Source organism: Triticum urartu, chromosome 5, assembly GCF_003073215.2.
Source record: "Triticum urartu cultivar G1812 chromosome 5, Tu2.1, whole genome shotgun sequence".
NCBI lineage: Eukaryota > Viridiplantae > Streptophyta > Magnoliopsida > Poales > Poaceae > Triticum > Triticum urartu.
The window spans coordinates 144597602-144669690 of NC_053026.1; the positions used below are offsets into that span (position 1 = coordinate 144597602).

A 72089-nucleotide genomic window follows, 5' to 3' on the forward strand; every position below is an offset into this window, starting at 1 on the left:
TTTTACGTTTTAATTAGTGTTCATGCCAAGTAAGACCTTTGGGATAGCTTACAGTGATAGTTGATTTGATCCTGCTGAAAAACAGGAATTTTTGCACCCAGGAGATTAGTTTTAGTTTTTAACAGAAATGCGATAAAATATTGATTCTTTTTGAAGAGGACTAATAAAACAAATTCTAGGACTTCCTAATTTTTTAGGATTTTTGGAGTTCATAAGTATTCGAAATATCCAGATTTCTACAGATTTTTCTGTTTTTGAAAGATTCTGTTTTTCGCGCGTTGTTTGCTTATTTTGATGCATCTATGGCTAGTATCAGGGGGTATGAACCATGGAAAAGTTGGAATACAGTATATATTACACTAATATAAATAAAGAATGAGTTCACAATAGTATCAAAAGTGGCAATTTATTTTCTTATACTAACGGAGCTTACGAGATTTTCTGTTGGAGTTTTGTGTTGTGAAGTTTCCAAGTTTTGGATAAGGATTTGATGGACTATGGAATAAGGAGTGGCAAGAGCCTAAGCTTGGGGATGCCCAAGGCACCCCAAGTTAATATTTAAGGATGTCAAAAATCCTAAGCTTGGGGATGCCCCAAGAAGGCATCCCCTCTTTCGTCTTCGTCTATCGGTAACTTTACTTGAGGCTATATTTTTATTCACCACATGATATGTGTTTTGCTTGGAGCATCTTGTATGATTTGAGTCTTTGGTTTTTAGTTTGCCACAATCATCCTTGCTGTACACACCTTTTGGGAGAGACACGCATGAATCGTGATTTATTAGAATACTCTATGTGCTTCACTTATATCTTTTGAGCTAGGCAATTTTGCTCTAGTGCTTCACTTATATCTTTTTAGAGCACGGTGGTGGTTTTATTTTATAGAAATTGATGAACTCTTGTACTTCACTTATATTATTTTGAGAGTCTTTAGAACAACATGGTAATTTGCTTTGGTTATAAAATTAGTCCTAATATGATAGGCATCCAAGAGGGATATAATAAAAACTTTCATATAAAGTGCATTGAATACTATGAGAAGTTTGATTTCTTATGATTGTTTTGAGCTATGAAGATGGTGATATTAGAGTCATGCTAGTAAGTACTCCCTCCGTCCCATAATGTAAGACGTTTTTTTACACTACACTAGTGTCAAAAAACGTCTTACATTATGGGACGGAGGGAGTAGTTGTGAATTTGAGAAATACTTGTGTTAAAGTATGTGAGTCTCGTAGCATGCATGTATGGTGAACCGTTATGTGATGAAGTCAGAGCATGATTTATTTTTTTGATTGTCTTCCTTATGAGTGGCAGTCGGGGACGAGCGATGGTCTTTTCCTACCAATCTATCCCCCTAGGAGCATGCGCGTAGTACTTTGTTTCGATGACTAATAGATTTCTGCAATAAGTATGTGAGTTCTTTATGACTAATGTTGAGTCCATGGATTATACGCACTCTCACCTTTCCGCCATTGCTAGCCTCTCTAGTACGGCACAACTTTCGCCAATACCATAAACCCACCATATACCTTCCTCAAAACAGCCACCTTACCTACCTATTATGGAATTTCCATAGCCATTCCGAGATATATTGCCATGCAACTTTCCACCAATCCACTTATTATGACACGTTCCATCATTGTCATATTGCTTTGCATAATAATGTAGTTGACATCGTATTTGTGGCAAAGCCACCATTCATCATTTTTCATACATGTCACTCTTGATTCATTGCACATCTCGGTACACCGCCAGAGGCATCACATAGAGTCATATTTTGTTCTAAGTATCGAGTTGTAATTTTGAGTTGTAAGTAAATAAAAATGTGATGATCTTCATTATTAGAGCATTGTCCCATGTGAGGAAAGGATGATGGAGACTATGATTCCCCCACAAGTCGGGATGAGGCTCCGGATAAAAAAAAGAGGCAAAAAAATGAGAGAAGGCCCAAATAAAAAAATGAGAGAAAAAGAGAGAAGGGACAATGTTACTATCCTTTTACCATAGTTGTGCTTCAAAGTAACACCATGATCTTCATGATAGAGAGTCTCCCATGATATCACTTTCATATACTAGTGGGAATTTTCATTATAGAACTTGGCTTGTATATTCCAATGATGGGCTTCCTCAAATTGCCCTAGGTCTTACTGAGCAAGCGAGTTGGATGCACACCTACTTAGTTTTCTTTTTGAGCTTTCATAAACTTATAGCTCTAGTGCATCCGTTGCATGGCAATCCCTACTCACTCACATTGATATCTATTCATGGGCATCTTCATAGCCCGTTGATACGCCTAGTTGATGTGAGACTATCTCCTTCTTTTGGTATTCTCCACAACCACCGTCTATTCCACCTATAGTGCTATATCCATGGCTCACGCTCATGTATTGCGTGAAAGTTGAAAAGGTTTGAGAACGGCAAAAGTATAAAACAATTTCTTGGCTTGTCATCGGGGTTGTGCATGATTTAAATATTTTGTGTGATGAAGATGGAGCATAGCCAGACTATATGATTTTGTAGGGATAAGCTTTCTTTGGCCATGTTATTTAGAGAAGACATAATTATTTGTTAGTATGCTTGAAGTATTATTGTTTTTTATGCCAATATTAAAATTTTGTTTTGAATCTTACGGATCTGAACACTCATGCCACAATAAAGAGAATTACATTGATAAATATGTTAGGTACCATTCCACATCAAAAATTCGGTTTTATCATTTACCTACTCGAGGACGAACAGGAATTAAGCTTGGGGATGCTTGATACGTCTCCAACTTATCTATAATTTTTTATTATTCCATGCTATTATATTATCTATTTTGGATGTTTTATATGCATTAATATGCTATTTTATATGATTTTTGGGACTAACCTATTAACCTAGAGCCCAATGCCAGTTTATGTTTTTTCCTTGTTTTAGAGCTTCACAGAAAAGGAATACCAAACAGCGTACAAACGGAATAAAACTTTCGCGATGATCTTTCTTGGACCAGAAGACACCCATGAGACTTGGAGTGCAAGTCGGAAGAGCCATGAAGTAAATATGCCCTAGAGGCAATAATAAAGTTGTTATTTATATTTCCTTATATCATGATAAATGTTTATTATTCATGCTAGAATTGTATTAACCGGAAACTTAGTACATGTGTGAATACATAGACAAACAGAGTGTCCCTAGTATGCCTCTACTTGACTAGCTCGTTAATCAAAGATGGTTAAGTTTCCTAGCCATAGACATGTATTGTCATTTGATGAACGGGGTCACATCATTAGAGAATGATGTGATGGACAAGACCCATTCGTTAGCTTAGCACTATGATCGTTTAGTTTATTGCTATTGCTTTCTTCATGACTTATACATGTACCTATGACTATGAGATTATGCAACTCCCAAATACCAGAGGAACACTTAGTGTGCTATCAAACATCACAATGTAACTAGGTGATTATAAAGATGCTCTACAGGTGTCTCCAATGGTGTTTGTTGAGTTGGCATAGATCGAGATTAGGATTTGTCACTCCGATTGTCGGAGAGGTATCTCTGGGCCCTCTCGGTAATGCACATCACTATAAGCCTTGCAAGTAATGTGACTAATGAGTTAGTTGCGGGATGATGCATTATGGAATGAGTAAAGAGACTTGCCGGTAATGAGATTGAACTAGGTATGGTGATACCGACGATCAAAACTCGGGCAAGTAACATACCAATGACAAAGGGAACAACGTATGTTGTTGTGCGGTTTGACCGATAAAGATCTTCATAGAATATGTAGGAGCAAATATGAGCATCTAGGTTCCGCTATTGGTTATTTACCGGAGATGTGTCTTGGTCATGTCTACATAGTTCTCGAACCCGTAGGGTCCGCACGCTTAACGTTCGGTAACGATCGGTATTATGAGTTTATGTGTTTTGGTGTACCAAAGGTAGTTCGGAGTCCCGGATATGATCACGGACATGACGAGGAGTCTCGAAATGGTTAAGACATAAAGATTGATATATTGGAACCCTATGTTTGGACATCGGAATGGTTCCGGGTGAGTTCGGGCATATACCGGAGTACCGGGAGGTTACCGGAACCCCCCAGGAAGTATATGGGCCTTATAGGGCCATAGTGGGAGAGAGGAGAAGGGATCCTAGGAGGGGGCATGCCCCCCTTTCCTTCCCCCTCTCTCCCCCTTCCTTCCTCTCCTAATCCAACTAGGGAAAGGGGGGAATCCTACTCCCGGTGGGAGTAGGACTCCCCTTGGGCGCGCCATAGAGGGGCCGGTCCTCCCCCTCCTCCACTCCTTTATATACGGGGGAGGGGCACCCCATAGACACACAAGTTGATCTCTTAGCTGTGTGCGGTGCCCCCCCTCCATAGATTTCCACCTCGGTCATATCGTTGTAGTGCTTAGGCGAAGCCCTGTGTCGGTAACTTCATCATCACCGTCATCACGCCATCGTGCTGTCGAAGCTCTCCCCCGGCACTCAGCTGGATCTAGAGTTCGTGGGACATCACTGTGCTGAACGTGTGCAGATCATGGAGGTGACGTACCTTCGGTGCTAGAATCGGTCGGATCATGAAGACGTATAACTACATCAACCACGTTGTCATAACGCTTCCGCTTATGGTCTACGAGGGTACGTGGACAACACTCTTTCCCTCACGGTGCTATGCTTCTCCTAGATAGTCTTGTGTGATCGTAGGAATTTTTTTGAAATTACTGCGTTCCCCAACAGTGGTATCAGAGCCAGGTCTATGTGTAGATGTTATATGCACGAGTAGGACACAAAGGAGTTGTGGGCGTGGGTATATACATATTGCTTGCCGTCACTAGTTGATTGTTGATTCGGTGGTATTGTTGGATGAAGCGGCTCAGACTGACATTACGCGTACACTTACGCGAGACTCGTTCTACCGACATGCTTCGCACACAGGTGGCTAGTGGGTGTCTATTTCTCCAACTTTAGTTGAATCGGTTTCAATAAACATGGTTCTTTCTAAAGATCAAAAAGCAATCACTATACTACATTGTGGTTTTGATGCGTAGGTAAGAACGGTTCTTGCTAGAAGCCCGTAGCAGCCACGTAAAACTTGCGACAACAAAGTAGAGGAGGTATAACTTGTTTTTGCAGGGCATGTTGTGATGTGATATGGTCAAGGCGTGATGAAATATAAATTGTTGTATGAGATGATCATGTTTTGTTAAAGTTATCGGCAACTGGCAGGAGCCTTATGGTTGTCTCTTTATTGCATAAGATGCAAGTGCTATATAATTGCTTTACTTTATCGATATGCGATAGCAATAGTTGCAAAATAAATAGTTGGCGAGACGACCATGTGATGACACGTTGATAGAGATCAAGATGATGGAGATCATGGTGTTATGCCGGTGACGATGGAGATCATGACGGTACTTTGGAGATGGAGATCAAAGGCACAAGATGATGATGGCCATATCATGTCACATATTTTGATTGCATGTGATGTTTATCCTTTTTGCATCTTATTTTTCTTAGTACGACGGTAGCATTATGAGATGATCCCTTACTAAAATTTCAAGGTATAAGTGTTCTCCCTGAGTATGACAATTCTTCGTGCTGAGACACCACGTGATGATCGGGTGTGATAAGCTCTACGTTCACATACAACGGGTGCAAGCCAGTTTTGCACAAGCAGAATACTCAGGTTAAACTTGACGAGCCTAGCATATGCAGATATGGCCTCAGAACACTAAGACCGAAAGGTCGAGCGTGAATCATATAGTAGATATGATCAACATAGTGATGTTCACCATTGAAAACTTCTCCATCTCACGTGATGATCGGACATGATTTAGTTGATATGGATCATGTGATCATTTAAATGACTAGAGGGATGTCTATCTAAGTGGGAGTTCTTAAGTAATGTGATTAATTGAACTTTAATTTATCATGAACTTAGTCCTGGTAGTTTTTGCATATCTATGTTGTAGATCAATAGCTCGCGTATAGCTCCCCTGTTTTATTTTTAATATGTTCCTAGAGAAAAATAAGTTGAAAGATGATAATAGCAATGATGCGGACTGGGTCCATGATCTGAGGATTATCCTCATTGCTGCACAGAAGAATTATGTCCTTGATGCACCGCTAGGTGACAGACCTATTGCAGGAGCAGATGCAGACGTTATGAACGTTTGGCAAGCTAGGTATGATGACTACTTGATAGTTTAGTGCGCCATGCTCTACGGCTTAGAACCGGGACTTCAAAAACCGTTTTGAAAGCCACGGAGCATATAAGATGTTCCAAGATCTGAAATTGGTATTTTAGACTCATGCCCGAGTCAAGAGGTATGAGACCTCTGACAAGTACTTTGCCTACAAGATGGAGGAGAATAGCTCAACCAGTGAGCATGTGCTCAGAATGTCTGAGTACTACAATTGCTTGAATCAAGTGGGAGTTAATCTTCCAGATAAGATAGTGATTGACAGAGTTCTCTAGTCACTATCACCAAGTTACTGGAACTTCGTGATGAACTATAATATGCAAGGGATGAAGAAAACCATTCCCAAGCTCTTCGTGATGCTGAAATCAACGAAGGTAGAATTCAAGAAAGAGCATCAAGTGTTGATGGTTAAAAAGACCACTAGTTTCAAGAAAAAGGGCAAAGGAAAATAAAGGGAACTTCAAAGAATGGCAAGCAAGTTGCCACTCCCGTGAAGAAACCCAAAGCTAGACCTAAGCCTGAAACTGAGTGCTTCTACTGCAAAGGGAATGGTCACTGGAAGCGGAACTACCCCAAATACTTGCGGATAAGAAGGATGGCAAAGTGAACAAAGGTATATTTGATATACAGATTATTGATGTGTACTTTACTAGTGTTCATAATAGCCCCTGGGTATATGATACTGGTTCAGTTGCTATGATTAGTAACTTGAAACAGGAGTTACAAAAAGAACAGAAACTAGTTGAGGGCAAGGTCACGATGTGTGTTGGAAGTGATTCCAAGGTTGATAAGATCACCATCGCACACTCCCTTTACCTTCAGGATTAGTGTTGAACCTAAAATAAATGTTATTTGGTGTTTGCGTTGAGCATAAATATGATTGGATCATGTTTATTGCAATACAGTTATTCATTTAAGTCAAAGAATAATTGTTGCTCTATTTACATGAATAAAACCTTCTATGGTCATACACTCAATATAGATGGTTTATTGAATATTGATCGTAGTGATACACATATTCATAATATTGAAGCCAAAAGATGCAAAGTTAATAATGATAGTGCAACTTATATATGGCATTGCCGTTTAGGTCATATTGGTGTAAAGAGCATGAAGAAACTCCATGTTGATGGGCTTTTGGAATCACTTGATTATGAATCATTTGATGCTTGCGAACCATGCCTCATGGGCAAGATGACTAAGACTCCGTTCTTGTAACATCCCAAAATTCTAAATTTTGGAATGTTATATTAAATAAATAATTATGATTGTTTGTTTGATTTTTGTGTGACTGATTGTGTGAAATTGAGTGGCATTTGGAAATTTCAGAGGTATTTGAATTTCATTTGAATTTTATTTTGGGTTCAACTTGGCATTCGAAATTTATTTCATATACCCCTGACAAAATGCTTGTTTAAAAGTATGAGAGGAGCTAACATGACACTCCAAATAGTCAGGAGAAATTAATGCCAAAAGTTTTTGAATTCAAATTAGAGTTTATTTGGAATTAAAAAAATGTTTTCTTTTAGTTTGGATTTTGCCTCTGGAAAAATGTTCATGTTGTAGGGTTTATTTTTCTGATTTTATTGATATATATATATGCCATATATAAAAATAATATAGTTTTCTCTATATTTAGTTTTCTCTCTGTGTGTTTATTCAAAAAAAAAAGGAAAACAAACCCCCGAGCTGGCAAGGCCAACCGGCCCAGCTAGCCACCCGACGCGGCCTAGCAGCGAGCCGAGCTGCAGCCCAGCTCTGCGCCGCACGTCCGACCCTGTTCCGATCGGCCACTTGATCGCTATCCCTCTCTCTCGATCTCCCTCTCCCTCACTGACCCGCCGGCCCCACCCTATCCCTAACCCCTCGCCCACGTCATGCCGCACCAAAGCGCGACCACCGCCGCCCGTCGCCGCGATCTTCTCGGGATCGCGATCCCGCGTTGCCCCCTCGCCCATGATCATGCCCTATATAAAGCCCTGCCCCTTCTCTCTCGCACCCCTAAAACCCTAACCCCAAAACCCACCACCGCCCGCGCCCTCGCCAAACGCATCTCGCCTCCGCCGCTGCAGTTCATCGCCGCCACCGCCACCGGTGAGCCACCCCTCGACCTCCAAGTTATTCACCCGAACCCTCTCTTTGTTCCGCACCTTTTTGACATCCCCTCGATGCCCAGGAACCCCGAAGCCGTCGCCCCCAAGCTCGACCGCCGCTCGCCGGAGCTGCAGCTCACCAGGGAGCCGTCGTCGTCGCCCCGGCCGTCTCCGTCGTCCCCGACCGCAGCAGCCGCCACCCTCTACCTCGCCTCGTTCTGCCGCATCGCCTGGACGCCTCCATCACCGTCCCCGATGACCGTAGTCGCCGCACCGCCATCGCCAGAGCCGCCGTCGTCGTTCGTCTGTCACCGCCGACCGCTGTAAGCCCGAGCTCCTCTCCGCCGTTCGATCTTCCATCAACGCGTTAGATTAGAACTAGTGAAAGGGTACGGTTTTTCTTTATTAGATCGGTTAGTGTTCGGTTTATTTTCCGGTTTAGTTACCTGGTTTAGTTAGATCGAACCGGTCGGTTTTCTGTTATTAAGCGTGTGTATGCTTTAGTTTATATATCGCCCGAGCGTTGTTTAGTTTCCGATCGCTCACCTTTCGGCCCAGTAGCGCCCGATAGTTTCTTTTAGCATTTTTTCGTTTCTGTTTTTAAAACAGAATAGTTCTGTTCTTGTAAAGTCTATATCTTTTAGGTTATTTATTATTTTTAGTTGATTCTTTTTTGTTAGTTTATAAATTCTTGTAGTTTCTGTAGAAAATAGATTCGGCCATGTTTAAGCTTATAAAAAATTGTTTTATATTAGTTTTAGTCAAATTAGTATTTCTACTATAATTTGAGCTAGAATTAATATTTTTAGGTGATTCTTTTTGCCACTGCTTAGTTTTGACCTAGCCTAGCAGTAGGAACTTGTTGGAGGTATTTGTAGATTGTATTAAAATTAGTTTTAGTTGAAATCAAGCTTTTCTAGTTTTATTTAGCTTGCTGCTGCTTCCTGCTGTTCTAGTTATTATAGAATTTTAATTTACCCCTATTATAATTTATTTTAGATTAGTTTCTGTAGTTACATAGGGTGAACATTTATTTTTAGCAAAATAAAATGTTTTATTTTATTTTCTTATTAGTTTTGTTTTAGGTATAACAGGAGTTCCATAATCGATATTGATGTGATTCTTTTTGCACCTAGTTTATATGTTGTTTTCCTTTATGTTAGTTAGCAAAACCCTTGCTTTGGTTCTGTTAAGAAAAGTGTTAGTAGGATAAAACTATTTCTTTGTTGTTGCTTGAAGTGATGAAAACCTTGATTTTGTTTTCCTCGAGTTTTCTTTGGAATTGGTTTGAGTTTTATTATTGAGTTTCCTTGTTGTTTTGATTGTTATTTTGAGTGGTAGAATGATTGCTTATGTGAATGCCATGTTTATTATTATAGATTTCATCAGAGGGTTGTGTATAGTCTTATCAAGTTTCTGAGAGCGTTATTATTCTTCATCGAGTAATACCAGGCAAGTTCACTTTGACCATGTTCTCCATACCTATGTTTATTTGCATGTAGTAGCACCCTTTCAACAATCTCTCCAGTAGTGTTATTGAATCTTGTAGTTGAGTAGAATGCATGAGGTAGAAACCCATCCCCATGTTACCAAACCCGAGACGTTATATAGTTTTAATGCTACGTTATAGTAGACGGGGTTTGGTATGAGTGCATGAGTACGTCAATGGCGACAACTTCATGATGGCACCGGCAAGGACTGCATCTTCAGGACACCTCAAAATTTTGAGACTCAAGACAAGAATTTAATACACACTACTGGGTGAAGGACGGTTGACGGGCACCCTGGAGAAACAAGTGGTTGGCCGGGATGCATGGAGAAGCGCCATGACATCTTGCGAAAAGCTTCACCCAGACTCAAAGAGACGGAAGGATACTTCATGCCCGGAAGCTTACCTGTGAAACCGCAAGTCACTATGGGCTCTGGCTTGGTTGACCTTAGTGGTGACTCTGGCTGGGACCGTGCTAGCAGATGTAGAACTACGGTAGAATTGGATGAGCACCGGACAATGGTCAGAGGAACTCTTCGGAAGACCATGTTTCGATCATCTTGTTCCCAAACACCCTGAAGTGCGAGAATGTAAAGAGAGGGATCGAATCTTGCGGGAAAAGTGTACAAACCTCTGCAGAGGGTTAAAACCTAATCGATTAGCCGTGTCCCCGATTACGGACAATTTGAGCCTCTGGACTTGGATCTATCTCGGAACTCTCAACACCGGACTGCTAAATTAATTGTGGGCAACTTATGATGATTTGGGCTATGAGACATCGGTTGGCGGAACCATGTCATGATAGAAAACTCCATAGTACATACTCCGGTAAATTCCTTTGATGTAGGGAAAATAAAACCAGCTTTTATGCAAACAAAACTCAGATATAGAGGCACAAAGCCATATTGCATATAGTATAGTTTATCATTTGTTTTCTCTTATTGTGATCTTGCCGGTACATTCTATGTACTGACCTACACGGCTGCAACGTATCATGTTGCAGATAGTTACGATACAGGGTTACGGTCTACACTCAACCTGCCGATGGCGTTGATGGGACTCCACACCCGTTGATTGTTTCCGCTGAGACTTATAAGGTATATATCAGTTTTACGTTATTTACACATGTGATTGCACTTTGATATATACATTGATGTACTGTGTGTGCCAACATACTGATCCAGGGATGGCACAGATACACAGAGGCGTGTCCGTCTGAGGTCGGGTCGCTACAGTTCTCTAGAACAATGGAGCAAGCAACTAACTTATTGGAAATAATACATACTGATGTATGCGATCCGATGAGTGTTGAGGCTCACAGTGGGTATTGTTATTTTCTGACCTTCACAGATGATTTGAGCAGATATGGGTATATCTACTTGATGAAACATAAGTCTGAAACATTTGAAAAGTTCAAAGAAATTCAGAGTGAAGTGGAAAATCATCGTAATAAGAAAATAAAGTTTCTACGATCTGATCGCGAAGACGAATATTTGAGTTACGAGTTTGGTCTTCATTTGAAACGATGTGGAATATTTTCGCAACTCACGCCACCTAGAACACCACAGCGTAATGGTGTGTCCGAACGTCATAACCGTACTTTATTAGATATGGCGCGATCTATGATGTCTCTTACCGATTTATCACTATCGTTTTGGGGTTATGCAGTAGAGACAACTGCATTCACGTTAAATAGGGCACCATCTAAATCCATTGAGATGACACCATATGAGATGTGGTTTAGCAGGAAACCTAAGCCGTCATTTCTTAAAGTTTGGGGCTATGATGCTTATGTGAAAAAGTTTCAACCTGATAAGCTCGAACCCAAATCGGAGAAATGCGTCTTCATAGGATACCCAAAGGAAACTGTTGGGTACACATTCTATCACAGATTCGAAGGCAAGATATTCATTGCTAAGAATGGATCCTTTCTAGAGAAGAAGTTTCTCTTGAAAGAAGTGAGTGGGGGAATGCAGAATTTGATGAGGTAATTGTACCTTCTCCCTAATTGGAAAGTAGTTCATCACAGAAATCAGTTCTAGTGATTCCTACGCCAATTAGTGAAGAAGCTAATGATGATGATCATGAAACTTCAGATCAAGTTACTATCGAACCTCGTAAGTCATCCAGAGTATGGTCTGCACCAGAGTGGTACGGTAATCCTTTCGGGAAGTCATGTTACTAGACCATGACGAACCTACGAACTATGAGGAAGCGATGATGAGCCTAGATTCCGCGAAATGGCTTAAGGCCATGAAATCTGAGATGGGATCCATGTATGAGAACAAAATATGGACTTTGATTGACTTGCTCGATGATCGGTGAGCCATTCAAAATAAATGGACCTTCAAGAGGAAGACGAACGCCGATAGTAGTGTTACTACCTACAAAGCTCGAATTGTCGCAAAAGGTTTTTGACAAGTTCAAGGTGTTGACTACGATGAGATTTTCTCACTCGTATCGATGCTTAAAAGTCTATCTGAATCATGTTAGCAGTTGCCGCATTTTATGAAATCTAGCAAATGGATATCAAAACTAAATTCCTTAATGGATTTATTAAAGAAGAGTTGTATATGATGCAACGAGAAGGTTTTGTCAATCCTAAAGGTGCTAACAAAGTGTGCAAAGATCCAGCGATCCATCTATGGACTGGTGCAAGCATCTCAGAGTTGGAATATATGATGTGATGAGTTGATCAAAGCATATAGTTTTATACAGACTTTTGGAGAAGCCTGTATTTACAAGAAAATTAGTGGGAGCTCTGTAGCATTTCTGATATCATATGTGGATGCCATATTGTTGATCAGAAATGATACTGAATTTCTGGATAGCATAAAAGGATACATGAATAAGAATTTTTCAAAGACCTCGGTGAAACTGCTTACATATTGGACATCAAGATCTATAGAGATAATCAAGACACTTGATAAAGTTTTCAATGAGTACATACCTTGACATGTTTTTGAAGTAGTTCAAAATAGAACAGTCAAAGAAGGAGTTCTTGCCTGTGTTGCAAGGTGTGAAGTTGAGTAAAGACTCAAAACCCGACCACGGCAGAAAATAGAAAGATAATGAAAAGTCATTCCCTATGCCTCAGTCATAGGTTCTATAAAGTAAGCTATGCTATGTAACAGACCTATTGTGTACCTCACCATGAGTTTGGCAAGAGGGTACAATAGTGATCCATGAGTGGATCACTGAACAGCTGTCACAATTATCCTTAGTGGAACATGGAAATGTTTCTCGGTTATGGAGGTGACAGAGAGTTCATCATAAAGAGTTACGTCAATACAAGCTTCGACACCGATCTGGATGACTCTAAGTCTCGATCTAGATGCATATTGAAAGTGGGAGCGATTAGCTAGAGTAGCTCCATGCAGAGCATTGTAGACATAGAAAATTTGCAAAATACATACGACTCTGAATGTGGCAGACCCATTGACTAAACTTCTCTCACGAGCAAAACATGATCACTCTTTGGGTGTTAATGACATAGCGATGTGAACTAGATTATTGACTCTAGTAAACCCTTTTGGGTATTATTCACATGTAGATGTGAACTAATCACATAAAGATGTGAACTATTGGTGTTAAATCACATGGTAATGTGAACTAGATTATTGACTCTAGTGCAAGTGGGAGACTGAAGGAAATATGCCCTAGAGGCAATAATAAAGTTGTTATTTATATTTCCTTATATCATGATAAATGTTTATTATTCATGCTAGAATTGTATTAACCGGAAACTTAGTACATGTGTGAATACATAAACAAACAGAGTGTCCCTAGTATGCCTCTACTTGACTAGCTTGTTAATCAAAGATGGTTAAGTTTCCTAGCCATAGACATGTGTTGTCATTTGATGAACGAGATCACATCATTAGAGAATGATGTGATGGACAAGACCCATTCGTTAACTTAGCACTATGATCGTTTAGTTTATTGCTATTGCTTTCTTCATGACTTATACATGTTCCTATGACTATGAGATTATGCAACTCTCGAATACCAGAGGAACACTTAGTGTGCTATCAAACGTCACAACGTAACTAGGTGATTACAAAGATGCTCTAGAGGTGTCTCTGATGGTGTTTGTTGAGTTGGCATAGATCAAGATTAGGATTTGTCACTCCGATTGTCGGAGAGGTATCTCTGGGCCCTCTCGGTAATGCACATCACTATAAGCCTTGCAAGCAATGTGACTAATGAGTTAGTTGCGGGATGATGCATTACATAACGAGTAAAGGGACTTGCCGGTAACGAGATTGAAGTAGGTATGGTGATACCGATGATCGAATCTCGGGCAAGTAACATATCGATGACAAAGGGAACAACGTATGTTGTTGTGTGGTTTGACCGATAAAGATCTCTGTAGAATATGTAGGAGCCAATATGAGCATCCAGGTTCCGCTATTGGTTATTGATCGGAGATGTGTCTTTGTCATGTCTACATAGTTCTCGAAACCGTAGGGTCCGCACGCTTAACGTTCAGTGACGATCGATATTATGAGTTTATGTGTTTTGATGTACCGAAGGTAGTTCGAAGTCCCGGATATGATCATGGACATGACGAGGAGTCTCGAAATGGCCGAGACATAAAGATCGATATATTGGAAGCCTATGTTTGGACATCGAAATGGTTCCGGGTGAGTTCGGGCATATACCGGAGTACTGGGAGGTTACTGGAACCCCCCGGGAAGTATATGGGCCTTATTGGGCCATAGTGGGAGAGAGAGGAGAAGGGAGCCTAGGAGGGGGCACGGCCCCTTTCCTCCCCCCTCTCTCCCCTTCGTTCCTCTCCTAATCTAACTAGGGAAAGGGGGAATCTTACTCCCGGTGGGAGTAGGACTCCCCTTGAGCGGGCCATAGAGGGGCCGACCCTCCCCCTCCTCCACTCCTTTATATATGGGGGAGGGGGCACCCCATAGACACACAAGTTGATCTCTTAGCCATGTGCGGTGCCCCCTCCATAGATTTCCACCTCAGTCATATCATTGTAGTGCTTAGGCGAAGCCCTGCGTCGGTAACTTCATCATCACCGCCATCACGCCGTCGTGTTGTCGAAGCTCTCCCCTAGCACTCAGCTGGAGCTAGAGTTCGTGGGACATCACCGAGCTGAATGTGTGCAGATCGCGGAGGTGCGGTACCTTCGGTGCTAGGATCGGTCGGATCGTGAAGACATATGACTACATCAACCGCGTTGTCATAACGCTTCCGCTTACGGTCTACGAGGGTACGTGGACAACACTATTTCCCTCTCGGTGCTATGATTCTCCTAGATAGATCTTGCGTGATCGTAGGATTTTTTGAAATTACTGCGTTCCCCAACAAGCCACGAGGCGGCCACAAGGGTGGATGGCGCGCCCCCCGACCTTGTGAGCCCGTCGGTGGCCTCCTGGCCTAGATCTTCCTCCTATATATACTCATATACCCTAAAAACTTCCAGGAGAGCCACGAAACCACTTTTCCACCGCCGCAACCTACCTGTTCCCATGAGATCCCATCTTGGGGCCTTTTACGGCATCCTGCCGGAGGGGGATTCGATCACGGAGGGCTTCTACATCAACACCATTGCCTCTCTGATGAAGCATGAGTAGTTTACCTCAGACCTACGAGTCCATAGCTAGCAGCTAGATGACTTCTTCTCTCTCTTTGATTCTTAATACCATGTTCTCCTCGATGTTCTTGGAGATCTATTCGATGTAATACTCTTTTGCGGCGTGTTTGTCGAGATCCGATGAATTGTGGATTTATGATCAACTTATCTATGAATATTATTTGAATCTCCTTTGAATTCTTATATGCATGATTTGATATTTTTGCAAGTCTCTTCGAACTATCGATTTGGTTTGGCCAACTAGATTGTTTTTTCTTGCAATGAGAGAAGTGCTTAGCTTTGGGTTCAATCTTGCGGTGCTCGATCCTAGTGACAGAAGGGGAACCAAAACATATTGTATTATTGCCATCGAGGATAACAAGATGGGTTTTTCATCATATTGCTTGAGTTAATCCCGCTACATCATGTCATCTTACTTAATGCGTTACTCTGTTCTTATGAACTTAATACTCTAGATGCAGGCAGGAGTCGGTTGATTGTGGAGTAATAGTAGTAGATGCAGAATCGTTTCGGTCTACTTGACACGGACGTGATGCCTATATTCATGATCATTACCTTAGATATCGTCATAACTTTGCGCTTTCTATCAATTGCTCGACAGTAATTTGTTCACCCACCGTAATAATTCCTTTCTTGAGAGAAGCCACTAGTGAAACCTATGGCCCCTGGGTCTATTTTACAACATATTAGTTTCCCATCAACTTGTCTATTTCTGTCGCCGTTTCCTTACTTTGCAATCTTTTACTTTCCGTTCCATAAACCAAAAACACCTAAAATATTACTTTACAATTTATCCATCTATATCAGATCTCACTTTGTGAATAACCATGAAGGGATTGACAACCCCTTTGTCGCGTTGGTTGCAAGTTGGTGTTTGTTTGTGCAAGTATTCGGTGGCTTGTCGCGTTGTCTCCTACTGGATTGATACCTTGGTTCTCAAAACTGAGGGAAATACTTACGCTATTTTGCTGCATCAGCCTTTCCTATTCAAGGGAAAAACCAACGCAAGCTCAAGAGGTAGCAACGTTGGAGACGCATCATAGCCCCCTTCCATTGCACGCGAAGCCGTTTGGCCAGCACCACCGTCATGCCGTGTGCCCCAGGCACACCCCTCCATAGCCTGCAGCGGTAACTAGCGTTGGTCCTTTCACCCTTGTCCTTTCACCCTTGTCCTGCCTAAAAAGCCATCTTGAAGGCGTCCCTGCCTCGCCTCCCTCGTCCCGAGTCATATAAGAGTTCGGAGGGTCTGCGAGCACTCCGCGCAGACGCGCTCAGCCAGACGGTGCCACGCCAGCCGCCGCCCTAACCGCACATGCGCCAGCTGCACCACTAATCTTTCCCCTTTCTGCAATGTAGAGAGATACGGCGCCACGTTTGCCCGGGCACAGGTTCCGAAAGCAGCCGATCCAGCGATCAACTCTGTTACAGGTGAGGCCACTGGCTATAAACAAAGCTCCAATGCACCAGTAGGCTGCATTTCCTGGGATTCCTAACACAACACAAGGAAGAGATAATAAATGTAACAAATAGAAGAAAAATACATTGCCAATGATAATCTAGATACCATCGAGCATGCCTGATTGGTAAAGAAATGTTGTTAATCATCAACAAATAAATAAAGATATATTCTGTACAGTATGGATGGTCTGAACTAATTTGTCACACTGTAAAGAAGTAAAGAGAAATTTCGTAAACCGGCAAGTAAAAGCAAACTGAACTTACAAATAAACTATCTTCATTCCTTTGCACAATATGTTGCACTTATCATCTGCAATATTGTAGCGAAACATACCTGAACATTAATAGCAAGACAATGGAAAATTACATTTACTCTTTATCACTATCAGGAAGATAAATTCGCCATAACAAGACCTCCAGTTAATAGGCAACAAGAGCACTATAAACACCAATCCACCGCGTCGTTTCCAGTCTCATTGTAATATTCTCCTTATAGGTTACTAATAACCTTCCGCAAGTGAGCCCTCTCTTCTAGCCAACTTCACATATAAACTAGCCATAGTAACCCACCAAGGCATTAGGCGGCTGAACCAATTCATAGGCTCAAAATGGATGACTATTTGGAATAATGGTAATTGTGGATTAGAGCACCAAGCAAGCTGCCAATTAGAAATCAGTTCATAGTGTGATCATTTCATTCAAATTTGTTCTCTTTAAGGTAGGAGCTAAATTACCAATAACATGTGGAAGTAAAGTTGAGAAGTGTATCAAAAGTCTAACCAGTAGTAAAGAACCTCTGTGATCCGCAGATGACCAACCCCATCGCGATCCAATGCCATCCCTATCAGGGATCGCTTGCGCCAGCCGCGCTCGACCCACGCTTAGCTGCTGCCGTACAAGCATCGAGCTCGTCCGCGTCGGACTAGAGCACCGTCGCCCCGCCCGCCACACCAACTTGGGCGTACCCGACATGTCTTCCGTCGCTGCCATCCCCGCCTCGACCTCGCTCGCGTCGGAACCGGCACCTATGCCCCTCCCCGAGATCCACTGCTGGTCGGTGCATATATCCAGATTTGGGAGGAGGAGGCGAAGGCTGCAGAGGAGGAGCATCGAACTGGGGCCTAGAGCGGCAGCAGGGATCGGAGCGACACACATGAAGGAGTATATGCTGGCGGTGGCAGGAGGCGGAGACCGGAGTTATCGTGCGACAACCAAGAATCTATCGTGCATGACAGAAGGGAGAGAGGTGAGATTGCGAGAGATGCAGATATCCCTATCAACCCAATATGTGACACATTTACCTCAACGGGCCATACACAAGACACACGTAAATCATATTTTGGCCAAGGCGGTAAGTCTACTTCTCACACCGAATGACAAGTTGGCCCCACATGATTTTTACAGCCTCAATCAACTAGAGAGCTCTAGGGAGCTTAGTAACTCTAGTGATGTCCCCAAAAACAGTCCAACAGATAAAAATGGACGAAAACCAGTCTATAAGGCCTACAAGCATCCTGCCACACGGGCCAAAACTGCGGGCCGGCCCATTTACAGTAGTGCCATGCCTGGGCCTGGCAGAGGCACGCGGGCCGGCATGACACGGCTCATTTACCTGTAGTGCCGTGCCTCTGCCAGAAAAATAAATAGCCAGGCAGAGAGGCACGCGGGCCGGCACGGCAAGACCCGTAAACTTTAGCCCTGGGCCGAACGGAGGCTATTTCTTTTTCTCTATATTTTTTATATATGTTTGTCTCTTTTCTTTCGCCTTCGTCTCTTCTCCCAAATCGAGCCACCGCTTGTCGTCTCCTGTGGGAGTCGCAAGCACTGCGGGGCAGCGGGAGGCGATCGCGAGGGAGAGTTAGGGGACGGTAGCGGTGCGAGAGCATGGCGGCGACGTCGTATTCGTCGTCTTCATCGGCGGCGGGGGCTGGTGGCGGCAGCGCCGCGGCGGCGACGGCGGCCGGGCTCAAGACCTACTTCAAGACGCCCGAGGGGAGGTACAAGCTGCAGTACGAGAAAGCTCACTCCACCGCTGTCCTTCACTACAACCACGGCGGGAAGACCGTCTCGCAGGTACCGTGGACGCCGTCGCGGTTCTGGCGCAAACTAGGGGGATCTAGGTTGGAATTCTGCATGGTGAATTGGGTTGTCTTGTATCGTTGTTGGGATTTCGAGTGGCTCGGGCGTGGTATTTAAATGAAATTTGATAGCGTTATTTTATACTACACTGCTAGGATTTCGATTGGTGTTAGATTTTCATTACACAGTTTCTTGTGCTGTTGGCTTGTAGCTAGTGATCTTATCATGAGCGCTTCCTTGATACGTTGGAATCTCTATTAGCTGTTCATAGTGGGAGTAACACAAGTAATAACATGCATGTCACATAGGCAAAAAATATGAAGTGGCAAGATGAGGAGAGATGCAAATGGAGTAAAATAATATGTTACCATCACATAGCGGTTCCCAATGTAAGATAACTATACAAAGTAATAAATGAAGCTCTATGTTATCGCACGGATGACACCACCCACTATGGAGGTAGTAACATAATCTAAGTTACTCCCCACTATGACTAGCCTTAGACTATTCATCGTGGGAGTAACATAGGTAGTAACATGCATACTCATGCAATGCCAACTAGTCATATTAGTGATTAGTGACATGGCATAGTATTAAATGAGGAACGGAGATGGTACTACCACTCTAACGCTTCCCAAGAGAAAATTAGTCTACACGTTAATACATGAAGCCATACTACTACTATGATACTTTGCACTAATGAATGTAGTAACATAGATTAGTGTTATGCATGACACTAGTATAAAGTTACTCCCCACTATGACCAGCCTTAGTTTTATTGTAGGTTGCTGCTAACTATTTATTCCAGTACTGGTATTGAATAATTCTGGTTGTCTTCTCACTTTTGTAGTTAATTGTTTTTTGAACGGCTTTATAGTAATTATTGCTATTACTTCTCATCTCTGTCATTTTGTAGTAACAGCTTAGGCTTTGATTGGCCGAACTGGTTAGCCTGTTGTCTGGTCCTGGTCTTCCGGATTCTTGTTTTGTAGTAAGTTTGTTTCCTGTTAAAAAAATAGTAAGTTTGTTTTGTTGATTGTGGCAGTTGACAGTGGCATACCTGAAGGAGAGGTCGACTGGCCAAGGCTCCACACCATCAACACCAAGCTCCAGCAGTGGGATGCGATCGGCGGCAGCAAGGCTGCTGGGCACTGGGAATGGTAGCCGGGCACTTAGCTTCGTTGGGGGTAATGGTGTCAGTCGTGCTGTGTCTGGAAGCAGCCGCGTGGGAGGAACCTTTGGTACATCTACAAGCCTTGGAGGATCTCAAGCTGTAGCAAACTACGATGGCAAGGGTGCATACATCATCTACAATTCTGCGGATACACTATTCATCAGCGACCTTAATTCCCAAGACAAGGTCTGCAGTCCTTTATTTGACGCATGCTAAATGCAGTTGTACTGTTGGTTCTGATCAGCTGATTAATTTCACTAGGATCCGCTAAAGTCCATCCATTTTAGCAACTCTAACCCATTGTGCCACGCATTTGACTCGGAGGCCAAGGAGGGGCATGACTTAATCATTGGGATGGGATCAGGGGATGGTTAGTGCAGTATTTGTTAGCTTGTTTTTCCGCTTCAAAATGGAATGTGTTTATGGTATGTCGATTATGCAGTTTATTCAATGTCGCTGAGGCAACAGCTACAAGAACCTGGAAGGAAGCCTGTTGCAGCCCAACATTATAATAGGGGTGATAAAGATGGAATGAGCATCAGCAGGCATGTTTTAATTTTCATTATTCATTCATGCTATCCATGTGCATGTCATATATGATATTTGGAGGTTGTTTGCATTTTCTGATTTGAATCAGTGTTGCCTATTAATAATGTTGTTGTTTGCTTGTTTATTTCACCATCTTGTGATTTAACATACTCTACAAGATTCCATCAAGTATGCATAGATACAAATACAGCACTCTGATATATTACTCGAGAACCCATCATTTTCCCCAATTTAGTCACATCAGTTTTTAAGTATCAGATAGACAAGAAAAAAAATTAGGAGTTACAAAAGTTATCTTCCTTCACATTCCCTCACAAGGACTCCAGAAGCATTTAATAAAGAATTTAAAACACGATAGACTTTGTTTGGGACGTTGAAACAATCAACGGTTGAGCAAATATTTGACTCCACCAATCTATGGTAAGGCAATTGTCTTTCTGTTCTGTCAGGTATTGCCTTGTATTAACTCATCATATTGTGGAGACAAAAGGACCTGATTTCCTTGTGTGTTCATCATCTGGTGTCTCATGGCATATACTTGCACACCTATGAATCCGTATGGTTTGTAGAAGTAGATAAGGGGAAGTAAAATTTGTACTGGCTGCTCTCGATATTTCTCTTAAAATCAGAGATTTAATGCATTATTTTGATGGGGTTGGGCGCCCTGGGGGGCTTCTGACTTTAGTCTGCATGGCTGCAATATAAGCTGAGTGCCGCTTGCATATTGGTTCTTACAGATGCTTATCCTCTCATTATTTTAGTTAACTCTCCTGTTGACTTCTCAGTACTATTGTTTGCAGCCGTTGCACTTCTGTTGCATGGGTTCCGGAGTGTGAAGGCATGTTTGTTGTTAGCCACTCTGATGGAAATTTGTATGTGTATGATAAAGTGAGCAATGATGATCATGGAATTTGGCATTTATAAATGTTTGCGTTGATGTTTGAACTGATGTATATTCTTTACATTCAGTGCAGAGATGGAAACACGGAGTGTACATTTCCAGCTATAAGGGATCCAGCTCAATTGATGGTTTCACATGCAAAGTCGAGTAAGGTATTTTAGGCATTCAGTATTAGTTCCTTAAACCACATTATTTTTTGTTCAATTAGTTAATTTATTATAGAAGTGCATTTTGCCCTCTCTGTGGGCATGAAACTGTGGCCTGGTGATCTGTTACATACCCTACAGCTTGTCACTTTAGTCCATTCTTAACGTTAAATGTATCTTGATGCAATGAGCATTATTGTTCCTTTTCTTATGCATAGAAATGTAAATGGCTAAACAGTGATACTATCAGTATAAATTCACCATTATTCAGAAAAAAAAATCAATCTGAACCGTTTAAGAGAGCTCACCATTTAAAATGGCTTCTAACATTCTGATTTCCCATGCATGCTTATGTACACACAGCAGACATAAATTAGTTCCTCAGAAGTGGACGTTTTTCTTTATGCTTGCATTTAAGAGTTTGGGTGAGTAATAGAAAATGGTAATCTCCCAGCTGGCTCCAACCTATGCAGTGTTCCCTTGCTAGTCTCCACCTGCAAACAGTGTTACGATTTTTATTTCTAGACTAGAATTTACTGTTGTGATTAAAACTCTACTGGCATACGTTTGCAAAAGGTACTATCATACCAGTAAGCTGACCATATAAATTGTACAGTGAATATTGGGATCTGGGCGGTAGTTTCGTTAACCTATGATTATTGGTATCCTGCAAATGCTTCTCTCATAACATTTGGTACATGAGTTTACATCAAGCCATTGGGTTTGTTTCCACGTACAGAATCTGGGACAATAATTATCGTTGAATATATTTTAAGGAAAATTAGGTGGTGCCCAGGAGATCCTACATCCAGAATAGAGAAAGTGTACGAAATAATGTTCCAAGAAACTCACAAAGTTTATGGATGTAGTAGGCAAAAGATTATGTGAATGTGTAGAATTTTAATTTGTAATCAGTCGAACTAGCAGTCAATCATGCGCTTCTGTAATTTTTAATGTGTTTGTTTGACCATTTTATTATGGATTTTATGGGTCTATGCATATTGGGACGGCAGATCCCTATACACTAAATTGCTGCTCTTATCTTAAAAACATTACAGAGTAACCCAATTGCCAGGTGGCATGTTTGTCATGGTTCAATCAATGCAATTTCCTTCTCTCCAGATGGGGCATACTTGGCGACGGTTGGGCGAGATGGTACTTCCTTTATCCTAGAATAGACCCACACTGGAGAAGTTTTTACTGCTCAGAAATTCCACCATCCTACATTTCAGGCTTAACTAATATCGATGAACCATATATGTAGGTTATTTGAGAGTGTTTGACTTTTCAAAGGAACAGCTAATATTTGGTGGCAAAAGTTATTATGGCGCTCTCTTGTGTTGCACCTGGAGGTACCTTTATTACATTTGAATGATTTGATGTCTTCTGTATGTGTTTGCCATGTTTTCTCGCAGTTAGTTTTATGGTTGGCTGCTCTGCAAGTAATTTCTTAGCCATACTTATGCAGTATACTCTATTTTGTATGCTGATGTTTGTGTGGAATGTTTTTCTATTTATTACCCTTAGTTTAAAGTACTTCAAAGTTCAAACTCTAAAACCTGCCTGGGCTTACTAGCATCCAAAATTGTTGTAGTTTCCTTGATGATATCTAATAATGCTAGTATATGGCTCTATTGTGTACGCCATGAGCTATGCATTGAAGCGTCTCTCTACCATCTTATGGGTTCTCTGATCTCTGATTCTTATCTTCTATTTGTTCTCACATTTCTATGGGTTTGTCAATTATGAGTATTTATCTGGGTGGATCAGTCGAGAATGATGAAGAAATGAGTATGGCCCAGTTTCTGACCTAGTTTGACTGTGGTCTGCTTTTACAGCTCGGATGGCAAATATCTATTGACAGGTGGTGAAGATGATCTTGTGCAGGTATGGAGCATGGACGACAGGAAGACTGTTGCATGGGGTGAAGGGCATAATTCTTGGGTATTAATTGAATTTCCCTTGAGGCTTTTTCAATGTCTTGACGTTTGCTTTCAGAAGTTGTATTTGACAACATGGGTAATTTTTTTGTAAACAGGTTAGTGGAGTTGCTTTTGATCCATATTGGTCCCCACCAAATGCTGATGGAACGGGAGAAAATGCGGTGTATCGTTTTGGTTCTGTTGGTCAGGTATCTGAAGTTGATTCATTAGTATTATAGCTTGAACATTTATGGCATATCCATGAAAATATGTACTGCTCATCTTTAATAAGACTAGGTAATTGCCCGTACTTTGCAACGGGGGCAAGCATATTCTAGTTGTTTAACACTAATTTTGTATCATATATCTTTAGGGAACATCAGGGAGCATTGTTGACTTTTTTGTTATAGGTGGCAAGCATAATCTACTCCCTCCGTCCCACAATATAAGAGCGTTTTCGACACTACTGTAGTGTAAAAAACGCTCTTATATTATGGGACGGAGGGAGTAGTTGTTTAACACTAATCGTGTCTAACATATACCTTTAGGGAACATCAGGGAGTATTCTTAACTTTTTAAACATTAAATCACTTCTTCCACCGCCACTGTTGACCTTTTTAATGTTAAATCACTCCTTCCTCCACCGGTTAAATTACCTCTGCGCCTTCTCGATCGAAGCTTGACACCTCTGTCCAGACTCCCTGTAGAGATAGACATGAATCATATGTTCAAACTTCTTTTAGATACATGCACAAATCATAGGTATGAGAAAGTACAATGACATGGTAAGGGCATCTCGAGCAGACTCCCTATCCTAAAAGTGTCAAATCTTCCCCTAATCCCATTTTCCTATTTCTTTTAGGGAAATCACTGTTTCTCAACTAGCTGATCTCCTATAACTTTTCCCCTTGTATGTGTATTTGGTTCACACAATTCATCAAACACATACACCACACATCCACATACACAATTCATCAAATCTGTAGCAAAGAGGATTAACCAGAAGCAGGTATAGCTGTAGAAGTAGAGCATGGACTGAATCCAGTTCATCTCTCTGCAAGCGAACATCACATACGCCGCCATGTTGTTCTGCACCCCCTGTACATCAAGTACGCGCTCAGCTCGATGAAACAGATCACAGGGGCCACGAGTCAAAATGCACCTGCAGAGATGGATGCGCTGCAACGGCAGTGGCAGGAACATTACACTAGCGACGTTGCTGTGTCGCATGGGCTCCCGGTCGGCGTTCGCCTTGGATTTGGGGGCCGACATTGCCGTGTCGCTTAACAAATAGCACCAAATCCTCCTACGCCAACACGTAGGACATGGAGCCTTGGGACTTCAGAGCTCACTGTGATGCTGTCGTAGCCGGTGAGGCGGAGTTGCGCGCACTAGGCCGAGTGGGATGGAAGGAGGGGAGCCCGTGTCGTTGCGACTGGATCCGGCGTGCAAGAGCTGGTCAGTGGTGACGGTGGCCGTGACGCTGCACACGACGAAGGCACCCGCCAGCTGGAGCATTCGGGTGCCGTGGCCCTGTGAGGACGACAGTGCGGTCGACGAGCTCTGGCTCTACTCCCATGTTGGCGCTTTAATCGAGATGTGGCCACGCTTGCGCTGCTTGCCTCGTCCTGCTCGTCTTGACACTGCTTGTCTCGAGTTGGAATCCTGTTGTGCGACGATGAACGTCTCCGGTGACGCATGGGATCCAGAAGCGGCGGCAGGAGGACGATGTAGATGACAGGTCTGAAGGGATTCGCGAATTTCTCGTCGCCGATGAGGGTCGCCGGAGGTGCGGGGGCGGTGGAGGTTTCATTTTCCCGATTACCAGGGTGGCGGATGGCCGCCGTCGGCGGCGTGGTCAGACGGGAGGCCTGCAGCTCGCTTATTTTTGCTGAGAATCACATCTGCTTGACTAAATTTGAGCAGATGGGGGGCAGTTTTAGGTGAGGAAGAGTCATATTTGAGGAAATTTTGGTTTAGGGGATCTGCTAGATACCCCTTAATAATCCCCTAAATGACATTTTTTCTCCTCAAATATGACCTTTAGGGGGTCTGCTAGAGATGCCTAAGCACATGCATAGTTAGAATCATGTTGGCAACACTTCCACAACATGGATGGGATAATCAAAATTATGGATGATGGCGATGTAGAGGAAATATTACCTCTAAAGTATGTCACTTGGCTTTCGTTGTAACTGAAAAATATTCAAAAGGGAATGTCCGACATATGAACCCGCTTATGTGAATTTGTGCTTTGCTATGGAATAATATTACGATTTTCAACATTGTTTAACTAACACTCAGGAGTTGCTCATATAGATGAATTTAAGAGTTGTCCAGAATGCTTGCAATATTTTACCATGTTGCGACAAATGAAGTGTTGCACCTGCTTCATCTTTTAGCAAACTTCTACAAAATCATTCAAAAACTGATGCAGGCTACCACGTCAAATTCTTTTAGCAGGATAGAGGCGGCTTGTACCATGACAACATCCAGTATGTGCACGTGGTATCTTTCTCAAAGGATATCTGTAGCCCTCGTGAGAAAATAATATCTCCACAGTATATCAGAAATGCATATGTATAAACCCGATCTACCAATGAAAGCCATTGTTTTCTCTAGCCGAAGAATGCATATACTAACTCTAGTTCGGCAAAACTCTATGAGGAAGAGTCATTGGTGAGCAAGTGCTAACTCCGCTGCACCATAATAACTATTCTCAAGTACCATATCCAAAAAAAAACTTTGTCAGGTTGAGAGGACCGATACTGAAACTGGGTGAGAGACAAAAATAAATAAAATATACATCTTTTGGACAATTACACTCTGTTCACACAGTAAAAGAAATTCTGCTGCTGTAAAATATAGTAGACCACACAAGTTAATTGAAAGCTGTGAAATAGCTCAAGGACATGTTAATTTACACATAGTCTGAACACACATAATCTTGTGGCACGACAAGAACCAACAAATTAATGTTGTACATGTCAAGCATGCTGCTGCTCACCTTATTAGTAGCTTAGCTTTATGGTAGATTTAAGTATCAGCTCTGCATTATGTGCGATGGCATCTGTCAATGCCACATGCATGTCAATCTCTTCCCGGAGTTGCATCTTCAAATTTCTGACATGTGGTATTTAATCACATATGAGAATAGTAGATCCTGTTTTTATCGAAGTTAGGTATACATGTATAAATTCAAACATAAGCAGTCTATTCAGAGGAATCATTCCAAAAACAATTTTCAAACCGAGCACCGGAGCACAACAAGTTGTCACAAATCACAAACCAAATGAAAGCAGGTTTATTTCAAGTGCGAATAGCAGCAGTACAAACGTCAACACCGTAGAGATGATGAAGCAATTATGAAAGGCACTCATTTCCTGCTATCGAGCAGCGGTGGAGGGGCCTCCATAATGCTAGGGTTAGGGTTTCGCTTCGATCAAAGATGGTTTTGTGTTACTATGCTGTGTGATGTCAGGGGATTAAGAAAACCGACGGGAGAGGGAGTACGGACGTAGGAAAAAACAGGTTGTAGGGGCAGTATGGACGACGTGGGGCGTGGGGAGTCGGATGACGTAAGATGGGAGACAGAGCCTTGTGTCTTTTTTAAGCAGTAGAGATATACCGATGTATGCCTGTCTGATCTTGTAACTTCTTAGTACAAATAAGAGTGAAATCTGGGAGTACCTTAAAATACTTAACCTCTCAATTTCTTCCATGCTTACTTAGGCCCCGTTCGGATTCCCTCCCACTCCCCAACTCCGCTCCGGAGCGGAGTGGCATGCAGCCATAATCTGAGGAGCGGCTAGAATGGCGTTCCACGCGCTCCGCTCCGCAGTGGGGGAGTGGAGGGTTGCCGAACAGTGCCTTAATTACTGGGAGATCTTCAGTTAATGAACTGTTGGAATGTTCCTTGCTGTTCAGTCTTATGCTTATTGCAGGGCATTGAACTGATCACACTACTTATGCAATAAATATGCAAATTTCTCCAGTAATTACGCTGCTCATGCTGCTTTTTTCTTAGTGTGATTTCGCCAATATTTTCGATCCATGTTGATGAACTTAACTACTGAGTGTCATTTTACCTCATCATATTTTTAGAAGATCAGATTGATTTTTGTCAGAACTTGGTGATCTGTTATCAACTTATCATGTCTTAGCTTATTATATGAATATAGTCATAGCTATCAGATAAATTGGCAAGTGTTTTTACAGTTTGCTTTCTCCAATACGGTTGACTACTGATATCGATTACCACTCTGGCATACTCTTAGGATACCCAATTGCTTCTGTGGGATTTGGCAATGGATGAGATTGTTGTCCCACTACGTCATCCTTCAGGTGGTTCGCCAACATTTAGCAGTGGGAGTCCTGCACACTGGGACAGTGCATGCCCTCCAACAGGTATTCTTCAACCTTCTCCTAGAATGCGGGACGTGCCAAAGCTTTCACCTCTTGTCGCCCACCGAGTACATGCGGATCCCCTGTCTGGTGTGGTGTTCAGCACTGAATCAATCGTCACCATTTGCCGCGAGGGACTAATCAAAATATGGGCCAGACCTGGCCACAGTGAAAACAATCAACAGTCAAATTCTTCCGAGTAGGCTTTAGGCAATACTGTCTCCAAAGATAGGGCAATCGCATCCTTCAGTAAAGCAAGTGGCTCTAGCTTCAAGCAACCTTCATCGCTTGGCTTGACATAGCCGTGAGTTTCTTACTAACACCATGATTGATGAGACGGGCTCTCAAAGGAGGCTGCTGGTGATGAAGGCACATATTTGTAGATGTTCCTTGATTACAGCAAGGCTAGTTAGTGGTACAAAACAATAATGGAACATGCCTCTGTACAGATACATATACTCCAAGATAGCTAATACAAGTTTGCTTTCTGTTTTGTATTGCCCAATGTGCTAACATGTGATGGATGGGATGACAATCTTTGCCTCGTGTTGTTTTAGCATTTCTAGATTTCCCCTAGTTGTAAATTGCTCTCTCACTTCTCCGGTTCTTGCATCAACTCCACATCGTAATTCTGTTTAGTCGTTGAATGTGCTGTAGATTGTGTGAGCAAATATAGATACTTTGCGGGACTGTACGTGTGTCAGCCGATAAAATTATTGAGGAACTAGTAGATTAGTATGGACTGTTCAGACTACAGAAGCAATGTTACCAGCTGTATAGTCTGCAGCTCACAATACGAAACAAACTTATATACAAGTACTTGAATATGGATGGAAAACATGCAAAGAAAAGACACAAAAGCCAGCTATTCCGAACAAACAATTTATCGTACAGTAGTTAGTCTGCATATATTTATCTTTCGTTCTGTCTTCCTACTTTTTGCAATATACCTTTTTCACGTACAAACAAATCAGTATATACGTAAACCTTTGAAAATATGAGGCACACATGATTCTTTTTCATGAAATTCATTTTAGGGTATCTAGTAATTATTAATGAAGTATATTAAAAATAATAATAAGCTATAAAAGATTCATCTATGTGGTATATGAGGAGCGAGAGTACGTATTCTCAGGAGTACACAATCATTTTCCTATATATATATATATATATATATATATATATATATAGGGTCGCGCTATTCGTCATCCTGGGTGAGCAATAGTTATTCTTCACCCCCTCTCTATTTTGACGTCAATGCACCGTATTTTTAGGTTTCGTAAATTTTGTCATATTTCATATGTAAAAAGAGAACGTAAGAAAATATATACTCGCCGTAAAAAATATTTTATGTTATGTAAAGTTACGAACATAAAAACATACATAAAAATACGGTATTTTTGGTCTTATAATCTATTTTTTTATTTTCTTATACCAAATTTTATGTAGTGAATCAATATGAATGTAACTATTTGTATTTCAAACGTAATTTATTTATGAAGCGATCGTAAGATTACCTCGGATGAAGAATAACTTATTCTGCACCCTGGGTGATGAATAGTAACAATATATATATATATATATATATATATATATATATATATATATATATAACGAGATCTCTTTTTTTTGCATATTCAAAGTTTGAGATTGCTAGCCAGGCCTGCCACATGGTAAAATGCACCAGAAAATCGAACCATAGGGTACAATCGTGATTTCTTACCGTGGAAAAAAATTGGAGGCGAAACGATGAACTCATGTTTTCATTCAAACGAAAATATGCTGCTGGTTAATGTAAATGTTTTTAAATAGCACATGGTTCACTTACGAAAGCCGTGTGTCCACTAAACCCTGGCCGATGCCCCCCTGCCACGCGCGCGATCTGAGTCATGCGTTCTGATTGGTCAGAACCCAAACCCCACGGATCGTACGTCTGCACCGTTGGATTCTTCTTGATCGAATGACGTCCTCATCCCTTTCAACAACACATGCATTTACGGTTGTGATTTTATTTATACCCACAAATTGCATGTTAAATTCAAAAAACGTCTTAAATATAGCAAACGATACCTGAAATGTGTTAGAAAATCAAACCCGTGGTATAATGATGATTGCGTACCGTGAAATTTTTTATGAGGCCAAACGATGAAGTCACCGACCACTGGAGTTTGAATTGACACGTCTCCTTTTGGAAACCATGGTCCTTCGTGTGAGATGCTCCGGTTTGGAAGGGGTGATCATCAAAACTTGTGCCAAACTTTACCAATTTTTTTCCCCGAGGTCGTGAGAGCACGCCACAGGCACACACCGATTTTGATGATGTCTGGATTCCATCTGAATTCCCTGTAATTAAAATACCAACTAGGCCTACGCCGGTGGCCACACCTCGACCGAAATGTTTGAAACTTCTCCCCGTTTCTCGGACAATGGATGAAAACTCGCAAAGCGACACACAAATGATTTGTGCACCTTCTTTGCTAACTAACACCCAGATGTAGTTGTATAACGGTTTTGAATTTATATGCACTAAATGCAAGGTAAGTGCAAAAAAATTACTTAAATATAGCAACGAGACCTGAAATGGGCCAGAAAATCAAACCTAGGGTATATACATGATTGTTTACCGTGAAACAATTTGAGGCGGAACGATGTAGTCACTGACGATTGGAGTCTGAAGTGCCGCGTCTCCTTTTGGAAACTATGATCCTTCTTGTGAGATGCTTCGATTTGAAAGGTGTGAGTATCAAAACTTGTGCCATCTTTACCAAAAAATTTCCATGGGATCCTGAGAGCACGCCACGGTGACACCGATTTTCGTTATTTCCGGACTCTATATGCATTTCCTGTAATTAGAATACTAACAAGGCTTACGCCTCTGGCCGCACCCTGCGGCCGAACTGTTTGATTTTTTCCCGTTTCTCGAACAATGAATGAAAACTTCCAAAGCGACACACAAATGATCTTGCTAGCTAGCACCCATGTGTAGTTGTGCCTATAGCAAATGACTCAAATATAGCAAACGATACCTCAAATGCATGAGAAAATCGAACCATAGGGTACAATGGTGATTTCTTACCGTGGAAAACAATTTGGAGGCGAAATGATGAACTCTTTTTTTCATTCAAACGAAAATGTGCTATTAGTTCATGTAAATGTTTTCAAATAGCACACGGTTCACTCACGAAAGCCATGTGCCTACCAAACCATGGCCGATGCCCCCTTGCTGTGCGCGTGATCTGAGTCGTGCGTTCTGATTGGACAGAATCCAAACCCCACGGATCGTACGTCTGCACCGTTGGATGCTCCCAAATCGAACGACAATCCTCATCCGTTTCGACAGCAAATGCAGTCCGGCTAGGATTTGATTTATATGCCAAAATGCACGATGAATGCCAAAAAATGTCTTAAATATAGCACGCGAGACCTGAAATGCGCCAACAAATCAAACCCGTGGTATAATGGTGATTGCTTAACGTGGGAAAAATTAGAGGTGAAACGATGAACTCATGTCTTCATTTCAAAATTAGTACGTCTTCATTTCAAACGAAATTATTCTCTTTGTGCACATGAGCGCTTAGAGGCAACCGTTTGCATAGGCCTTTCCACGCGGCGACCGGGGATATTTTTCACCCTTTTCACCTAGGCCGCCAACAGCCCCCCACCGCCCGCCCGTGTTTCACTCAACTAGTCAACCCAATCTTCATCACCAGCTCCCCCTCCCCTAGATCCACAACAGAACCCTCTCCGGCGCCGGCATGCTCACCCCGGCCGGGTGCCCGCTCTTCGACGTCAAGCCTACCTTCACTGTCGTTCCCAACACGTGGCTGCTCGCGCCTCGCCGTCTTCATTTTCTCGCCAGCCACCCTCGAGCATATCGATCCTGTAACCCTCGCCCCACCTGTGGTCCGGCCGGGTTTGCATTAAGAAACCTGTTAGTTACTGCTCTCCATCGCGGTGAGGCGTTTTTTGTTGGGGAACGCAGTAATTTCAAAACAATTCCTACGCACACGCAAGATCCATCTAGGTGATGCATAGCAATGAGAGGGGAGAGTGTTGTCCATGTACCCTCGTAGACCGTAAGTGCAAGCGTTATGACAACGCGGTTGATGTAGTCGTACGTCTTCACGATCCGACCGATCCTAGCAGCGAAGGTACAACACCTCCGCGATCTGCACATGTTCAGCTCGGTGACGTCCCACGAACTCTAGATCCAGCTTAGGTCGAGGGAGAGTTTCGTCAGCACGACGGCGTGGTGATGGTGATGACGAAGCTACTGGCGCAGGGCTTCGCCTAAGCACTGCAATGATATGACCGAGGTGGAAATCTGTGGAGGGGGCACCGCACACGGCTAAACAATCAACTTGTGTCTTTGGGGTGCCCCCTGCCCACGTATATAAAGGAGGGAGGAGGAGGAGGCCGGCCTAGAATGGGCGCGCCTATAGGGGGAGTCCAACTAGGATTCCCAATCCTAGTTGGAGTCTCCTTCCTTTTCCAAGAGGGGAGAGATGGAAGGAGTGGGAGAGGGAGAAGGAAAGAGAGGGGGGCGTCGCCCCCTCCCTAGTCCAATTCGGACTTACCATGGGGGGGCCACCCCTTGAGGCCCTTCTCTCCTTTCGCGTATGGCCCATTAAGGCCCACTACTTCCCCCGGCGAATTCCCGTAACTCTCTGGTACTCCGAAAAATACCCGAATCACTCGGAACCTTTCCGATGTCCGAATATAGCCTTCCAATATATCGATCTTTACATATCGACCATTTCGAGACTCCTCGTCATGTCCGTGATCTCATTCGGGACTCCAAACAACCTTCTGTACATCAAATCACATAACTCGTAATACAAATCGTCATCAAACGTTAAGCGTGCGGACCCTACGGGTTCGAGAACTATGTAGACATGACCGAGACACATCTCCGGTCAATAACCAATAGCGGAACCTGGATGCTCATATTGGCTCCTACATATTCTACGAAGATCTTTATCGGTTAAACCGCATAGCAACATACGTTGTTCCCTTTGTCATCGGTATGTTACTTGCCCGAGATTCGATCGTCGGTATCTCAATACCTAGTTCAATCTCGTTACCGGCAAGTCTCTTTACTCGTTCTGTAATGCAACATCCCATAACTAACTCATTAGTCATATTGCTTGCAAGGCTTATAGTGATGTGCATTACCGAGAGGGCCCAGAGATACCTCTCCGATACATGGAGTGACAAATCCTAATCTCGATCTATGCCAACTCAACAAACACCATTGGAGACACCTGTAGAGCATCTTTATAGCCACCCAGTTACGTTGTGACGTTTGATAGCACACTAAGTGTTCCTCCGGTATTCGGGAGTTTCATAATCTCATAGTCATAGGAACATGTATAAGTTATGGAGAAAGCAATAGCAATAAACTAAACGATCATAGTGCTAAGCTAACGGATGGGTCTAGTCCATCACATCATTATCTAATGATGTGATCCCATTCATCAAATGACAACACATGTTCATGGCTAGGAAACTTAACCATCTTTGATTAACGAGCTAGTCAAGTAGAGGCATACTAGGGACACTCTGTTTGTCTATGTATTCACACATGTACTAAGTTTCGGTTAATAAAATTCTAGCATGAATAATAAAAATTATCATGATATAAGGAAATAAATAATAACTTTATTATTGCCTCTAGGGCATATTTCCTTCAGTTTCCCACTTGCACTAGAGTCAATAATCTAGTTCACATCGTCATGTGATTTAACACCAATAGTTCACATCTTTATGTGATTAGTTCACATCTCCATGTGACTAATACCCAAAGGGTTTACTAGAGTCAATAATCTAGTTCACATCGCTATGTGATTAACACCCAAAGAGTGGTCATGTTTTGCTTGTGAGAGAAGTTTAGTCTATGGGTCTGCAACATTCAGATCCGTATGTATTTTGCAAATTTCTATGTCTACAATACTCTACACGGAGTACTCTAGCTAATTGCTCCCACTTTCAATATGTATCGAGATCGAGACTTAGAGTCATCTAGATCGGTGTCAAAAGCTTGCATCGACATAAATCTTTACGATGAACTCTTTTATCACCTCCATAACCAAGAAATATTTCCTTAGTCCTCTAAGGATAATTTTGACCACTGTCCAGTGATCTACTCCTAGATCACTATTGTACTCCATTGACAAAACCATGCTAAGGTATATAATAGGTCTGATACACAGCATAGCATACTTTATAGAACCTATGACTGAGGCATAGGGAATGCTTTTTTTATTCTCTTTCTATTTTCTACCGTGGTCGGGTTTTGAGTCTTTACTCAACTTCACACCTTGTAACATAGGCAAGAACCCTTTCTTTGCTTGATCCATTTTGAACTTCTTCAAAACTTTATCAAGGTATGTGCTTTGTGAAAGTCCAATTAAGCGTCTTGATCTATCTCTACAGATCTTGATGCCCAATATATAAGTAGCTTCATCGAGGTCTTTCATTGAAAAATTCTTATTCAAGTATCCTTTTATGCTATCCAGAAATTCAGTATCATTTCCGATCAACAATATGTCATCCACATATAATATCAGAAATGCTACAGAGCTACCACTCAATTTCTTGTAAATACAGGCTTCTCCAAAAGTCTGTATAAAACTATATGCTTTGATCAACTCATCAAAGCGCATATTTCAACTCCGAGATGCTTGCACCAGTCCATAGATGGATCGCTGGAGCTTGCACACTTTGTTAGCATCATTAGGATTGACAAAACCTTCTGGTTGCATCATATACAACCCCTTTTTTTTAATAATTCCATTAAGGAATGTAGTTTTGATATCCATTTGCCAGATTTCATAAAATGCGGCAACTACTAACATGATTCGGACAGACTTTAAGCATAGATACGAGTGAGAAACTCTCATCGTAGTCAACACCTCGAACTTGTCGAAAACCTTTTACGACAATTCGAGCTTTGTAGATAGTAACACTACTATCATCGTCCGTCTTCCTCTTGAAGATCCATTTAATCTCAATGGCTCGCCGATCATCAGACAAGTCAATCAAAGTCCATACTTTGTTCTCATACATGGATCCCATCTCAGATTTCATGGCCTCAAGCCATTTCGCGGAATCTGGGCTCATCATCGCTTCCTCATAGTTCGTAGGTTCGTCATGGTCTAGTAACATGACTTCCAGAAAGGATTACCGTACTACTTTGGTGTGGACCATACTCTAGTTGACCTACAAGGTTTGGTAGTAACTTGATCTGAAGTTTCATGATCATCATCATTAGCTTCCTCACTAATTGGTGTAGGAATCACTGGAACTGATTTCTGTGATGAACTACTTTCCAACCCGGGAGAAGGTACAACTACCTCATCAAGTTCTACTTTCCTCCCACTCACTTCTTTTGAGAGAAACTCCTTCTCTAGAAAGGATCCACTCTTAGCAACAAAGATCTTGCCTTCGGATCTGTGATAGAAGGTGTACCCAACAGTTTCTTTTGGGTATCCTATGAAGATACACTTCTCCGATTTGGGTTTGAGTTTATCAGGTTGAAACTTTTTCACATAAGCATCGCAACCCAAAACTTTTAAGAAACGACATCTTAGGTTTCTTGCTAAACCACGGTTCATACGGTGTCATCTCAAGGGATTTTTAGACGGTGCCCTATTTAACGTGAATGCAGATTTCTCTAATGCATAAACCCAAAACGATAGTGGTAAATCGGTAAGAGACATCATAGATCGCACCATATCTAATAAAGTATGGTTACGACGTTCGGACACACCATTACGTTGTGGTGTTCCAGGTGACGTGAGTTGTGAAACTATTTGACATTGTTTCAACTGAAGGCCAAACTCGTAACTCAAATATTTCGTCTCCGCGATCAGATCATAGAAACTTTATTTTCTTGTTACGATGATTCTCCACTTCACTCTGAAATTCTTTGAACTTTTCAAACATTTCAGACTTGTGTTTCATTAAGTAGATATACTCATATCTGCTCAAATCATCTGTGAAGGTCAGAAAATAACGATACCCGCCGCGAGCCTCAACACTCATTGGATCGCATACATCAGTGTGTATTATTTCTAATAAGTCTGTTGCTCGCTCCATTGTTCTAGAGAACGGAGTCTTAGTCATCTTGCCCATGAGGCATGGTTCGCAAGCATCAAGTGATTCATAATCAAGTGATTCCAAAAGCCCATCAGCATGGAGTTTCTTCATGCGCTTTACACCAATATGACCTAAACGGCAGTGCCACAAATAAGTTTCACTATCATTATTAAATTTTTGGCTTCAATACTATGAACATGTGTATCACTACTATCAAGATTTAGTAAAAATAGACCACTCATCAAGGGTGCATGACCATAAAAGATATTAATCATATAAATAGAACAACCATTATTCTCTGATTTAAATGAATAACCATCTCACATCAAACAAGATCCAGATATAATGTTCATGCTCAACGCTGTCACAAAATAACAATTACTTAGGTCTAAAACTAATCCCGAAGGTAGATGTAGAGGTAGCGTGCCGACGGCGATCACATCGACTTTGGAACCATTTCCCACGCGCATCGTCACCTCGTCCTTAGCCAATCTTCGCTTAATCCGTAGCCCTTGTTTCGAGTTGCAAATATTAGCAACAGAACCAGTATCAAATACCCAGGCGCTACTGCGAGCATTAGTAAGGTACACATCAATAACATGTATATCAAATATACCTTTCACTTTGCCATCCTTCTTCTTCGCCAAATACTTGGGACAGATCCGCTTCCAGTGACCAGTCCCTTTGCAGTAGAAGCACTCAATCTCAGGCTTAGGTCCAGACCTGGACTTCTTCACTTGAGCAGCAACTTGCTTGCCGTTCTTCTTGAAGTTACCCTTCTTCCCTGTACCCTTTTTCTTGAAACTGGTGGTCTTATTGACCATCAAAACTTGATGCTCCTTCTTGATTTCTACCTCCGCAACCTTTAGCATTGCGAAGAGCTCGGGAATTGTCTTATCCATCCCTTGCATATTATAGTTCATCATGAAGCTCTTGTAGCTTGGTGGCAATGATTGAAGAACTCTATTAATGACACTATCATCAGGAAGATTAACTCCCAGCTGAGTCAAGTGGTTGTGGTATGTAAGTGCATCTAGTGCCCCTTAGTGATTTTAGTGTATTGAAGACTTATAGGTTAAGGGACTAATGCGTTTGTGAGTGTACACCGATCTATAAGTCTATGAGGAGTTTGATATTTACAGGGAAAGTCGACCCCTAAAAATGAAGTTCTTCGACTGAAGACTTTGGATTTCTGAAGACTTTCTGAAGAATTTGAAAGTGAAGAAATTGGTGTGACCTTGAAGACTTGGTATTCATTCGAGGAACATGAAGCGCGAAGACTTTTGTTTTCGTAGTTTCATTTTCTCTTTCTTGAGTCATAGGAAACACCGTACTGTTAAAGGGGGTCGAGGAAATACTAAGGAAAAAATTTCCATGTGATTCTCAACTCAAAATCCTACACCTACCAATCCCTTCGAGTGAAGCCATTGGAAATCTCATACAGTCCAGTCATATTCTTCAGTGACAGAGACGAAGTTCTTCTTGTCTCTGAGGAATTTGTTCTAACTGAGGAGTTAGGAATTCGCCAGTGCAGATTACCTACACAGTGAGGAACATGATAGCCCTGAGGATTTTGCTACTCAAAATTCCGACCGTTGCTGTGCTATGAGCCAGCTGTCCCAAAATATCTATCCACCTAACGGTCATATCATTGAAGGACATTTATGTCTTATCATGTCGGGCTGCTCCCTAGGCTATAAATAGCCCCCCTACAACCACTAGCTGGTTGGCTGCTCCGAGAGAAACTGACACTTGTCATTTGAGAGCAACCCATCCTCCGAGGACTTTGAGCGAAAATCATCAAGTGAGGAAAAAACCCAAACCCAAACACCTACAAACCCCAAGTGATTGAGCATCACTAAAGAGATTGATCCTGCGTGGATCCAACGCTTGTTACCTTTGAAGACTGTGCTTCTTCTAGAAGGTTAGGCGTCATGGTCTAGAGCATCCAAGAGGAATTGTGGATCGCCGAGTGACCAAATTTGTGAAGGTTCGGAAGTCACCTGAAGACTTACCACGAGTGATTGGGCGAGGTATGTGTGACCTTAGCTCAAGGGGAATACGATGAGGACTGAGTGTCCTGAGCTGCGTGTTCAGGACTGGGTGTCCGGGACTGTGTGTCCTCAGGTTTAAATACCTAGCCACCCTAACCAGATGTACAACTGAGACATCAGTTGGAATTGGTCTACCAAATCATTGTCTTCACCAAGCTTACTGGTTCTATTTCCTCAACTCTTTCATTTCCTCATAACTGTGTTGTGTGATTGTTCATATCTGTGCTTGAAGACTTTGACTGAATATTTTCTCAATTTCCTTAGTTCAATTTCTTCAGTCTGTTTGTCTTCATCCTGTGCTATCCCGTGCTTACGCTTTCTGTACTCTGTGCCTGTCTTTATTTCATCATGATGACTATGCTTGTGTTCTGTTATGTTTACTTTTGAGTACTTATTCCGCTGCTAGCAGTTCTTTGCTAAGGAATTTCCTTACCTCCAAATTCCTCAGTGAAGAATTCATAAAAATCGCCTATTCACCCCCTCTAGTCGATATAACGCACTCTCAATTGGTATTAGAGCGAGGTACTCCCTTGTTGTGTGTGATTTTGGTTTAACCGCCTGGAGTTTAGTTATGTCGACCGCAGGTATGAAGAAAGTGACATGCCCCATCTTTGACGGTCACGAGTATCCCAAGTGGAAGGCCATGATGAAGAAGCGCCTCATGGCAATGAACAGTGAGCTGTGGACCGTCACTGAGATTGGTCTGACCGATCTGTGCAAGATGGCGGAAGCAGATGACATTCACAAGTACACTCTTCTCAACCTCACGGCGAAGGACGTCATCTGCTCCTGCCTATCTCAAAATCAGTTCAGGAATATCATGCATCTTGATCATGCGAAGCTTATCTGGGACCGTCTCTCTGAGGTCTATGAAGGTCATCGAACCTGTCATGATCCTTGGTTTGAGGACTTCAAGGAATCAGAATCATCATCTTCTGCATCATGCCTTATGGCAAAAGATGCTAAGGTAACTGAATGCTACCTATCCGAGTCTAGTGATGAATTTGGACCCAACTATTTCAAACTTTCTTCCCTTGCCACTAAACAACAAAGAGCTTTGGAAAAAGTTCAATACATGCTAAATAAGAGCGATGATATGTTGGGTGAAGAAATGGATCAGTCAAAAGCTTTGGCTGAAAGTCTTCAGAGACTTCATACTAAGTATGACACCCTTCAAGATCATCATAACACTCTCTTATCTGATCATGAGAAGCTTTCTTATGAATTTCTTCAAAGAAAGCAAGATCTTGAGAAGCTAAGAGTGAGTTATGAAGATCTTCAGAAGGAGCGCGATTCATTACTTGCTCAACAAATCAGCGCTTCTCAGGAAGAATTTGTTCCTCCTTGTTTGAAATGCATTGAACGTGAATCTGCTAATTCTTCACCTGAATGTTCAAATGCTGCTAATGTTTCAAATTCTTCACATGCCTTTGCTATCACTAATTCCTCATCTGAGGACACTGCTAGTATCACTGACGATGCAGGGCTGAAGGAATTGTACATGACAGGCTTGTACAAAAGCCTCAAAGGGCATCAGACTCTTTGTGATGTTCTTAAAAAGCAGATCCTCAACAGGAACCCTAGGAAAGAGGGTATTGCCTTTGAGAGGAAATTCAATGCTGATGGTACATATTGGAAGCCTGAGCAGTACCCCAAAGCTACATGGGTTGCTACAAAGGGACCTCCAGTTGATCCATCTAACTTATCTGGATTTGCCTGTGAATCTCCTCGTTCTGACGATGAGTCATTTGACTCCAACTATAAACTGTTCAAAAGTCAGAATGGTGAAGTATTTGCTAGATATGTTGGCACTAACTGCAGGAACGGTCCCCTTATGAAGAAAATCTGGGTTCCCAAAAGGTGCCTTGAAAGTCTTCAGGTGAATGTCCTCAGGACACCACCTATGAAGAATAGGAACCCCAGATCAAATTCTTCATATGGACCAAATTCCTCAAAAGGATCAAAGTCCTCACATGAGTATCATCGTGCTAACAACTCTGTTTCACAGGGAAGAGCTAAGGGCTATGAATATGAGCATTATTCTTCTAATCATCATGTTCACAAGTCCTCGAAGAATTTCTCTACTTATTCATATGCTTATCCTAACTCCACTTATGTGAAATGAAATGGACTGGCTTCTATGCCACCTTTCTCGTATGGAGCTCGCAGAGTGATGAAATCTTTGCCACCCCTTCAGATGTGGGTGGTGAGGAAAAAGAACTAATCTCTTCTGCAGGGTCAGGTCTCCAGACGTACGTAATCGTCTGAAGAATTTGCTGGAGACCTGAGTATGCCTGAAAGGACGCAGGCTAATCATGAAGAAATGAACCTTCATTTCTCATGTCCTCATACTATTTTATCTGTTCTTTTGCTTGATGAAATTGATCTGATGAATTGATGTCATATTCTTCACCGATGAAGTATATGAGTTCGTAAGTTGCACTAATTCATCTGCAGGATGATCAACCCAAAGCCACTGAGTGGGTCCTCGATAGTGGATGTACATATCACATGATTGGTGACAAGAATCTATTGATGGATGCTCCATTATCTCCGTCGCATCTGAAGCATATCATCTTTGCCGACAAAGGCAAAAATCAAGTATTGGGTCTAGGTAAGGTTGCGATCACAAAGGATCGACACATGGACAAAGTCATGCTTGTCGAGTCCTTAGGATACATTCTCATGTCTGTCTCAATGCTTTGCGATCTTGATATGGTTGTTGTCTTTGGCAAGTACCGTTGTGTTGTGGTTATGGAAGCTGACAATTCCAAAGTCTTCGAAGGCTTTAGGAGAGGAGATCTGTATATTGTTGATTTCTCTATAGGACCACAACCAGCCGTGTGTCTACTTGCAAAAGCTTCAGAAGGCTGGCTTTGGCATCGACGACTTGGTCATGCAGGCACAAGGAATCTGCACACGCTTGCGAAGAAGAAGCATGTCATCGGCATCGAGAATGTCAAATTCCTCAAGGATCACCTATGCGGAGCCTATGAAGCTGGGAAGATGACAAAGGCTAAGCATCCAGCAAAGACTATCATGACCACCACTCATCCATTTGAATTGCTTCACAAGGATCTCTTCGGTCCTAATCATTATTCTGCTGTTTCAAATGATGCATCTCAATATGGCTTTGTTATTGTTGATGATTACTCTCGATACACATTGGTACACATTGTTACTTACAAACATGAAGTGCGGGAAGTCTTCAAACGATTTTCCTCGAGGGCTTCAACCAACTTTGGTGTGAAGATCAAGCACATCAGAAGTGACAATGGAACTGAGTTCAAGAATTCTGGTCTAGATGACTACCTTGATGAACTTGGTATTACTCATGAGTTATCTGCTCCTTATACTCCTCATCAGAACGGCGTCGTGGAGCGCAAGAACATGACTCTTGCTGAGATGGCTTGCACTCTGCTTGATGAATACAAAACGCCTCGTCATTTCTGGATTGAGGCAATTGATACCGCGTGCCACATCATCAACAGAGTATATCTTCACAAATTCTTCAAGAAGACTGTGTATGAACTCCTCACTGATAAGAAACCCAATGTAAGTTTTTCAAAGTCTTCGGTGCTAAATGTTGGATTAGAGATCCTCATCACAACTCAAAATTTGCACCGAAAGCACATAAAGGTTTTATGCTTGGTTACGAAAAGGACTCGCACACCTACAGAGTCTTCAACAATGTTCTTCACAAGGTTGTTGCAACTGTAGATGTGCGGTTCGATGAAACTAATGGCTCGCAAAGAGAGCACCTACCTACTGTGATAGATGAACCAACACATGAGGAAACTATCAAGTTCAAGGCTACCGAGGATGTCATTCCTACTGAAGAATCTGCTGAAGAATTCATTCCAGAACATGAAGAACGTCAAGCTAATGCACCTGAAGAAAATACTGAAGAAAATGGTGCTGAAGAGAATGCTGATCAAATTCCTCAACGACAACCAGCTCATCCTTGCATTACAAAAGAAGTGCAAGTTAAAAAGATCATCAATGACATCAAAGCACCAGGTCCTCTCACACTGTAACACCCTCGATGCGACTATATCTCCCACGTGTCGAGGCACGACTTAGAGGCATAATCGCATTGAAGGCATATGTCGCAAGTTAGGCAATCTTCACAACATCCCATGTAATATAGATAATAAAAGGGGAGATAACATAGTTGGCTTACACTCGCCACGTCAATCAAGGTACATAAATAACATTACATCATCCAAACACTCATGGCCCGACTACGGCGCCAAAATAGAAGATAACCCAACATGCGACACGGTCCCGATCACCCCCAACTGGGCACCACTACTGATCATCAGGAAAGGAAACATAGTATTGTTGAGAGTCCTCGTCGAACTCCCACTTGAGCTCGAGCGCGTCACCTGGAGCGGAATCATCAGGCCCTGCATCTGGTGTAATAGTAATCTGTGAGCCATAGGGACTCAGCAATCTCGCACCCTCGTGATCAAGACTATTTAAGCTTATAGGTAAGGCAAGGTAAAAATATAAGTGGAGCTGCATGTAATATGATAATAAAAGGGGGAGATAACATAGTTGGCTTACACTCGCCACGTCAATCAAGTGCATAAATAACATTACATCATCCAAACACTCATGGCCCGACTATCGGCGCCAAAATAAAAGAAAACCCAACATGCGACAACGGTCCCAATCACCCCCAACTGGGCACCACTACTGATCATCGGGAAAGGAAACGTAGTATCGTTGACAGTCTTCGTCGAACTCCCACTTGAGCTTAATACGCGTCTCCTGGAGCAGGAATCATCAGGCCATGCATCTGGTGTAATAGTAATCTGTGAGCCACGGGGACTCAGCAATCTCGCACCCTCGCGATCAAGACTATTCAAGCTTATAGGTTAACGGCAAGGTAAAATATGAGTGAGCTAGCAGCAAGCGACTAGCAAGTGTGGTGGCTAACTTATTCGCAAAAGAGAGCGAAGAAGAGGAGGCAAAGCACGAGCGAGAAACTACAGAATAACCTGCACAAACATTACTCCAACACCGTGTCCACTTCCCGGACTCCGCCGAGAAGAGGCCATCACGGTAACACACACAGTTGATTCATTTTAATTAATTAAGGTTCAAGTTGTCTACAACCGGACATTAACAAATTCCCATCTGCCCATAACCGCGGGGCACGGCTTTCGAAAGTTCAATCCCTGCAGGGGAGTCCAACTTAGCCCATGACAAGCTCTCACGGTCAACGAAGGAATAGACCTCCTCCCAAGACGTTCCGATCAGACTCGGTATCTCAGTAATTCAAGACACTTCGACAGGTTAAAACAAGACCAACAACACCGCCCGAATGTGCCGACAAATCCCGATAGGAGCTTCACATATCTCGTTCTCAGGGCACACTTAGATAGGTCAAGCTACGAGTAAAACCAACCCTCAAGTTTCCCCGAGGTGGCCCCGCAGGCTGCCCGGTTCGGACCAACACCCAGAGGGAGCACTGGTCCGGAGGGGGGGGGGGTTAAAATAAGATGACCCTTGGGCTCCGGAAACCCAAGGGAAAAAGAGGCTAGGTGGCGAATGGTAAAACCAAGGTTGGGCATTGCTGGAAAAGCTTTAATCAAGGCGAACTATCAAGGGGTTCCCATTATAACCCAACCGCATAAGGAACGCAAAATCCGGGAACATAACACCGATATGACGGAAACTAGGGCGGCAAGAGTGGAACAAAACACTAGGCGAGAGGCCGAGCCTTCCACCCTTTACCAAGTATATAGGTGCATTAAGATAACATAGCAATATAATGATATCCCAACAAGTAAATAAATGTTCCAACAAGGAACGGCCTCCAATCTTCACCTGCAACTAGCAACGCTATAAGAGGGGCTGAGCAAAGCGGTAACATAGCCAATCAACGGTTTGCTAGGACAATGGGGGTTAGAGGTTTGACATGGCAATTTGGGAGGCTTGCAAGCAAGTGGTAGGCATCGTAGCAATGGCATAGCAAAAGAGTGAGCAAACTAGCATAGCAAAGATAGTAGTGATTTCGAGGGTATGATCATCTTGCCTACACAGTTGTCAGAATTGACTGGATCCTCAAACTCAACGGGCTCCTCGTTAGTGAACTCGTCTCCCGGCTCTACCCAAACAAGACAAACAAGCAACAAGGATACAATCAACCACGTGCAAACTTAAACAACACAATGCAAAGATGATATGCTATGCGGGATGCGATGCGGGATGCAAAATGCAAGATATGACAGGAAATGCATGAAGCTGGCCTCAACTTGGAATTCCAAGGGTGCCACTGGAAAGATGAGATGAAATCGCTTGAAAACGATATAAAGAACGCCGGAATCGGAGTTACGGTTTGGAAATGGCAAGCGTTTCAAAAAAATGACACCGGTCTGCGATTTACAGCAAGTAGGCATCTAAATGCAACAAGATGAACATGCTACAGCACCCAAACATGACAAAAAAATGCATGGCAGGGAAGCATTCAAGATGCTTAACAAAAGTCTAGCACTGAGCTACGGCCAATTCATCCATTAGGAGGTTCAAACAAGCATGGCAAAAACGCAAATGGTAAAACAGATCTCAGACTTAGTGAAATTAACACTTGTCTGGAATTTCAGATCATATAGCCCTCTTCGGAGCAACAAAACAACATGCTACAGGACCCGAACATGACAAAGAAAGACATGGCATGGAGCTACTCAACCAGCTTAACAAAAGTCCCTTAGTGACTTTGAGCCAAAAGGGATCACAAAATATACCAACAACCACACGAACATAGCAAAAACATAATCAACTTTCAGACTTAGTGAAAACTGGGTCATGCTGAAACATAACTCACGAAGGCATGTTTACGAGCTCGATGCACTCACCACGGTGCAAGTCATGGAAATACAAGCGTACATCCCTAAAGAAGGAACAAAATACAAGCTAGAAATGGAAAGAACAATGGCATAGCATGCACGGGTCAACTACAACAACAACGGCAAAATCGCAAACGAGTTGACGATCTGCCCAGATTCGCAATGAAGCAAAAGTAGAGTTCGATTGACTCAAGCTAGGGTGCTCCATAATTGCAAACAAATACATGGATGGATAGAGCACTACAATATTAACAAAACTCCCTTACTGATCATCCTCAAAAGAGGCACGGATCACTAGGAAACAACAAGAACATATGGCATCATGAACTAAACAATCCCAGGACTTAGTGAAATCACTAAGTCCCTAAAAACAGAATTAGCAAGTGCACCACTTTGCAAGCTTGCACAAGTCACCACACACATCCTAAAAATACATGGATTGCGCCTCTGGAAAGATTACAAAACCCTTAACAAAACATATGAAGAACTCACAGGCATAGCATGCACACAATAATCATGGCAAAAATGACAAAAGTGCTAAACGGAGTAGCAGATCTGACAATTAACTCAAGTAGCCCTCTTCTAACAGTATTTCGGGCATCAAGATGAGCTCAAATGAAAATAATGCAATGGAATGAAATGATGTACTCTCTGAGATGAATATTTTGATATGCTATATGCATGAATCGGAGCTACAGATGCAAAGTTACGGGGCCTCGAACAGGAGCATATGAACTAAAAATTCGGAGACTTAGTGAAAAAAAACTACCCCGGATCTGGATCTAGGGTTTCGGGCATGCAACCCGAGGCGGCTGGATCGAGCTCGCCAGAGAGGGTTCGTCGGCCGGGGAAGAGGGGAGGCGAGGCCGGGGCGGTGGCGGCGGCGGCCGGAGGCGGCGACGCGTGGAGGCGGCGGCGGCGCGGCGTGGAGGCGGCGGCGCGTGGTGGCTGCGGAGGCAGCGCGGCGTGGAGGCGGCGGCGCGTGGTGGCTGCGGAGGCAGCGCGGCGTGGAGGCGGCGGCGCGCGCCGGCCGGGCGGGGCCGGGCGGCGCCTCGGGCGAGGGAGCGCGGGGCGAGGGAGCGGGCTCGGGGGGGTCGGTCGCGGGCCTGCCGGCCGGCGGCGAACTGGGGACCCTCAGCGCCACGTGGCGGCCCCGGGTTGGACGGCGGGGCGGCGGACGTGTCCGGTTGCGGCCGGACGTGTCCGATGCGCGCGAGGTGGGTGGATCTAGGGTTTTGTCCGGAGGAAGGAGAAGGAGATTTTTGGGGGCCTTTAAATAGGCATAGGAGGAGCTAGGAGAGTCCAAATGAGGTGCGGTTTTCGGCCACGCGATCATGATCGAACGCTCTAGGACATGGAGCAGAGTTTGGTGGGTTTTGGGCCAAATTGGAGGGGTGTTGGGCTGCAACACACACGAGGCCTTTTCGGTCCCTCGGTTAACCGTTGGAGTACCAAACGAAGTCCAAATGGTACGAAACTTGACAGGCGGTCTACCGGTAGTAAACCAAGGCCGCTTGGCAAGTCTCGGTCCAATCCGGAAATGTTTAATCCCCACACACGAAAGAGAGCTAGAAATGGCCACCGGAGGAGAACGAAGCGCCGGAATGCAAAACGGACAACGGGGAAAATGCTCGAATGCATGAGACGAACACGTATGCAAATGCAATGCACATGATGACATGATATGAGATGCATGACAAAGATAACAACACACGGAGACAAAGACCCGAACCTGAGGAAATAAATATAACTTAACGCCGGAAACGGCAAGAGTTGGAGTACAAATAGGGAAAGTTACATCCGGGGTGTTACAACACTCCACCACTACGAAAGGATCTCGTCCCGAGATCTAGGACTGAAAGAACGCCGGGTACTCAGAACGGAGGTGATCCTCGTGTTCCCAGGTAGCTTCACGGTAGGAATGGTGTGACCACTTGACTTTGAGAAATCTGATTGACTTGTTGCGAGTCTTGCGTTCAGTCTCTTCAAGAATAGCAACTGGGTGCTCACGATAAGAGAGATCTTCTTGGAGCTCAATGTCCTCGAAGTTGATGGTGCGTTCAGGAGTCTTGAAGCACTTGCGAAGCTGAGAGACATGGAACACGTCATGAACATTTGGAAAGTTTGAAGGAAGCTCGAGTTGATAGGCGAGGTCGCCTCTCTTGCTGACAATCTTGAAAGGTCCCACGTATCTAGGGGCAAGCTTCCCTTTGATACCGAAGCGACGAGTACCTTTCATTGGAGAGACGCGGAGGTAAACATGATCTCCGATCTCGAAAGCCAAATCGCGGTGCTTACTATCATAGTAGCTCTTCTAGCGGGATTGGGCTGCTTTGAGGTTATCACGAATGACTTTGCACATTTCTTCTGCTTCTGTGATTAAGTCATTACCCAAAAGCTGACGTTCACCGGTTTCAGACCAGTTGAGAGGGGTACGGCACTTCCTGCCATACAGAATTTCAAAAGGGGCCTTGCCCGAACTTGCTTGAAAACTGTTGTTGTAGGAGAATTCAGCATAAGGAAGACAATCCTCCCACTTCATGCCGAAGGAGATCACACAAGCCCTGAGCATATCTTCAAGAATCTGGTTGACATGCTCGACTTGACCGCTTGTTTGAGGATGGAAAGCTGTGCTAAAGCGGATGTTGGTGCCCATGGCCTTCTGAAAAGAATCCCAAAACTTCGAGGTAAAGATGCTGCCACGGTCTGAAGAGATCACTTGAGGAATACCGTGCAGCGAGACAATGCGAGAGGTATAGAGTTCCGCCAATTAAGCTGCAGTGATCGACTCTTTAATGGGCAGAAAGTGAGCCACTTTGGTGAGTTTGTCGATGACAACGAATATAGCATCATTGCCACGCTTGGACTTTGAAAACCCAGTCACGAAGTCCATCTCAATGTGGTCAAACTTCCATTCTGGAATAGCAAGAGGTTGGAGGAGACCAGCTGACCTTTGGTGTTCTGCCTTCACTCTTCTGCAGACATCACATTCATTCACGAATTGAGTGACCTCGCACTTCATTCGAGTCCACCAATAAGCTTGCTTGAGGTCCTGATACATCTTCGTGCTCCCAGGGTGGATGGAGAGGAGAGAATTGTGGGCCTCGTTCATGATCACTTTATGAAGTTCACCTTTGGGCACAACAATACGATCCTCGAAGAAGAGAGTGTCCTTGTCATCAAGGCGGTAGCACTTGTACTTGGACTGACTCTTAGCAATCCCAATCTTCACCTTTTTCACCATAGCATCAAGAAGCTGAGCTTGGCGAATCTGGTCTTCCAAGGTAGGAGAGACTAGAAGGTTGGCGAGGAATCCTTGAGGAACAACTTGCAGATTAAGTTTGCGGAAAGCTTCACAAAGCTCGGGTTGATAAGGCTTGAGAATCAGACTGTTGCAGTAGGCCTTCCTGCTTAAAGCGTCAGCAATCACATTAGCCTTGCCTGGAGTATACTCGATACTCGGATTATACTCTTGAATCATTTCGACCCATCGAGTTTGCCTGAGGTTGAGATTAGGCTGAGTGAAGATGTACTTGAGACTCTTGTGATCAGTGAAAATGTCCACTTTTCTTCCCAATAGAAGATGTCTCCAAGTCAAAAGAGCATGCACAACTGCCGCCAACTCGAGATCATGAGTGGGGTAGTTCTTCTCATTAGGCTTCAACTGGCGAGATGTATAAGCAACAACTTTCTTCTCTTGCATCAATACTACGCCAAGACCTTGGAGAGAGGCATCACAAAAGACCTCGTACGGCTTGGATTCATCAGGCGGAGTCAGAACTGGAGCAGTGATCAATTTCTCTTTCAAAGTGTTGAAAGCAATATCACACTCCGGAGACCAAACGTATTTGACGTGCTTCTGAAGAAGATTAGAGAGAGGCTTCGCGATCTTAGAAAAGTTTTCAACGAATCTTCGGCAATAGCTTGCGAGACCAAGAAAACTGTGGAGTTGCTTCACGTTCTTAGGAGGTTCCCAATTCACAATTGCAGACACCTTCTCAGGATTCACGGTAATGCCCTTGGCAGAGATGATATGACCAAGATAAAGAACCTCATCGAGCCAAAATTCACACTTGGTGAACTTGGCGTAGAACTAATGTTCCCTGAGCTTATCGAGAACCAAACGCAAGTGCTTGGCATGATCTTCCTTGTTCTTGGAGAAAACCAGAATGTCATCGAGATAGACCAAAACGAAGTCATTGGTGTAGGCGTTGAAGATGAAGTTCATCATGCGAGAGAACGTCGGAGGAGCGTTGGCGAGGCCAAAAGACATGACAGTGTATTCATATGAACCAAAGCTTGTTCTGAATGCTGTCTTGGGAATATCTTCTTCACGAATGCGAATCTGGTGATAACCCATACGGAGATCAAGCTTGGAGAATACTTGGGCACCTTTGAGTTGTTCGAACAGCTCATTGATGTTGGGAAGTGGGTATTTGTTCTTGATGGCCTTCTTGTTTACTGGATGGTAATCAACACAAAGTCGGTCCGTTCCATCCTTCTTCTTCACAAAAAGAACACCACAACCCCACGGAGAAGAACTAGGCCGGATAAGACCCATTTTCTCTTGCATATCGAGTTGCTTCTTCAGCTCCTTCAACTCTTCAGGTCCGAGCTTGTAAGGACGTTTGCACACAGGTTCCGTACCAGGCTCAAGATCAATAACGAATTCAACTGGCCGGTGCGGAGGCATTCCTGGGAGCTCTTCTGGAAAGACGTCTTGATATTCACAAACGACTGGAATTTGAGAGATAGCATCCAATTCACCCTTCTCATTGAGAGAAAACAGACGGATAGTATTATCCCGAGCGGCAAAGACAATTACATCCTCAGACGAATGAGTCAATTGAATCTGCCTGGCTGCACAATCAAGCTGAGCCTTGTGCTTAGAAAGCCAATCCATTCCGAGAATAAGATCAATATCCGAGTTACCAAGAACCATTGGGGAAGAAAGGAACTTGTAGTCGCCCAATGTGATAGTAACATCTGGCACCTCCAGACTAGCACTCAAACGTTTGCCAGGAGAAACGATATCCATTTGTTTACCCAAATGAGAAGAAACGAACTCATGCTTGGTAAAAAATGGCTTTGACATGAAACAATGCGATGCACCCGTGTCAAAAAGAATTTTTGCAGGAATATCATTAACAGGAAGGTTACCCATGATGACATCTGACGAGTCCTCTGCCTGAGCTGCATTCATCAAATTGACCTTGGCGTGCTTGGGGTTATGCTTGACCACAGTTGTACTTGTCGATCTGACAGGAGGAGGAGGAGGAAGATGCCTCTGGTTGAGACACTTGTTGGCATAGTGACCCTTCTGTTGGCACTTGTTGCACGTGACCTCTGAAAGCGGACGGTGATACGGAGCACTCGATCTTGGAGCTTGAGACGAAGTCTTGTTCTGAAAGCCAGGGTTGGGTGGGTGGGAAGAACCACTGCCAACTTTGCTCTTCTGCTAAAACGGCTGACGGAACGGAGGAGGAGGAAGCCAAAACTTCTGCTACTTGGCCACTTGAGTAGAGGAAGAAGGAGTAGCATCTCTGACTCGCTTCTTGGAAGCATCACACCTCAACTGAGCAGCCTCTTGCTTCAATGCCATGTTGTAGAACTCATCGTATCTCAAGGGCTCAAAGAGGACAAGAGCGAGCTGAATTTCTTCTCTGAGACCACCCCTGAACTGATATATCATGCTCTTCTCATCAGGGACGTCCTGCTTGGCAAAGCGGGCAAGCTTCTGGAACAACTTGTTGTAGTCATAGACAGACAAGGGGCCTTGCTTCAGATTGCGGAATTCCTCACGCTTGCTTTCAACCACGCTCTGGGGAATATGATGAGCTCGGAAATCTCGACGGAAATCATCCCAAGTGATAACACGTCCACCTCTGGAGTCCTTGTACTGCTGGAACCATTCTGCAGCTTGATCTTTGAGTTGGAAGGAAGCGAACTTGACAAAGTCCTCAGTCCTGACGTTACTGCACTCGAAATGCTTGCACAGATCCACAAGCCAATCGTCAGCATCGGTTGCCTCAACACAATTGCTGTAAGTCTTTGGCCCGTTAGCAAGGAACTGGTTGAGTGTAGCAAAGTGACTCTGATTGCTGCCTTGATTCCCTTGACTGCCTTGATTGCGCTCTTGAAGAATTTGCATGATCAGCTGTGTGTTTGCATTGGTTGCGGCCATCACAGCTTGCCATGCCTCTGGAGGAGGTGGAGGTGGTGGCGGATCAGGATTCGGAGTCGTGCGCGTTGGAGGAGCCATCCTGAAGAGGTTGACCACCATTAGCACATTGACAGATAAATATTGAAGCTGAATCCAACGGAATGAAAATTGCAACATATAGTCTTCACATCCGAACAAAATGAACGAATGGATTCCTCTTGAAATGGTCACATATCCATAAATTGAGAAGCCATGTAGAATTAAGGTAGAGAAATAAATCAACAAGGTACGGATCAAGAACGAATAATCGGTAAGAAATCCCAATCTCAAACCAATATCCGTGGAAGAAAAACTAGAGCTACTAGAATTCCCACCTATGAAACTTCCGAACCTTTCCGGTTATGCAATCAGGTGTTGGGGATACAGGGGAAGCATAATATCTCACCCAAACTAGCAAATCCTACATCCAGCTGTATCCATCCTTCAACACATAACCAAGAAACCTTCGGAAAACATCTACCTCAACCTTCGAAAAGCATCCGTTATACAAGTTATGGCGATACTCCCGAACTCCCGCCCCAGTACTGGGTGGCGTCGAGGTTATCTCACCAACGAACTGCATAAAAGAGATTTTCGATATCGGTGTACTAAACTCAGGTATTCCAGAACTGTAACGATAAAATTATGATGACAACACCTCAGAGATCAACTCCCCGGGACACTTCCACTAAACCCATGACAGGAGGCACCAAGTCAATGTTCTCATCATAAAACCATCGAAACGATTCCAGGATACCCGCGTGATCCTAAATTTTTTTTAGTGAAATTTGAGAAGAGAAGAGTCAAAACTCTACGTCAGGATGCCTTACCAGAGCGATGAGGAGACTGGGAAGTAAAAAGAATTCCTAATCTCTCCGATATATAATTCCTAAATGACTCAAAACATTTTTCTAGACACAACTCGGCCGCTAAAAATGATCAAGCAATGGGGCTCCTAAGGTCGGGGAAGGCTCTGATTACCAACTTGTAACACCCTCGATGCGACTATAGCTCCCACGTGTCGAGGCACGACTTAGAGACATAATCGCATTGAAGGCATATGTCGCAAGTTAGGCAATCTTCACAACATCCCATGTAATATGATAATAAAAGGGGGAGATAACATAGTTGGCTTACACTCGCCACGTCAATCAAGTGCATAAATAACATTACATAATCCAAACACTCATGGCCCGACTACGGCACCAAAATAAAAGAAAACCCAACATGCGACAACGGTCCCAATCACCCCCAACTGGGCACCACTACTGATTATCAGGAAAGGAAACGTAGTATCGTTGAGAGTCTTCGTCGAACTCCCACTTGAGCTCATACGCGTCTCCTGGAGCGGAATCATCAGGCCCTGCATCTGGTGTAATAGTAATCTGTGAGCCACGGGGACTCAGCAATCTCGCACCCTCGCGATCAAGACTATTCAAGCTTATAGGTATGGCAAGGTAAAATATGAGTGGAGCTGCAGCAAGCGACTAGCAAGTCATGGCAAGACAAGCATACATCCCTAAAGAAGGAACAAAATACAAGCTAGACATGGCAAGAACAATGGCATAGCATGCACAGGTCAACTACAACAACAACGGTAAAATCGCAAACGAGTTGACGATCTGCCCAGATTCGCAACGAAGCAAAAGTAGAGCTCGATTGACTCAAGCTAGGGTGCTCCATAATTGCAAAAAAAAATACATGGATGGATAGATCACTACAATATTAACAAAATTCCCTTACTGATCATCCTCAAAAGAGGCACGGATCACTAGGAAACAACAAGAACATATGGCATCATGAACTAAACAATCCCAGGACTTAGTGAAATCACTAAGTCCCTGAAAACAGAATTAGCAAGTGCACCACTTTGCAAGCTTGCACAAGTCACCACACACATCCTAAAAATACATGGGTTGCGCCTCTGGAAAGATGACAAAACCCTTAACAAAACATATGAAGAACTCACGGGCATAGCATGCACACAATAATCATGGCAAAAATGACAAAAGTGCTAAACGGAGTAGCAGATCTGACAATTAACTCAAGTAGCCCTCTTCTAACACCATTTCGGGCATCAAGATGAGCTCAAATGAAAATGATGCAATGGAATAAAATGATGTACTCTCTGAGACGAACATTTTAATATGCTATATGCATGAATCGGAGCTACGGATGCAAAGTTACGGGGCCTCGAACAGGACCATATGAACTAAAAATTCTGAGACTTAGTGAAAAAAACTACCCCGGATCTGGATCTAGGGTTTCGGGCATGCAAACCGAGGCGGCTGGATCAAGCTCACCGGAGAGGGTTCGTCGGCCGGGGAAGAGGGGAGGCGAGGCCGGGGCGGCTCCGGCCGGCGTGGTGGCGGCGGCGGCGACCGGAGGCGGCAGCGGCGGCGCGTGGTGGCTGCGGCGGCAGCGCGGCGTGGAGGCGGCGGCGCGCGCCGGCCGGGCGGGGCCGGGCGGCGCCTCGGGCGAGGGAGCGCGGGGCGAGGGAGCGGGCTCGGGGGGGCCGGTCGCGGGCCTGCTGGCCGGCGGCGAACTGGGGACCCGCAGCGCCACGTGGTGGCACCGGGTTGGACGGCGGGGCGGCGGACGTGTCCGGTTGCGGCCGGACGTGTCCGATGCGCGCGAGGTGGGTGGATCTAGGGTTTCGTCCGGAGGAAGGAGAAGGAGATTTTTGGGGGGCCTTTAAATAGGCATAGGAGGAGCTAGGAGAGTCCAAATGAGGTGCGGTTTTCGGCCACGCGATCGTGATCGAACGATCTAGGACATGGAGCAGAGTTTGGTGGGTTTTGGGCCAAATTGGAGGGGGTGTTGGGCTGCAACACACACGAGGCCTTTTCGGTCCCTCGGTTAACCGTTGGAGTACCAAACGAAGTCCAAATGGTACGAAACTTGACAGGCGGTCTACCGGTAGTAAACCAAGGCCGCTTGGCAAGTCTCGGTCCAATCCGGAAATGTTTAATCCCCACACACGAAAGAGAGCTAGAAATGGCCACCGGAGGAGAACGAAGCGCCGGAATGCAAAACGGACAACGGGGAAAATGCTCGAATGCATGAGACGAATACGTATGCAAATGCAATGCACATGATGACATGATATGAGATGCATGACAAAGACAACAACACACGGAGACAAAGAACCGAACCCGAGGAAATAAATATAACTTAACGCCGGAAACGGCAAGAGTTGGAGTACAAATAGGGAAAGTTACATCCGGGGTGTTACAAGAAGTCTCCGGTATGGGGGCCAATCCATCCCGTACTTGAACCATTACTACATATGCAGACATCGAATCACATATTCTAACACTTGGGCATACTCACAAGCATTGCAAAATTTCTCTTTTCAACGAACTGAGTTCGAATAAATCCATTGTTTCTGCAAGCTGAACAAGACATCTAACGTTTCTTCACAACTCTCGGGATTTCGTATCCTCCTAAAAATGTTGGCTGATTAACTTAGAGTTTTCTTCCAAAATATCTTCCTTCAGCAAGAGTGTGCTTGCTTCTTATTAACTCATGGGCCTGTGGGTTATGGCCCACTTCAACTCTTGTAGAATTTTAACTCATCCTTTTGAGGATTATCATTCCATATTCCAACATTACATCTCCTTTAAATCCAATAGTACTTCTTCCTTCATACCCTTGTGGTGACAATCATACAAAACTCCAACTTATTTGGTCCAGCTCCCTTCTATGGACCGTCATGAATAACACATTTCTTTCTTCATTGATCATGTGGATTTACGGAGTACTACCACACCAAAAAAATGCACTAGTTTATCCATAAATCATATTATTATCAAATCTTTTATTACATCCTTAACCATTTTTCGTAAATCCAAATTCCAAAAAGTACTTTATTACAAATGCTGCCACCCACATGGTTTGGTATGGTCAGGCATTACTCCCAATTTTATTAATTTTTCCTCCTTGAGGATTCTTCAGTCCCACTGGAATTGTGCAACACGCGCCTTGAAATCTTCAATCTTCTGTTTCGTCGTAGTGGCCTTGAGCTTCATCTCCATCATCTCTGCATGCACTTCTCTTAGGTATTCCTGAGTATAACGGAGTCTTGCTTCAAGTATTTCTCCGATCTGGTGTATGGCTTCCATGGCTGTTTCACGAACAGCGTTGAAGAAAGTTGCTTGTGGTACACGTGAGATGAAAAAGTACTGCCCCATCGTCGTTGGGCAAACTCATTTCATACGGTGGAGGTGTACGTCCACATACCAAAGTTCCGCTCCCTTTTGCATGAAGGGGTAGCCTTTGTAGACTGCATCTCCTTCAAGGTGAATATGCTTCATCATGTCCTTCAGGATCTTCGGGTAATCATGATCACTTGTCAGGGTCATGATCGTTTCCGGGCCCTTAAGGAAAGACTCATAAAGGGTCGTCATCTGCAGTTGTAAAACAAAAATGGTGCTCAGAATAAGGTACATATCTCCTTGGGTACACATTCATATCATCCAAACAAAACTTCAAACTCAACATCCAGTTTATGCATCACAACTCATTTTCTTCCATGTTCACCCAGAACATTAATTTCTAAGATAAAACATAACAACTCCTTAAAGCCTTTCAGCATATGACATATCAACTTTATTGAGTCATGAATGATTACAATCTCTGAGTAATCTATTACATAACTCAACCCCGCATTCTCATGAAAAAGTGTTTTCCATACTACCCTTATTACTGATATCAACATCTCCACTACTCAGCTTTAGCTTTCTCATGATTTGAACAATCCCTAGCAAAATGTTCTGCTTCCTTGCAACAGAAACAAATAACTTCCGGCATGTCTCGAGGCTTCTTGGTGATGGTGCCTGCTCCTTGAGTTCCTTGCTTCCTTTCGAGACAATCATTGGCATAATGCCCGACGTCCTTACATTCAAAATAGGTAATATGACTCTTGTCCCTCTTTGCAGAAATTGGATTGTTCTGAGGGTGTCTTTGTTTTCTCTTCCTGGTTTTCTTTGTTCTGATCAAACGTTCTATTCCCAGTGGATCAAACTCCACTGCTTCTGTCGGGAAGTATCCCAGATACTCTTTTCTTTCCTTGGTGCAATACTGTGAAAAATGTCCTTCTTCTCCACATGAATAACAGGCATTGGAGTAAAATCTGTTGAGGCTTTCTCCACCAGGGTCTTCAACACTTTCCTTAATCACAGGTTCTTTCATAACTTCTCGGAGGGCTTCTTTCATTCCTTCTTCCTACTTCTGAATAGTTTGTTGGACCGTGGGGTAAACGTGACACTGAGCTGGGTAGTGGGTGGTTCCTTCACACAAGAAACAAGTCACCTGACTAGTTGGGCATTCCTCAGCTGGGTGTTTCTCCTCACAATGAGGGCATCCATCCTTGTGTTCCTCCTGGGTGTGTCCTATTTCTCCGCAAATCTTGCAGGCACAAGGTTTATTTCTTGGGGTATCATGGTGCTTCCGGATAAGATGGGATCTTGTCAGAGTCTTCTTGAATTCTTTCCAAGTCCTTGCTCCATTCCATCCATGTATAGCTTGATGCATCTGCCACCATGTTGCAACACTTCCTTCAAAGTATTGAAGAGCGTACGATACTTCATTCTTCCTTGAAACCAAATTGCTCCCGAAGTGATTCTCCATGTTCTGAATCCATAGCTCTGCCTCCGGTTGGGTTTTCGGTCCAGAGAATACCAGTCCAACTTCATTCATCATCTACCGGGTCCAAGGATTTTAGGGTGAGATAAGAGAGAGGTGGGAAGGGATACACACAATACAAGTAATAGTTTTGAAGAAACGAGTTTTATTCTGTGGATGTCGGAAAAACATCAAACAAATGATAGCTCACAAATCGTCGCACCTAACGTAAGTGTATAACAGGGGTTTGGTCCTCTAACGGTTGAATAATTCTTCTGATTCTTCAAGTCGTCGGAGTCTTCAACTGATGTAGCTTCAACTCTTCTAATGCATGGTCAAATCCCGTTTACTCTAAAATGGTCATCGGTTGTCCAATATCTTGTCCTTCTTGGAGCGGCTTTGGTTGATCCTCCGTGTGGTCAAAATGGAAAGGGGTATATTCTAACTATTTGACGTAAGAGAGGATATTTGATAAAATCAGAAAAGATGAGAAGTAATGGATTCTTTTGAAAATAAAGTTTTAGAGATTTTCTGTCCTAGGAGCTTTCCAGTTTCTAGGGTTACGTCCTACAGTCAACATGTGCTCTGATACCATATCTGTAGCGACCCGACCTCAGACGGTCACGCCTCTGTGTATCTGTGCCATCCCTGGATCAGTATGCTGGCAAACACAGTACATCAATGTATATATCAAAGTGCAATCACATGTGTAAATAACGTAAAATTGATATATACCCTATCAGTCTCAGCGGAAACAATCAACGGGTGTGGAGTCCCATCAACGCCATCGACAGGTTGAGTGTAGACCGTAACCCTGTATCGTAACTCTTACTCGTCAAAGAAAAATATCTGCAACATGATACGTTGCAGCCGTGTAGGTCAGTACATAGAATGTACCGGCAAGATCACAATAAGAGAAAACAAATGATAAACTATACTATATGCAATATGGCTTTGTGGCTCTCTATCTGAGTTTTGTTTGCATAAAAGCTGGTTTTATTTTCCCTACATCAAAGGAATTTACCGGAGTATGTACTATGGAGTTTTCTATCATGACATGGTTCCGCCAACCGATGTCTCATAGCCCAAATCATCATAAGTTGCCCACAATTAATTTAGCAGTCCGGTGTTGAGAGTTCCGAGATAGATCCAAGTCCAGAGGCTCAAATTGTCCGTAATCGGGGACACGGCTAATCGATTAGGTTTTAACCCTCTGCAGAGGTTTGTACACTTTTCCCGCAAGATTCGATCCCTCTCTTTACATTCTCGCACTTCAGGGTGTTTGGGAACAAGATGACCGAAACATGGTCTTCCGAAGAGTTCCTCTGACCATTGTCCGGTGCTCATCCAATCCTACCGTAGTTCTACATCTGCTAGCACGGTCCCAGCCAGAGTCACCACTAAGGTCAACCAAGCCAGAGCCCATAGTGACTTGCGGTTTCACAGGTAAGCTTCCGGGCATGAAGTATCCTTCCGTCTCTTTGAGTCTGGGTGAAGCTTTTCGCAAGATGTCATGGCGCTTCTCCATGCATCCCGGCCAACCACTTGTTTCTCCAGGGTGCCCGTCAACCGTCCTTCACCCAGTAGTGTGTATTAAATTCTTGTCTTGAGTCTCGAAATTTTGAGGAGTCCTGAAGATGCAGTCCTTGTCGGTGCCATCATGAAGTTGTCGCCATTGACGTACTCATGCACTCATACCAAACCCCATCTACTATAACATAGCATTAAAACTATATAACGTCTCGGGTTTGGTAACATGGGGATGGGTTTCTACCTCATGCATTCTACTCAACTACAAGATTAAATAACACTACTGGAGAGATTGTTGAAAGGGTGCTACTACATGCAAATAAACATAGGTATGGAGAACATGGTCAAAGTGAACTTGCCTGGTATTACTCGATGAAGAATAATAACGCTCTCAGAAACTTGATAAGACTATACACAACTCTCTGATGAAATCTATAATAATAAACATGGCATTCACATAAGCAATCATTCTACCACTCAAAATAACAATCAAAACAACAAGGAAACTCAATAATAAAACTCAAACCAATTCCAAAGAAAACTCGAGGAAAACAAAATCAAGGTTTTCATCACTTCAAGCAACAACAAAGAAATAGTTTTATCCTACTAACACTTTTCTTAACAGAACCAAAGCAAGGGTTTTGCTAACTAACATAAAGGAAAACAACATATAAACTAGGTGCAAAAAGAATCACATCAATATCGATTATGGAACTCCTGTTATACCTAAAACAAAACTAATAAGAAAATAAAATAAAACATTTTATTTTGCTAAAAATAAATGTTCACCCTATGTAACTACAGAAACTAATCTAAAATAAATTATAATAGGGGTAAATTAAAATTCTATAATAACTAGAACAGCAGGAAGCAGCAGCAAGCTAAATAAAACTAGAAAAGCTTGATTTCAACTAAAACTAATTTTAATACAATCTACAAATACCTCCAACAAGTTCCTACTGCTAGGCTAGGTCAAAACTAAGCAGTGGCAAAAAGAATCACCTAAAAATATTAATTCTAGCTCAAATTATAGTAGAAATACTAATTTGACTAAAACTAATATAAAACAATTTTTTATAAGCTTAAACATGGCCGAATCTATTTTCTACAGAAACTACAAGAATTTATAAACTAACAAAAAAGAATCAACTAAAAATAATAAATAACCTAAAAGATATAGACTTTACAAGAACAGAACTATTCTGTTTTAAAAACAGAAACAAAAAAAATGCTAAAAGAAACTATCGGGCGCTACTGGGCCGAAAGGTGAGCGGTCAGAAACTAAACAACGCTCGGGCGATATATAAACTAAAGCATACACACGCTTAATAACAGAAAACCGACCGGTTCGATCTAACTAAACCAGGTAACTAAACCGGAAAATAAACCGAACACTAACCGATCTAATAAAGAAAAACCGTACCCTTTCACTAGTTCTAATCTAACGCGTTGATGGAAGATCGAACGGCGGAGAGGAGCTCGGGCTTACAGCGGTCGGCGGTGACAGACGAACGACGACGGCGGCTCTGGCGATGGCGGTGCGGCGACTACGGTCATCGGGGACGGTGATGGAGGCGTCCAGGCGATGCGGCAGAACGAGGCGAGGTAGAGGGTGGCGGCTGCTGCGGTCGGGGACGACGGAGACGGCCGGGGCGACGACGACGGCTCCCTGGTGAGCTGCAGCTCCGGCGAGCGGCGGTCGAGCTTGGGGGCGACGGCTTCGGGGTTCCTGGGCATCGAGGGGATGTCAAAAAGGTGCGGAACAAAGAGAGGGTTCGGGTGAATAACTTGGAGGTCGAGGGGTGGCTCACCGGTGGCGGTGGCGGCGATGAACTGCAGCGGCGGAGGCGAGATGCGTTTGGCGAGGGCGCGGGCGGTGGTGGGTTTTGGGGTTAGGGTTTTAGGGGTGCGAGAGAGAAGGGGCAGGGCTTTATATAGGGCATGATCATGGGCGAGGGGGCAACGCGGGATCGCGATCCCGAGAAGATCGCGGCGACGGGCGGCGGTGGTCGCGCTTTGGTGCGGCATGACGTGGGCGAGGGGTTAGGGATAGGGTGGGGCCGGCGGGTCAGTGAGGGAGAGGGAGATCGAGAGAGAGGGATAGCGATCAAGTGGCCGATCGGAACAGGGTCGGACGTGCGGCGCAGAGCTGGGCTGCAGCTCGGCTCGCTGCTAGGCCGCGTCGGGTGGCTAGCTGGGCCGGTTGGCCTTGCCAGCTCGGGGGTTTGTTTTCCTTTTTTTTTTGAATAAACACACAGAGAGAAAACTAAATATAGAGAAAACTATATTATTTTTATATATGGCATATATATATATCAATAAAATCAGAAAAATAAACCCTACAACATGAACATTTTTCCAGAGGCAAAATCCAAACTAAAAGAAAACATTTTTTTAATTCCAAATAAACTCTAATTTGAATTCAAAAACTTTTGGCATTAATTTCTCCTGACTATTTGGAGTGTCATGTTAGCTCCTCTCATACTTTTAAACAAGCATTTTGTCAGGGGTATATGAAATAAATTTCGAATGCCAAGTTGAACCCAAAATAAAATTCAAATGAAATTCAAATACCTCTGAAATTTCCAAATGCCACTCAATTTCACACAATCAGTCACACAAAAATCAAACAAACAATCATAATTATTTATTTAATATAACATTCCAAAATTTAGAATTTTGGGATGTTACAAGAACGGAGTCTTAGTCATCTTGCCCATGAGGCATGGTTCGCAAGCATCAAATGATTCATAATCAAGTGATTCCAAAAGCCCATCAACATGGAGTTTCTTCATGCTCTTTACACCAATATGACCTAAACGGCAATGCCATATATAAGTTGCACTATCATTATTAACTTTGCATCTTTTGGCTTCAATATTATGAATATGTGTATCACTACGATCAATATTCAATAAACCATCTATATTGAGTGTATGACCATAGAAGGTTTTATTCATGTAAATAGAGCAACAATTATTCTTTGACTTAAATGAATAACTGTATTGCAATAAACATGATCCAATCATATTTATGCTCAACGCAAACACCAAATAACATTTATTTTAGGTTCAACACTAATCCTGAAGGTAAAGGGAGTGTGCGATGGTGATCTTATCAACCTTGGAATCACTTCCAACACACATCGTGACCTTGCCCTCAACTAGTTTCTGTTCTTTTTGTAACTCCTGTTTCAAGTTACTAATCATAGCAACTGAACCAGTATCATATACCCAGGGGCTATTATGAACACTAGTAAAGTACACATCAATAATCTGTATATCAAATATACCTTTGTTCACTTTGCCATCCTTCTTATCCGCAAGTATTTGGGGTAGTTCCGCTTCCAGTGACCATTCCCTTTGCAGTAGAAGCACTCAGTTTCAGGCTTAGGTCTAGCTTTGGGTTTCTTCACGGGAGTGGCAACTTGCTTGCCATTCTTTGAAGTTCCCTTTATTTTCCTTTGCCCTTTTTCTTGAAACTAGTGGTCTTTTTAACCATCAACACTTGATGCTCTTTCTTGAATTCTACCTTCGTTGATTTCAGCATCACGAAGAGCTTGGGAATGGTTTTCTTCATCCCTTGCATATTATAGTTCATCACGAAGTTCCAGTAACTTGGTGATAGTGACTAGAGAACTCTGTCAATCACTATCTTATCTGGAAGATTAACTCCCACTTGATTCAAGCAATTGTAGTACTCAGACATTCTGAGCACATGCTCACTGGTTGAGCTATTCTCCTCCATCTTGTAGGCAAAGTACTTGTCAGAGGTCTCATACCTCTTGACTCGGGCATGAGTCTAAAATACCAATTTCAGATCTTGGAACATCTTATATGCTCCGTGGCTTTCAAAACGGTTTTTGAAGTCCCGGTTCTAAGCCGTAGAGCATGGCGCACTAAACTATCAAGTAGTCATCATACCTAGCTTGCCAAACGTTCATAACGTCTGCATCTGCTCCTGCAATAGGTCTGTCACCTAGCGGTGCATCAAGGACATAATTCTTCTGTGCAGCAATGAGGATAATCCTCAGATCATGGACCCAGTCCGCATCATTGCTATTATCATCTTTCAACTTATTTTTCTCTAGGAACATATTAAAAATAAAACAGGGGAGCTATACGCGAGCTATTGATCTACAACATAGATATGCAAAAACTACCAGGACTAAGTTCATGATAAATTAAAGTTCAATTAATCACATTACTTAAGAACTCCCACTTAGATAGACATCCCTCTAGTCATTTAAATGATCACATGATCCATATCAACTAAATCATGTCCGATCATCACGTGAGATGGAGAAGTTTTCAATGGTGAACATCACTATGTTGATCATATCTACTATATGATTCACGCTCGACCTTTCGGTCTTAGTGTTCTGAGGCCATATCTGCATATGCTAGGCTCGTCAAGTTTAACCTGAGTATTCTGCTTGTGCAAAACTGGCTTGCACCCGTTGTATGTGAACGTAGAGCTTATCACACCCGATCATCACGTGGTGTCTCAGCACGAAGAATTGTCATACTCAGGGAGAACACTTATACCTTGAAATTTTAGTAAGGGATCATCTCATAATGCTACCGTCGTACTAAGAAAAATAAGATGCAAAAAGGATAAACATCACATGCAATCAAAATATGTGACATGATATGGCCATCATCATCTTGTGCCTTTGATCTCCATCTCCAAAGTACCGTCATGATCTCCATCGTCACCGGCATAACACCATGATCTCCATCATCTTGATCTCTATCAACGTGTCATCACATGGTCGTCTCGCCAACTATTTATTTTGCAACTATTGCTATCGCATATCGATAAAGTAAAGCAATTATATAGCACTTGCATCTTATGCAATAAAGAGACAACCATAAGGCTCCTGCCAGTTGCCGATAACTTTAACAAAACATGATCATCTCATACAACAATTTATATTTCATCACGCCTTGACCATATCACATCACAACATGCCCTGCAAAAACAAGTTATACCTCCTCTACTTTGTTGTCGCAAGTTTTACGTGGCTGCTACGGGCTTCTAGCAAGAACCGTTCTTACCTACGCATCAAAACCACAATGTAGTATAGTGATTGCTTTTTGATCTTTAGAAAGAACCATGTTTATTGAAACCGATTCAACTAAAGTTGGAGAAATAGACACCCACTAGCCACCTGTGTGCGAAGCATGTCGGTAGAACGAGTCTCGCGTAAGTGTACGCGTAATGTCAGTCTGAGCCGCTTCATCCAACAATACCACCGAATCAACAATCAACTAGTGACGGCAAGCAATATGTATATACCCACGCCCACAACTCCTTTGTGTCCTACTCGTGCATATAACATCTACACATAGACCTGGCTCTGATACCACTGTTGGGGAACGCAGTAATTTCAAAAAAATTCCTACGATCACACAAGACTATCTAGGAGAAGCATAGCACCGTGAGGGAAAGAGTGTTGTCCACGTACCCTCGTAGACCATAAGCGGAAGCGTTATGACAACGTGGTTGATGTAGTTATACGTCTTCATGATCCGACCGATTCTAGCACCGAAGGTACGTCACCTCCATGATCTGCACACGTTCAGCACAGTGATGTCCCACGAACTCTAGATCCAGCTGAGTGCCGGGGGAGAGCTTCGACAGCACGATGGCGTGATGACGGTGATGATGAAGTTACCGACACAGGGCTTCGCCTAAGCACTACAACGATATGACCGAGGTGGAAATCTATGGAGGGGGGGCACCGCACACAGCTAAGAGATCAACTTGTGTGTCTATGGGGTGCCCCTCCCCCGTATATAAAGGAGTGGAGGAGGGGGAGGACCGGCCCCTCTATGGCGCGCCCAAGGGGAGTCCTACTCCCACCGGGAGTAGGATTCCCCCCTTTCCCTAGTTGGATTAGGAGAGGAAGGAAGGGGGAGAGAGGGGGAAGGAAAGGGGGGCATGCCCCCTCCTAGGATCCCTTCTCCTCTCTCCCACTATGGCCCTATAAGGCCCATATACTTCCTGGGGGGTTCCGGTAACCTCCCGGTACTCCGGTATATGCCCGAACTCACCCGGAACCATTCCGATGTCCAAACATAGGGTTCCAATATATCAATCTTTATGTCTTAACCATTTCGAGACTCCTCGTCATGTCCGTGATCATATCCGGGACTCCGAACTACCTTTGGTACACCAAAACACATAAACTCATAATACCGATCGTTACCGAACGTTAAGCGTGCGGACCCTACGGGTTCGAGAACTATGTAGACATGACCAAGACACATCTCCGGTAAATAACCAATAGCGGAACCTAGATGCTCATATTTGCTCCTACATATTCTATGAAGATCTTTATCGGTCAAACCGCACAACAACATACGTTGTTCCCTTTGTCATTGGTATGTTACTTGCCCGAGTTTTGATCGTCGGTATCACCATACCTAGTTCAATCTCATTACCGGCAAGTCTCTTTACTCATTCCATAATGCATCATCCCGCAACTAACTCATTAGTCACATTACTTGCAAGGCTTATAGTGATGTGCATTACCGAGAGGGCCCAGAGATACCTCTCCGACAATCGGAGTGACAAATCCTAATCTCGATCTATGCCAACTCAACAAACACCATTGGAGACACCTGTAGAGCATCTTTATAATCACCTAGTTACATTGTGATGTTTGATAGCACACTAAGTGTTCCTCTGGTATTTGGGAGTTGCATAATCTCATAGTCATAGGTACATGTATAAGTCATGAAGAAAGCAATAGCAATAAACTAAACGATCATAGTGCTAAGCTAACGAATGGGTCTTGTCCATCACATCATTCTCTAATGATGTGACCCCGTTCATCAAATGACAATACATGTCTATGGCTAGGAAACTTAACCATCTTTGATTAACGAGCTAGTCAAGTAGAGGCATACTAGGGACACTCTGTTTGTCTATGTATTCACACATGTACTAAGTTTCCGGTTAATACAATTCTAGCATGAATAATAAACATTTATCATGATATAAGGAAATATAAATAACAACTTTATTATTGCCTCTAGGGCATATTTACTTCATGGCTCTTCCGACTTGCACTCCAAGTCTCATGGGTGTCTTCTGGTCCAAGAAAGATCATCGCGAAAGTTTTATTCCGTTTGTACGCTGTTTGGTATTCCTTTTCTGTGAAGCTCTAAAACAAGGAAAAAACATAAACTGGCATTGGGCTCTAGGTTAATAGGTTAGTCCCAAAAATCATATAAAATAGCATATTAATGCATATAAAACATCCAAAATAGATAATATAATAGCATGGAATAATAAAAAATTATAGATAAGTTGGAGACGTATCAAGCATCCCCAAGCTTAATTCCTGTTCGTCCTCGAGTAGGTAAATGATAAAACCGAATTTTTGATGTGGAATGGTACCTAACATATTTATCAATGTAATTCTCTTTATTGTGGCATGAGTGTTCAGATCCGTAAGATTCAAAACAAAATTTTAATATTGGCATAAAAAACAATAATACTTCAAGCATACTAACAAATAATTATGTCTTCTCTAAATAACATGGCCAAAGAAAGCTTATCCCTACAAAATCATATAGTCTGGCTATGCTCCATCTTCATCACACAAAATATTTAAATCATGCACAACCCCGATGACAAGCCAAGAAATTGTTTTATACTTTTGCCGTTCTCAAACCTTTTCAACTTTCACGCAATACATGAGCGTGAGCCATGGATATAGCACTATAGGTGGAATAGACGGTGGTTGTGGAGAATACCAAAAGAAGGAGATAGTCTCACATCAACTAGGCGTATCAACGGGCTATGAAGATGCCCATTAATAGATATCAATGTGAGTGAGTAGGGATTGCCATGCAACGGATGCACTAGAGCTATAAGTTTATGAAAGCTCAAAAAGAAAACTAAGTAGGTGTGCATCCAACTCGCTTGCTCAGTAAGACCTAGGGCAATTTGAGGAAGCCCATCATTGGAATATACAAGCCAAGTTCTATAATGAAAATTCCCACTAGTATATGAAAGTGATATCATGGGAGACTCTCTATCATGAAGATCATGGTGTTACTTTGAAGCACAACTATGGTAAAAGGATAGTAACATTGTCCCTTCTCTCTTTTTCTCTCATTTTTTTATTTGGGCCTTCTCTCATTTTTTTGCCTCTTTTTTTTATCCGGAGCCTCATCCCGACTTGTGGGGGAATCATAGTCTCCATCATCCTTTCCTCACATGGGACAATGCTCTAATAATGAAGATCATCACATTTTTATTTACTTACAACTCAAAATTACAACTCGATACTTAGAACAAAATATGACTCTATGTGATGCCTCTGGCGGTGTACCGAGATGTGCAATGAATCAAGAGTGACATGTATGAAAAATGATGAATGGTGGCTTTGCCACAAATACGATGTCAACTACATTATTATGCAAAGCAATATGACAATGATGGAACGTGTCATAATAAGTGGATTGGTGGAAAGTTGCATGGCAATATATCTCGGAATGGCTATGGAAATTCCATAATAGGTAGGTAAGGTGGCTGTTTTGAGGAAGGTATATGGTGGGTTTATGGTATTGGCGAAAGTTGTGCCGTACTAGAGAGGCTAGCAATGGCGGAAAGGTGAGAGTGCGTATAATCCATGGACTCAACATTAGTCATAAAGAACTCACATACTTATTGCAGAAATCTATTAGTCATCGAAACAAAGTACTACGCGCATGCTCCTAGGGGGATAGATTGGTAGGAAAAGACCATCGCTCGTCCCCGACTGCCACTCATAAGGAAGACAATCAAAAAAATAAATCATGCTCTGACTTCATCACATAACGGTTCACCATACATGCATGCTACGAGACTCACATACTTTAACACAAGTATTTCTCAAATTCACAACTACTCCCTCCGTCCCATAATGTAAGACGTTTTTTGACACTAGTGTAGTGTAAAAAAACGTCTTACATTATGGGACGGAGGGAGTACTTACTAGCATGACTCTAATATCACCATCTTCATAGCTCAAAACAATCATAAGAAATCAAACTTCTCATAGTATTCAATGCACTTTATATGAAAGTTTTTATTATATCCCTCTTGGATGCCTATCATATTAGGACTAATTTTATAACCAAAGCAAATTACCATGTTGTTCTAAAGACTCTCAAAATAATATAAGTGAAGTACAAGAGTTCATCAATTTCTATAAAATAAAACCACCACCGTGCTCTAAAAAGATATAAGTGAAGCACTAGAGCAAAATTGCCTAGCTCAAAAGATATAAGTGAAGCACATAGAGTATTCTAATAAATCACGATTCATGCGTGTCTCTCCCAAAAGGTGTGTACAGCAAGGATGATTGTGGCAAACTAAAAACCAAAGACTCAAATCATACAAGATGCTCCAAGCAAAACACATATCATGTGGTGAATAAAAATATAGCCTCAAGTAAAGTTACCGATAGACGAAGACGAAAGAGGGGATGCCTTCTTGGGGCATCCCCAAGCTTAGGATTTTTGACATCCTTAAATATTAACTTGGGGTGCCTTGGGCATCCCCAAGCTTAGGCTCTTGCCACTCCTTATTCCATAGTCCATCAAATCCTTATCCAAAACTTGGAAACTTCACAACACAAAACTCCAACAGAAAATCTCGTAAGCTCCGTTAGTATAAGAAAATAAATTGCCACTTTTGATACTATTGTGAACTCATTCTTTATTTATATTAGTGTAATATATACTGTATTCCAACTTTTCCATGGTTCATACCCCCTGATACTAGCCATAGATGCATCAAAATAAGCAAACAACGCGCGAAAAACAGAATCTTTCAAAAACAGAAAAATCTGTAGAAATCTGGATATTTCGAATACTTATGAACTCCAAAAATCCTAAAAAATTAGGAAGTCCTAGAATTTGTTTTATTAGTCCTCTTCAAAAAGAATCAATATTTTATCGCATTTCTGTTAAAAACTAAAACTAATCTCCTGGGTGCAAAAATTCCTGTTTTTCAGCAGGATCAAATCAACTATCACTGTAAGCTATCCCAAAGGTCTTACTTGGCATGAACACTAATTAAAACGTAAAACCACATGTAACTAGAGGCTAGATGAAATATTTATTGCAAAACAGAACCTAAAAAGCAATAACAAAAAAAGTTGGGTTGCCTCCCAACAAGCGTTATTGTTTAACGCCCTAGCTAGGCATAAAAACACGAATAGATCTAAGTATTATCATCTTTGGTATGCAATCCATAAGTGGCTCTCATAATAGATTCATAAGGCAATTTAATTTTCTTTCTAGGGAACTGTTCCATGCCTTTCCTTAACTGAAATTGAAATATAATGTTTCCTTCTTTCATATCAATAATTCCACCAATCGTTCTAAGAAAAGGTCTACCAAAAATAATAGGACATGTAGGATTGCAATCTATATCAAAGAACGATGAAATCTATGGGCACATAATTCCTATTAGCAACAATAAGAACATCATTAATTCTTCCCATAGGTTTCTTAATAGTGGAATCTGCAAGATGCAAATTTAAAGAACAATCATCAAATTCATGGAAACCTAACACATCACATAAAGTTTTCGGAATCATGAAAAAACTAGCACCCAAATCACACAAAGCATATCACTCATACTATTTAATTTTAATCTTAATACTATGTTCCCACTCATCATAAAGTTTTCTAGGGATAGAAACTTCCAATTCTAGCTTCTCTTCAAAAGATTTCATCATAGCATTAATGATATGTTTAGTAAAAGCTTTGTTTTGATTATAAGCATGAGGAGAATTCAACATGAATTGCAACAAGGAAATACAATCAATTAAAGAACAATTATCATAATTAAATTCCTTGAAATCCAAAAGAGCGGGTTCATTGCTACTTAAAGTTTTGACCTCTCCAACCCCACTTTTATCAATTTTTGCATCAAGATCTAAAAACTCCTTATCATTGGGACGCCTTCTAACTAAATTTCACTCATCTCTAGTCCCATATTATCAAGATTAGAATAGGAAAACAAAGATTCAATACGAGTCACATCAATCACTTTAAGATCTTCATCATTATTTTCATGGAAAGTAGAAGAACATGCTTTTATAAACCAATCTTTCTTAGCACGCATCTTAGCGGTTCTTTCTTTGCACTCATCAATGGAAATTCTCATGGCTTTGAGAGACTCATTGATATAATGCTTAGATGGAATAGATCTAAGTTTCGAAGAATCAACATCAAGAGAAATTTTGTCCATGTTTCTAGCCAAATCATCAATCTTAAGCAGTTTTTTCTTCAATCAAAGCATTGAAATTCTTTTGCGAACTAATGAATTCTATAACACTATTCTCAAAATCAAAGGGCATCTTATTATAATTTCGATAAGAATTGTTGTAGGAATTACCATAATTGTTAGAGGAATTACTAGGAAACGACCTAGGATTAAAATTACCTCTATACGCGTTATTACCAAAATTGTTCCTACCAACAAAATTCACATCCATAGATTCATTATTGTTTTCAATCAAAGTAGACAACGAAATATCATTAGGATTAATAGGAGAACTCTTATTAGCAAACACTTTCATAAGCTCATCCATCTTTCCACTCAAAACATTTATTTCTTCAATCGCATGCACCTTTTTACTAGTGGAAGATCTTTCGGTATGCCATTGAGAATAATTAACCATAATATTATCTAGGAGTTTAGTAGCTTCTCCTATGGTAATTTCCAGAAAAGTGCCTCCCGCGGCTGAATCTAAAAGATTTCTAGAAGCAAAATTCAATGTGGCATAAAATTTTTGTATAATCATCCACAAATTCAAACCATGAGTAGGGCAATTTAGTATCATCAATTTCATCCTATCCCAAGATTGTGCAACATGTTCATGATCAAGTTGCTTAAAATTCATAATATTGTTCCTAAGGGAGATGATCTTAGCGGGAGGAAAGTACTTGGAAATAAAAGCATCTTTACACTTATTCCATGAATCAATACTATTTTGAGGCAAAGATGAAAACCAAGTTTTAGCGCAATCCCTAAGCGAGAATAGAAATAGCTTCAAATTAAAAATATCATTATCCACATCTTTTTTCTTTTGCATATCGCACAAATCAATGAAATTATTAAGATGGGATGCGGCATCTTCATTGGGAAGGCTGGAAAATTGATATTTCATAATAAGATTCAACAAAGCAATATTAATTTCACAAGATTCCGCATTAGCATCGAGAGCAATTAGAGTACTAATAAAATCATTGTTGTTGGTATTGGAAAAGTCACACAATTTGGTATTACCTTGAGCCATCATGACAAAGCAACCATTCCAACACACAAGCACACAAAAAAGCAAACGAAGAAGACGAATGGAAGAGGGGCGAAGAAAAGGCGAATCTTTTCAAAAATCATTTTAGAAGTGGGGGAGAGGAAAACGAGAGGCGAATGGCGAATAATGTAATGCGAGGGATGAGACTTTATGATGGGTACTTGGTATGTCTTGTCTTGGCGTAGATCTCCTCGACAACGGCGCCAAAAGTTCTTCTTGGTACCTCTTGAGCTTGTGTTGGGTTTTCCCTTGAAGAGGAAAGGGTGATGCAGCAAAGTAGCGTAAGTATTTCCCTCAGTTTTGATAACTAAGGTATCAATCCAGTAGGAGACAATGTGACAAGACACCAAGTACCTGCACAAACAAACACCAACTTGCAACCAACACGACAAAGGGGTTGTCAATCCCTTCACAGTTATTCACAAAGTGAGATCTGATAGAGATGGATAAACGATAAAGTAATATTTTTTGTATTTTTGGCTTATGGAACGGAAAGTAAAATATTGCAAAGTAAGGAAACAGCGACAGAAATTGACAAGTTCACGGGAAACTAATATGTTGTAAAATAGACCCAGGGGCCATAGGTTTCACTAGTGGCTTCTCTCAAGAAAGGAATTATTACGGTGGGTGAAAAAATTACCGCCGAGCAATTGATAGAAAAGCGCAAAGTTATGACCATATCTAAGGGAATGATCATGAATATAGGCATCATGTTCGTGTCAAGTAGACCGAAACTATTTTGCATCTACTACTATTACTCCACACATCGACCAACTCTTACTTGCATCTAGAGTATTAAGTTCACAAGAACAAAGTAACACATTAAGTAAGATGACACGATGTAGCGGGATTAACTCAAGCAATATGATGAAAATCCCATCTTGTTATCCTCGATGGCAACAATACAATATGTGTCGGTTTCTCTTCTATCACTAGGATCGAGCACCACAAGATTGAACCCAAAGCCAAGCACTTCTCCCATTGCAAGAAAAACCAATCTAGTTGGGCAAACCAAATCGATAGTTCGAAGAGACTTGCAAGGACACTGGTACGCGTCGGTCCTAAACAAATGGTTTTGAACCCCTTTCCACGACGGCATTTGGAACCGTCACCAAGTGAGTGTGGGCGATAGGGGGGGGCCCTTCCCATATGACCCAGAAACCGTCGGGGATATGCCCTCATGGCACACACGTTCGGCAAAATGAGGTGCGACCGACAAGCACTCAAATATGGAAATACGCACAGTAGAGCTAAAAAATACAATTATATGGCAAAATTGTTTCCGGTCGCAAGTACATCCCACACCGTCAGTCCCCGCTAAACGATTCCGCTCGTATGCACATCCCACACTGTCACTCCAAGGAAAACGTT

At 42.6% G+C, this 72089-nt stretch overlaps 1 protein-coding gene across 1 annotated transcript; it reads left to right on the forward strand.

Moving 5' to 3' along the window:
- Nucleotides 1–18602: 18602 nt before the first annotated feature.
- LOC125508230 (dystrophia myotonica WD repeat-containing protein-like) lies at nucleotides 18603–28516 on the forward strand. Its single transcript, XM_048672856.1, has 11 exons — nucleotides 18603–18917; nucleotides 19969–20283; nucleotides 20359–20467; nucleotides 20540–20642; nucleotides 21447–21534; nucleotides 21616–21699; nucleotides 22752–22848; nucleotides 22958–23045; nucleotides 23532–23637; nucleotides 23732–23824; nucleotides 27893–28516. The coding sequence occupies exons 1-11, from the start codon at nucleotides 18729–18731 to the stop codon at nucleotides 28220–28222; spliced, it is 1602 nt and encodes a 533-aa protein (XP_048528813.1). The 5' UTR covers nucleotides 18603–18728; the 3' UTR covers nucleotides 28223–28516.
- The last annotated feature ends 43573 nt before the right edge of the window (nucleotides 28517–72089 follow it).

Coding starts and splice junctions, on each gene's coding strand:
- LOC125508230 (XM_048672856.1), top strand. CDS start 18,729: ATGGCGGCGACGTCGTATTCGTCGTCTTCATCGGCGGCGGGGGCTGGT. Junction 18,918..19,968: donor GCGGGAAGACCGTCTCGCAG/GTACCGTGGACG, acceptor TGATTGTGGCAG/TTGACAGTGGCATACCTGAA. Junction 23,638..23,731: donor GTGAAGGGCATAATTCTTGG/GTATTAATTGAA, acceptor TTTTGTAAACAG/GTTAGTGGAGTTGCTTTTGA.